We start from the raw sequence: 71,753 nt of genomic DNA, 5'->3' as shown, positions 1-71,753 counted from the left end.
TGGAATTTTTCTACTGAACTGAGGGCTGGTGGACGAGTGTATCCCTCTTAGTAGGGTCTGAAGGAGAACAGAATTTGTGCTCTGGTTGTTCTAAGAAAAAAGTGCTCAGGTGGTTGTCAGATTTCGAGCTCAAAAAATTCTCTCTAGGCAATTTCAAGAAAAGTGTTTTTCAATCTCGTCTTGGACATTTTCTACTGAACTGAGGGCTGGTGGAGGAGTGTATCCCTCCTAGTAGGATCCGAAAGGAAAAAAATTGTGATATGGTTGTTCTACGAAAAAGTGCTCAGGTGGTTGTCAGATTTCGAGCTCAAAAATTTCTCTCTAGGCAAATCCACGAAAAAAGTTTTTCAATCTCGTCTTGGACTTGTTCTACTGAACTGAGGGCTGGCGAAGAAGTGTATCCCATCCAGAAGGGTCAGATAGACAAAAGATTTTTTGATCTGGTTGTTCTACGAAGCAAGTGCTCAGGTGGTTGTCAGATTTCGAGCTCAAAAAATTCTCTCTAGGCAATTTCAAGAAAAGTGTTTTTCAATCTCGTCTTGGACATTTTCTACTGAACTGAGGGCTGGTGGAGGAGTGTATCTCTCCTAGTAGGGTTCGAAAGGGAAAAATTTGTGATCTGGTTGTTCTACGAAACAAGTGCTCAGGTGGTTGTCAGATTTCGAGCTCAAAAAATTATCTCTAGGCATTTTCACGAAAAGTGTTTTTCAATATCGTCTTGGACTTATTCTACTGAACTGAGGGCTGGCGAAGAAGTGTATCCCTCCTAGTAGGGTCCGAAAGGCAAAGGAATTTTTCATCTGGTTGTTCTACGAAAAAAGTGCTCAGGTTGTTGTCAGATTCCGAGCTCAAAAAATTTTCTCTAGGCACTTTCAAGAAAAGTGTTTTCCAATCTAGTCTGGGACTTTTTCTTCTGAACTGAGGTCTGGTGGACGAGTGTATCCCCCTAGTAGGGTCTGAAAGGGAACAGAATTTGTGATCTGGTTTTCCTACGAAAAAAGTGCTCATGTGGTTGTCAGATTTCGAGCTCAAAAATTCTCTCTAGTCAATTTCACTGAAAGTGTTTTTCAATCTCGTCTTGGACTTTTTCTACTGAACTGAGGGCTGGCGAAGAAGTGTATTCCTCCAAGTAGGGTCCAAAAAACGAAAAAATTTTTGATCTGGTTGTTCTACGAAAAAAGTGCTCAGGTGGTTGTCAGATTTCGAGCTCAAAAAACTCTCTAGGCAATTTCAAGAAAAGTGTTTTTCAATCTCGTCTTGGACTTTTTCTACTGAACTGAGGGCTGGTGGACGAGTGTATCCCTCCTAGTAGGGTCCGAAAGGGAAATGAAATTGAGATTTGGTTGTTTTACGAAAAAAGTGCTCAGGTGGTTGTCAGATTTCGGGCTCAAAAAATTATCTCTAGGCATTTTCACGAAAAGTGTTTTTCAATATCGTCTTGGACTTATTCTACTGAACTGAGGGCTGGCGAAGAAGTGTATCCCTCCTAGTAGGGTCCGAAAAGCGAAAAAATTTTTGATCTGGTTGTTCTACGAAAAAAGTGCTCAGGTGCTTGTCAGATTTCGAGCTCAAAAAACTCTCTAGGCAATTTCAAGAAAAGTGTTTTTTAATCTCGTCTTGGACATTTTCTACTGAACTGAGGGCTGGTGGAGGAGTGTATCCCTCCTAGTAGGGTCCGAAAGGGAAAAAAATTTTGTGATCTGGTTGTTCAACGAAAAAGTGCTCAGGTGGTTGTACGATTTCGAGCTAAAAAAGTTCTCTCTAGGCAATTTCAAGAAAAGTGTTTTTCAATCTCCTCTTGGACATTTTCTACTGAACTGAGGGCTGGTGGAGGAGTGTATCCCTCCTAGTAGGGTCCGAAAGGGAAAAAAATGCAATATGGTTGTTCTACGAAAAAAATGCTCACGTGGTTGTCAGATATCGGGCTCAAAAAGTTCTCTCTAGGCAAATTCACGAAAAAAAGTTTTTCAGTCTCGTCTTGGACTTATTCTACTGAACTGAGGGCTGGCGAAGAAGTGTATCCCACCCAGAAGGGTCAGATAGACAAAAGATTTTTTGATCTGGTTGTTCTACGAAACAAGTGCTCAGGTGGTTGTCAGACTTCGAGCTCAAAGAATTCTCTCTAGGCAATTTCAAGAAAAGTGTTTTCCAATCTAGTCTTGGAATTTTTCTACTGAACTGAGGGCTGGTGGACGAGTGTATCCCTCTTAGTAGGGTCTGAAAGAGAACCGAATTTGTGCTCTGGTTGTTCTACGAAAAAAGTGCTCAGGTGGTTGTCAGATTTCGAGCTCAAAAAATTCTCTCTAGGCAGTTTCACGAAAAGTGTTTTTCCATCTAGTCTTGGATTTATTCTACTGAATTGAGGGCTGGCGGAGGAGTGTATCCCTTCTAGTAGGGTCCGAAAGACAAATGAATTTTTGATCTGGTTGTTCTACGAAAAAAAGTGCTCAGGTGGTTGTCAGATTCCGAGCTCAAAAAATTTTCTCTAGGCACTTTCAAGAAAAAGGTTTTTCAATCTCATCTTGGACTTTTTCTACTGAACTGAGGGCAAGTGGAGGAGTACATCCCTCCTAGTAGTGTCCGAAAGGGAAAAGAATTTGTGATATGGTTGTTCTACGAAAAAAGTGCTCAGGTGGTTGTCAGATTTCGGGCTCAAAAAGTTCTCTCTAGGCAAATTCACGAAAAAAGTTTTTCAATCTCGTCTTGGACTTATTCTACTGAACTGAGGGCTGGCGAAGAAGTGTATCCCACCCAGAAGGGTCAAAAAGACAAAAGATTTTTTGATCTGGTTGTTCTACGAAACAAGTGCTCAGGTGGTTGTCAGATTTCGAGCTCAAAAAATTCTCTCTAGGCAGTTTCACGAAAAGTGTTTTTCCATCTAGTCTTGGACTTATTCTACTGAATTGAGGGCTGGCGGAGGAGTGTATCCCTTCTAGTAGGGTCCGAAAGACAAATGAATTTTTGATCTGGTTGTTCTACGAAAAAAAGTGCTCAGGTGGTTGTCAGATTCCGAGCTCAAAAAATTTTCTCTAGGCACTTTCAAGAAAAAGGTTTTTCAATCTCATCTTGGACTTTTTCTACTGAACTGAGGGCGAGTGGAGGAGTACATCCCTCCTAGTAGTGTCCGAAAGGGAAAAGAATTTGTGATATGGTTGTTCTACGAAAAAAGTGCTCAGGTGGTTGTCAGATTTCGGGCTCAAAAAGTTCTCTCTAGGCAAATTCACGAAAAAAGTTTTTCAATCTCGTCTTGGACTTATTCTACTGAACTGAGGGCTGGCGAAGAAGTGTATCCCACCCAGAAGGGTCAAATAGACAACAGAATTTTTGATCTGGTTGTTCTACGACACAAGTGCTCAGGTGGTTGTCAGATTTCGAGCTCAAAAAATTCTCTCTAGGCAATTTCAAGAAAAGTGTTTTCCAATCTAGTCTTGGAATTTTTCTATTGAACTGAGGGCTGGTGGACGAGTGTATCCCTCTTAGTAGGGTCTGAAAGAGAACAGAATTTGTGCTCTGGTTGTTCTACGAAAAAAGTGCTCAGGTGGTTGTCAGATTTCGAGCTCAAAAAATTCTCTCTAGGCAGTTTCACGAAAAGTGTTTTTCCATCTAGTCTTGGACTTATTCTACTGAATTGAGGGCTGGCGGAGGAGTGTATCCCTTCTAGTAGGGTCCGAAAGACAAATGAATTTTTGATCTGGTTGTTCTACGAAAAAAAGTGCTCAGGTGGTTGTCAGATTCCGAGCTCAAAAAATTTTCTCTAGGCACTTTCAAGAAAAAGGTTTTTCAATCTCATCTTGGACTTTTTCTACTGAACTGAGGGCGAGTGGAGGAGTACATCCCTCCTAGTAGTGTCCGAAAGGGAAAAGAATTTGTGATATGGTTGTTCTACGAAAAAAGTGCTCAGGTGGTTGTCAGATTTCGGGCTCAAAAAGTTCTCTCTAGGCAAATTCACGAAAAAAGTTTTTCAATCTCGTCTTGGACTTATTCTACTGAACTGAGGGCTGGCGAAGAAGTGTATCCCACCCAGAAGGGTCAAATAGACAACAGAATTTTTGATCTGGTTGTTCTACGACACAAGTGCTCAGGTGGTTGTCAGATTTCGAGCTCAAAAAATTCTCTCTAGGCAATTTCAAGAAAAGTGTTTTCCAATCTAGTCTTGGAATTTTTCTATTGAACTGAGGGCTGGTGGACGAGTGTATCCCTCTTAGTAGGGTCTGAAAGAGAACAGAATTTGTGCTCTGGTTGTTCTACGAAAAAAGTGCTCAGGTGGTTGTCAGATTTCGAGCTCAAAAAATTCTCTCTAGGCAGTTTCACGAAAAGTGTTTTTCCATCTAGTCTTGGACTTATTCTACTGAATTGAGGGCTGGCGGAGGAGTGTATCCCTTCTAGTAGGGTCCGAAAGACAAATGAATTTTTGATCTGGTTGTTCTACGAAAAAAAGTGCTCAGGTGGTCGTCAGATTCCGAGCTCAAAAAATTTTCTCTAGGCACTTTCAAGAAAAGTGTTTTGCAATCTTGTCTTGGGCTTTTTCTACTGAACTGAGGGCTTGTGGACGAGTGTATCCCTCCTAGTAGGGTCTGAAATAGAACAGAATTTGTGATCTGGTTGTTCTACGAAAAAAGTGCTCAGGTGGTTGTCAGATTTCGAGCTCAGAAAATTCTCTCTAGGCAGTTTCACGAAAAGTGTTTTTCCATATAGTCTTGGACCTATTCTACTGAATTGAGGGCTGGCGGAGGAGTGTATCCCTTCTAGTAGGGTCCGAAAGACAAAGGAAATTTTCATCTGGTTGTTCTACGAAAAAAGTGCTCAGGTGGTTGTCAGATTCCGAGCTCAAAAAGTTTTCTCTAGGCACTTTCAAGAAAAAGGTTTTTCAATCTCATCTTGGACATTTTCTACTGAACTGAGGGCTGGTGGAGGAGTGTATCCCTCCTAGTAGGGTCCGAAAGGGAAAAGAACTTATGATATGGTTGTTCTACGAAAAAAGTGCTCAGGTGGTTGTCAGATTTCGGGCTCAAAAAGTTCTCTCTAGGCAAATTCACGAAAAAAGTTTTTCAATCTCGTCTTGGACTTATTCTACTGAACTGAGGGCTGGCGAAGAAGTGTATCCCACCCAGAAAGGTCAGATAGACAAAAGGTTTTTGATCTGGTTGTTCTACGAAACAAGTGCTCAGGTGGTTGTCAGATTTCGAGCTCAAAAAATTCTCTCTAGGCAATTTCAAGAAAAGTGTTTTCCAATCTCGTCTTGGAATTTTTCTACTGAACTGAGGGCTGGTCGACGAGTGTATCCCTCTTAGTAGGGTCTGAAAGAGAACAGAATTTGTGCTCTGGTTGTTCTACGAAAAAAGTGCTCAGGTGGTTGTCAGATTTCGAGCTCAAAAAATTCTCTCTAGGCAGTTTCACGAAAAGTGTTTTTCCATCTAGTCTTGGACTTATTCTACTGAATTGAGGGCTGGCGGAGGAGTGTATCCCTTCTAGTAGGGTCCGAAAGACAAATGAATTTTTGATCTGGTTGTTCTACGGAAAAAAGTGCTCAGGTGGTTGTCAGATTCCGAGCTCAAAAAATTTTCTCTAGGCACTTTCAAGAAAAAGGTTTTTCAATCTTATCTTGGACTTTTTCTACTGAACTGAGGGCTGGTGGAGGAGTACATCCCTCCTAGTAGAGTCCGAAAGGGAAAAGCATTTGTGATATGGTTGTTCTACGAAAAAAGTGCTCAGGTGGTTGTCAGATTTCGAGCTCAGAAAATTCTTTCTAGGCAGTTTCACGAAAAGCGTTTTTCCATCTAGTCTTGGACCTATTCTACTGAATTGAGGGCTGGCGGAGGAGTGTATCCCTTCTAGTAGGGTCCGAAAGACAAAGGAATTTTTCATCTGTTTGTTCTACGAAAAAAGTGCTCAGGTGGTTGTCAGATTCCGAGCTCATAAAATTTTCTCTAGGCATTTTCAAGAAAAAGGTTTTTCAATCTCATCTTGGACTTTTTCTACTGAACTGAGGGCTGGTGGAGGAGTACATCCCTCCTAGTAGGGTCCGAAAGGGAAAAGAATTTGTGATATGGTTGTTCTACGAAAAAAGTGCTCAGGTGGTTGTCAGATTTCGAGCTCAGAAAATTCTTTCTAGGCAGTCTCACGAAAAGTGTTTTTCCATCTAGTCTTGGACCTATTCTACTGAACTGAGGGCTGGTGGAGGAGTGTATCCCTCCTAGTAGGGTCCGAAAGGGAAACGAACTTGTGATATGGTTGTTCTACGAAAAAAGTGCTCAGGTGGTTGTCAGACTTCGAGCTCAAAAAATTCTCTCTAGGCAGTTTCACGAAAAGTGTTTTTCCATCTAGTCTTGGACTTATTCTACTGAATTGAGGGCTGGCGGAGGAGTGTATCCCTTCTTGTAGGGTCCGAAAGACAAATGAATTTTTGATCTGGTTGTTCTACGAAAAAAAGTGCTCAGGTGGTTGTCAGATTTCGAGCTCAAAAAATTCTCTCTAGGCAATTTCAAGAAAAGTGTTTTGCAATCTTGTCTTGGGCTTTTTCTACTGAACTGAGGGCTTGTGGACGAGTGTATCCCTCCTAGTAGGGTCTGAAATAGAACAGAATTTGTGATCTGGTTATTTCTACGAAAAAAGTGCTCAGGTGATTGTCAGATTTCGAGTTCAAAAATTCTCTCTAGGCAGGTTCACGAAAAGTGTTTTTCCATCTAGTCTTGGACTTATTCTACTGAATTGAGGGCTGGCAGAGGATTGTATCCCTCCTAATAGGGTCCGAAAAACAAAGAAACTTTTTTATCTGGTTGTTCAACGAAAAAAGTGCTCAGATGGTTGTCAGATTCCGAGCTCAAAAAATTTTCTCTAGGCAATTTTAAGAAAAGTGTTTCTCAATCTCATCTTGGACTTTTTCTACTGAACTGAGGGCTGGTGGAGGAGTATATCCCTCCTAGTAGGGTCCGAAAGGGAAAAGAAGTTGAGATATGGTTGTTTTACGAAAAAAGTGCTCAGGTGGTTGTTAGAATTCGAGCTAAAAATATTCTCTCCAGGAAATTTCACGAACAAAGTTTTTCAATCTCGTCTTGGACTTATTCTACTGAACGGAGGGCTGGCGGAGAAGTGTATACCTCATAGTAGGGTCAAAAGGACAAAAGAATTTTTGATCTGGTTGTTCTACGAAAAAAGTGCTCAGGTGGTTGTCAGATTTCGAGCTCAAAAAATTCTCTCTAGGCAGGTTCACGAAAATTGTTTTTCCATCTAGTCTTGGACTTATTCTACTGAATTGAGGGCTGGCGGAGGAGTGTATCCCTCCTAATAGGGTCCGAAAGACAAAGAATTTTTGTCTGGTTGTTCTGCGAAAAAAGTGCTCAGGTGGTTGTCAGATTCCGAGCTCAAAAAATTTTCTCTAGGCAATTTCAAGAAAAGTGTTTTTCAATCTCATCTTGGACTTTTTCTACTGAACTGAGGGCTGATGGAGGAGTATATCCCTCCTTGTAGGGTCCGAAAGGGAAAAGAATTTGTGATATGGTTGTTTTAGGAAAAAAGTGCCCAGGTGGTTGTTAGAATTCGAGCTAAAAATATTCTCTCCAGGCAATTTCACGAACAAAGTTTTTCAATCTAGTCTTGGACTTATTCTACTGAACGGAGGGCTGGCAAAGAAGTGTATCCTTCCTAGTAAGGTCCGAAAGACAAAAGAAGTTTTGATCTTGTTGTTCTACGAAAAAAGAGCTCAGGTAGTTGTCAGATTTCGAGCTCAAAGACTTCTCTCTAGGCAATTTCAAGAAAAGTGTTTTCCAATCTCGTCTTGGACTTTTTCTACTGGACTGAGGACTGGCGGAGGAGAGTATCCCTCCTAGTAAGTTCAAAAGAGAAGGAATTTTTGATCTGGTTGTTCTACGAAAAAAATACTCAGGTGGTTGTCAGATTTCGAGTTCAAAAAATTCTCTCTAGGCAATTTCACGAAGTGTTTTTCAATCTCGTCTTGGACTTATTCTACTGAACTGAGGGCTGGCGGAGGAGTGTATCGCTCCTAGTAGTTCCCGAAAGACAATTGAATTTTATATCTGGTTGTTCTACGAAAAAAGTGCTCAGGTGGTTGTTGATTCCGAGCTCAAAAATTCTCTCTAGGTAAATTCAAGAAAAGTGTTTTTCAATCTCGTCTTGGACTTTTTCTACTGAACTGAGGGCTGGCGGAGGAGTGTATCCCTCCTAGTAGGGTCCAAAAGGGAAAAGAAATTGTGATGTGGTTTTTCTACGAAAAAAGTGCTCATGTGGTTGTCAGATTTCGAGCTCAGAAAATTCTCTCTAGGCAATTTCACGAAATGTGTTTTTCAATCTCGTCTTGGACTTTTTCTACTGAACTGAGGTTTGGTGGAGGAGTGTATCCCTCCTAGTAGGGTCCGAAAGAGAAATGAATTTGTGATATGGTTGTTCTACGAAAAAAGTGCTCGGGTGGTTGTCAGATTTCGAGCTTAAAAAATTCTCTTTGGGCAATTTCAAGAAAATTGTTTTCCAATCCCGTCTTGGAATTTTTACACTGAAATGAGGGCTGGTTGACGAGTGTATCCCTCCTAGTAGGGTCTGAAATGGGAAAAAAATATTGATCTTGTTGTTCTACGAAAAAAGTGCTCAGGTGGTTGTCAGATTTCGAGCTCAAAAAATTCTCTCTAGGCAATTTCACGAAAAGTGTTTTTCAATCTCGTCTTGGACTTTTTCTACTGAACTGAGGGCTGGTGCAGGAGTGTATCCCTCCTAGTAAGGTCCGAAGGGAAAAAGAACTTGTGATATGGTTGTTCTACGAAAAAAGTGCCCAGGTTGTTGTCAGATTCCGAGCTCAAAACTTCTATTTAGGCAATTTCAAGAAAAGTGTTTTTCAATCTCGTTTTGGACGTTTTCTGCTGAACTGAGGACTGGTAGAGGAGTGTATCCCTCCTGGTAGGGTCCGAAAGAGAAAAGAATTTGTGATATGGTTGTTTTACGAAAAAAAGTGCTCAGGTGGTTGTCAGATTTCGAGCTCAAAAAATTCTCTCTAGGCAGGTTCACGAAAAGTGTTTTTCCATCTAGTCTTGGACTTATTCTACTGAATTGAGGGCTGGCGGAGGAGTGTATCCCTCCTAATAGGGTCCGAAAGACAAAGAATTTTTTTCTCGTTGTTCTACGAAAAAAGTGCTCAGGTGGTTGTCAGATTCCGAGCTCAAAAAATTTTCACTAGGCAATTTCAAGAAAAGTGTTTTTCAATCTCATCTTGGACCTTTTCTACTGAACTGAGGGCTGATGGAGGAGTATATCCCTCCTAGTAGGGTCCGAAAGGGAAAAGAATTTGTGATATGGTTGTTTTAGGAAAAAAGTGCTCAGGTGGTTGTTAGAATTCGAGCTAAAAATATTCTCTCCAGGCAATTTCACAAACAAAGTTTTTCAATCTCGTCTTGGACTTATTCTACTGAACGGAGGGCTGGCAAAGAAGTGTATCATTCCTAGTAAGGTCCGAAAGACAAAAGAAGTTTTGATCTTGTTGTTCTACGAAAAAAGCGCTCAGGTAGTTGTCAGATTTCGAGCTCAAAGACTTCTCTCTAGGCAATTTCACGAAGTGTTTTTCAATCTCGTCTTGGACTTATTCTACTGAACTGAGGGCTGGCGGAGGAGTGTATCCCGCCTATTAGGGTCTAAAAGACAAAGGAGTTTTTTATATGGCTGTTCTACGAAAAAAGTGCTCAAGTGGTTGTCAGATTCCGAGCTCAAAAAATTCTCTCTAGGTAAATTCAAGAAAAGTGTTTTTCAATCTCGTCTTGGACTTTTTCTACTAAACTGAGGGCTGGCGGAGGAGTTTATCCCTCCAAGTAGTGCCCGAAAGACAATTGAATTTTATATCTGGTTGTTCTACGAAAAAAGTGCTCAGGTGGTTGTTGATTCCGAGCTCAGAAAATTCTCTCTAGGCAATTTCAAGAAAAGTGTTTTTCAATCTCGTTTTGGACGTTTTCTACTGAACCGAGGGCTGGTGGAGGAGTGTATCCCTCCTAGTAGGGTCCAAAAGGGAAAAGAAATTGTGATGTGGTTGTTCTACGAAAAAAGTGCTCATGTGGTTGTCAGATTTCGAGCTCAGAATATTCTCTCTAGGCAATTTCACGAAATGTGTTTTTCAATCTCGTCTTGGACTTTTTCTACTGAACTGAGGTTTGGTGGAGGAGTGTATCTTAGTAGGGTCCGGAAGAAAAATGAATTTGTGATATGGTTGTTCTACGAAAAAAGTGCTCGGGTGGTTGTCAGATTTCGAGCTTAAAAAATTCTCTTTAGGCAATTTCAAGAAAATTGTTTTCCAATCCCGTCTTGGACTTTTTACACTCAAATGAGGGCTGGTTGACGAGTGTAGCCCTCCTAGTAGGGTCTGAAATGGAAAAAAAAATATTGATCTGGTTGATCTACGAAAAAAGTGCTCAGGTGGTTGTCAGATTTCGAGCTCAAAAAATTCTCTCTAGGCAATTTCACGAAAAGTGTTTTTCAATCTCGTCTTGGACTTTTTCTACTGAACTGAGGGCTGGTGCAGGAGTGTATCCCTCCTAGTAAGGTCCGAAGGGAAAAAGAACTTGTGATATGGTTGTTCTACGAAAAAAGTGCCCAGGTTGTTGTCAGATTCCGAGCTCAAAAATTCTATTTAGGCAATTTCAAGAAAAGTGTTTTTCAATCTCGTTTTGGACGTTTTCTGCTGAACTGAGGACTGGTAGAGGAGTGTATCCCTCCTGGTAGGGTCCGAAAGGGAAAATAATTTGTGATATGGTTGTTTTACGAAAAAAAGTGCTCAGGTGGTTGTCAGATTTCGAGCTCAAAAAATTCTCTTTAGGCAATTTCAAGAAAAGTGTTTTCCCATCTTGTCTTGGACTTTTTCTACTAAACTGAGGGCTGGTAGAGGAGTGTATCCCTCCTAGTAGGGTCCGAAAGGGAACAGAATTTGTGATATGGTTATTTTACGAAAAACAGTGCTCAGGTGGTTGTCAGATTTCGAGCTCAAAAAATTCTCTTTAGGCAATTTCAAGAAAAGTGTTTTCCCATCTCGTCTTGGACTTTTATCCAATGAACTGAGGGCTGGTGGACGAGTGTTTCCCTCCTAGTAGGGTCTGAAAGGGATAAAAATTATTGATCTGGTTGTTCTACGAAAAAAGTGCTCAGGTGGCTGTCAGATTTCGAGCTCAAAATGTTCTCTCTAGGCAAATTCACGAAAAGCGTTTTCCAATCTCGTCTTGGACTTTTTCTACTGAACTGAGGGCTGGTGGAGGACTGTTTCCCTTCTGGTAGGGTATGAAAGGGAAAGCAACTTGTTTTATCGTTGTTTTACGAGAAAAGTGCCCAGGTGGTTGTCAGATTTCGAGCTAAAAAAAATTCTCTGTAGGCAATTTCAAGAAAAGTGTTTTCCCATCTTGTCTTGGACTTTTTCTACTAAACTGAGGGCTGGTAGAGGAGTGTATCCCTCCTAGTAGGGTCCGAAAGGGAACAGAATTTGTGATATGGTTGTTTTACGAAAAAAAGTGCTCAAGTGGTTGTCAGATTTCGAGCTCAAAAAATTCTCTTTAGGCAATTTCAAGAAAAGTGTTTTCCCATCTTGTCTTGGACTTTTTCTACTAAACTGAGGGCTGGTAGAGGAGTGTATCCCTCCTAGTAGGGTCCGAAAGGGAACAGAATTTGTGATATGGTTTTTTTACGAAAAACAGTGCTCAGGTGGTTGTCAGATTTCGAGCTCAAAAAATTCTCTTTAGGCAATTTCAAGAAAAGTGTTTTCCCATCTCGTCTTGGACTTTTATCCAATGAACTGAGGGCTGGTGGACGAGTGTTTCCCTCCTAGTAGGGTCTGAAAGGGATAAAAATTATTGATCTGGTTGTTCTACGAAAAAAGTGCTCAGGTGGCTGTCAGATTTCGAGCTCAAAAAGTTCTCTCTAGGCAAATTCACGAAAAGCGTTTTCCAATCTCGTCTTGGACTTTTTCTACCGAACTGAGGGCTGGTGGAGGACTGTTTCCCTTCTGGTAGGGTATGAAAGGGAAAGCAACTTGTTTTATCGTTGTTTTACGAGAAAAGTGCCCAGGTGGTTGTCAGATTTCGAGCTAAAAAAAATTCTCTGTAGGCAATTTCAAGAAAAGTGTTTTCCCATCTTGTCTTGGACTTTTTCTACTAAACTGAGGGCTGGTAGAGGAGTGTATCCCTCCTAGTAGGGTCCGAAAGGGAACAGAATTTGTGATATGGTTGTTTTACGAAAAAAAGTGCTCAGGTGGTTGTCAGATTTCGAGCTCAAAAAATTCTCTTTAGGCAATTTCAAGAAAAGTGTTTTCCCATCTTGTCTTGGACTTTTTCTACTAAACTGAGGGCTGGTAGAGGAGTGTATCCCTCCTAGTAGGGTCCGAAAGGGAACAGAATTTGTGATATGGTTGTTTTACGAAAAAAAGTGCTCAGGTGGTTGTCAGATTGCGAGCTCAAAAAATTCTCTTTAGGCAATTTCAAGAAAAGTGTTTTCCCATCTCGTCTTGGACTTTTATCCAATGAACTGAGGGCTGGTGGACGAGTGTTTCCCTCCTAGTAGGGTCTGAAAGGGATAAAAATTATTGATCTGGTTGTTCTACGAAAAAAGTGCTCAGGTGGCTGTCAGATTTCGAGCTCAAAAAATTCTCTCTAGGCAAATTCACGAAAAGCGTTTTCCAATCTCGTCTTGGACTTTTTCTACTGAACTGAGGGCTGGTGGAGGACTGTTTCCCTTCTGGTAGGGTATGAAAGGGAAAGCAACTTGTTTTATCGTTGTTTTACGAGAAAAGTGCCCAGGTGGTTGTCAGATTTCGAGCTAAAAAAAATTCTCTGTAGGCAATTTCAGGAAAAGTGTTTTTCAATCTCGTCTTGGATTTTTCTACTCAACTGAGGGCTGGTGGAGGAGTGTATCCCTCCTAGTAGGGTCCGAAAGGGAAAAGAATTGGTGATATAGTTGAGCTACGAAAAAAGTGCTCAGGTGGTTGTCAGATTTCGAGCTCAAAAAATTCTTCCTAGGCAATTTCAAGAAAATTGTTTTCCCATCTCGTCTTGGACTTTTTCCCAATGAACTGAGGGCTGGTGGACGAGAGTGTCCCTCCTAGTAGGTTCTGAAAGGGATTAAAATTATTGATCTGGTTGTTCTACGAAAAAAGTGCTCAGGGGGCTGTCAGATTTCGAGCTCAAAAAATTCTCTCTAGGCAAATTCACGAAGAGTGTTTTTCAATCTCCTCTTGGATTTTTCTACTCAACTGAGGGCTGGTGGAGGAGTGTATCTCTCCTAGTAGGGTCCGAAAGGGAAAAGAATTGGTGATATAGTTGAGCTACGAAAAAAGTGCTCAGGTGGTTGTCAGATTTCGAGCTCAAAAAATTCGTCCTAGGCAATTTCAAGAAAAGTGTTTTTCAATCTCGTCTTGGACTTTTTCTACTGAACTGAGGGCTGGTGGAGGACTGTTTCCCTTCTGGTAGGGTCCGAAAGGGAAAGCAATTTGTGATATGGTTGTTTTACGAGAAAAGTGCTCAGGTGGCTGTCAGATTTCGAGCTCAAAAAATTCTCTCTAGGCAAATTCACGAAAAGTGTTTTTCAATCTCGTCTTGGATTTTTCTACTCAACTGAGGGCTGGTGGAGGACTGTTTCCCTTCTGGTAGGGTATGAAAGGGAAAGCAACTTGTTTTATCGTTGTTTTACGAGAAAAGTGCCCAGGTGGTTGTCAGATTTCGAGCTAAAAAAAATTCTCTCTAGGCAAATTCACGAAGAGTGTTTTTCAATCTCCTCTTGGATTTTTCTACTCAACTGAGGGCTGGTGGAGGAGTGTATCTCTCCTAGTAGGGTCCGAAAGGGAAAAGAATTGGTGATATAGTTGAGCTACGAAAAAAGTGCTCAGGTGGTTGTCAGATTTCGAGCTCAAAAAATTCTCTTTAGGCAATTTCAAGAAAAGTGTTTTCCCATCTTGTCTTGGACTTTTTCTACTAAACTGAGGGCTGGTAGAGGAGTGTATCCCTCCTAGTAGGGTCCGAAAGGGAACAGAATTTGTGATATGGTTCTTTTACGAAAAAAAGTGCTCAGGTGGTTGTCAGATTGCGAGCTCAAAAAATTCTCTTTAGGCAATTTCAAGAAAAGTGTTTTCCCATCTCGTCTTGGACTTTTATCCAATGAACTGAGGGCTGGTGGACGAGTGTTTCCCTCCTAGTAGGGTCTGAAAGGGATAAAAATTATTGATCTGGTTGTTCTACGAAAAAAGTGCTCAGGTGGCTGTCAGATTTCGAGCTCAAAAAATTCTCTCTAGGCAAATTCACGAAAAGCGTTTTCCAATCTCGTCTTGGACTTTTTCTACTGAACTGAGGGCTGGTGGAGGACTGTTTCCCTTCTGGTAGGGTATGAAAGGGAAAGCAACTTGTTTTATCGTTGTTTTACGAGAAAAGTGCCCAGGTGGTTGTCAGATTTCGAGCTAAAAAAAATTCTTCCTAGGCAATTTCAAGAAAATTGTTTTCCCATCTCGTCTTGGACTTTTTCCCAATGAACTGAGGGCTGGTGGACGAGAGTGTCCCTCCTAGTAGGTTCTGAAAGGGATTAAAATTATTGATCTGGTTGTTCTACGAAAAAAGTGCTCAGGGGGCTGTCAGATTTCGAGCTCAAAAAATTCTCTCTAGGCAAATTCACGAAGAGTGTTTTTCAATCTCCTCTTGGATTTTTCTACTCAACTGAGGGCTGGTGGAGGAGTGTATCTCTCCTAGTAGGGTCCGAAAGGGAAAAGAATTGGTGATATAGTTGAGCTACGAAAAAAGTGCTCAGGTGGTTGTCAGATTTCGAGCTCAAAAAATTCGTCCTAGGCAATTTCAAGAAAAGTGTTTTTCAATCTCGTCTTGGACTTTTTCTACTGAACTGAGGGCTGGTGGAGGACTGTTTCCCTTCTGGTAGGGTCCGAAAGGGAAAGCAATTTGTGATATGGTTGTTTTACGAGAAAAGTGCTCAGGTGGCTGTCAGATTTCGAGCTCAAAAAATTCTCTCTAGGCAAATTCACGAAAAGTGTTTTTCAATCTCGTCTTGGATTTTTCTACTCAACTGAGGGCTGGTGGAGGACTGTTTCCCTTTTGGTAGGGTATGAAAGGGAAAGCAACTTGTTTTATCGTTGTTTTACGAGAAAAGTGCCCAGGTGGTTGTCAGATTTCGAGCTAAAAAAAATTCTCTCTAGGCAAATTCACGAAGAGTGTTTTTCAATCTCCTCTTGGATTTTTCTACTCAACTGAGGGCTGGTGGAGGAGTGTATCTCTCCTAGTAGGGTCCGAAAGGGAAAAGAATTGGTGATATAGTTGAGCTACGAAAAAAGTGCTCAGGTGGTTGTCAGATTTCGAGCTCAAAAAATTCGTCCTAGGCAATTTCAAGAAAAGTGTTTTTCAATCTCGTCTTGGACTTTTTCTACTGAACTGAGGGCTGGTGGAGGACTGTTTCCCTTCTGGTAGGGTCCGAAAGGGAAAGCAATTTGTGATATGGTTGTTTTACGAGAAAAGTGCTCAGGTGGCTGTCAGATTTCGAGCTCAAAAAATTCTCTCTAGGCAAATTCACGAAAAGTGTTTTTCAATCCCGTCTTGGATTTTTCTACTCAATTGAGGGCTGGTGGAGGAGTGTATCCCTCCTAGTAGGGTCTGAAAGGGTTTAAAATTATTGATCTGGTTGTTCTACGAAAAAAGTGCTCAGGGGGCTGTCAGATTTCGAGCTCAAAAAATTCTCTCTAGGCAAATTCACGAAGAGTGTTTTTCAATCTCCTCTTGGATTTTTCTACTCAACTGAGGGCTGGTGGAGGAGTGTATCTCTCCTAGTAGGGTCCGAAAGGGAAAAGAATTGGTGATATAGTTGAGCTGCGAAAAAAGTGCTCAGGTGGTTGTCAGATTTCGAGCTCAAAAAATTCGTCCTAGGCAATTTCAAGAAAAGTGTTTTTCAATCTCGTCTTGGACTTTTTCTACTGAACTGAGGGCTGGTGGAGGACTGTTTCCCTTCTGGTAGGGTCCGAAAGGGAAAGCAATTTGTGATATGGTTGTTTTACGAGAAAAGTGCTCAGGTGGCTGTCAGTTTTCGATCTCAAAAAATTCTCTCTAGGCAAATTCACGAAAAGTGTTTTTCAATCTCGTCTTGGATTTTTCTACTCAACTGAGGGCTGGTGGAGGAGTGTATCCCTCCTAGTAGGGTCCGAAAGGGAAAAGAATTGGTGATATAGTTGAGCTACGAAAAAAGTGCTCAGGTGGTTGTCAGATTTCGAGCTCAAAAAATTCTTCCTAGGCAATTTCAAGAAAAGTGTTTTTCAATCTCGTCTTGGACTTTTTCTACTGAACTGAGGGCTGGTGGAGGACTGTTTCCCTTCTGGTAGGGTCCGAAAGGGAAAGCAATTTGTGATATGCTTGTTTTACGAGAAAAGTGCTCAGGTGGTTGTCAGATTTCGAGCTAAAAAAATTCTCTCTAGGCAATTTCAGGAAAAGTGTTTTTCAATCTCGTCTTGGACTTTTTCTACTGAACTGAGGGCTGGTGGAGGAGTGTATCCCTCCTCGTAGGGTCTGAAAGAGAAAAAAATTTGTGATATGGTTGTTCTACGAAAAAAAATGCTCAGGTGGTTGTCAGATTTCGAGCTCAAAAATTTACGAATACTGTTTTTCAATCTAGTCTTGTTCTTATTCTAATGACCTGAGGGCTGGTTGAGGAGTGTATATCTCCTAGTAGGCTGCAAAAGAGAAGGAACTTTTGATCTGGTTGTTCTACGAAAAAAGTACATAGGTCGTCGTCTTTTAACGAAAGGTTTTTTTCAATCTGGTCTTGGACTTTTTGTACAGAACTGAGGGCTGGTGTAGGAGTATATTTTCCGAGTAGGTTGCGAAAGAGAAGGAAACTTTGATCGGGTTGCTCTACGAAAAAAGAACTCAGGCGGTTGTCAGATTCCGAGCTCAAAAAAGTGTCTCGAGATACTTTAACGAAAAGTGTTTTTCAATCTAGTCTTGGACTTTTTCTACTGGACTGAGATCTGGTAGAGGTGTTTATCCCTCCTAGTAGGCTGCAAAAAAGGAATTTTTGATCTGGTTCTTCTACGAAAAAGTACTTTGGTGGTTTTCAGATTCCGCGCTCAAAAAAGTGTCTTGAGACAATTTAACGAAATTGGTTTTTCAATCTAGTCTTGGATTTATTCCACTGGCGGAGGAGTGTATCCAATCATGTAGGTTACGAAAGAGAAGAAATTTTTGATCTGGTTGTTCTACGAAAAAAGTACTGAGGTGGTTGTCAGTTTCCGAGCTCAAATCCGTCTAAAGTCAATTTAACGAAAAGTGTTTTTCAATCTGGTCATGGATTTTTTGTACAGAACTGAGGGCTGGTGCAGGAGTGTATTTCTCCTACTAGGTTGCGAGAGAGAAGGAAATTTTGATCTGGTTGCTCTACAAAAAAAGAACTCAGGCGTTTGTCAGATTCCGAGCTCAAAAAAGTGTCTCGAGAAACTTTAACGAAAAGTGTTTTTCAATCTAGTCTTGGACTTTTTCTATTGGACTGAGGACTGGTAGAGGAGTGTATCCCTCCTAGTAGGCTGCAAAAAAAAAGAATTTTCGGTCTGGTTCTTCTACGAAAAAGTACTCAGGTGATTGTCAGATTTCCAGCTCAAAAAGTTAACTCTAGTCAATTTCACGAAAACTAATTTTCAATCTAGTCTTGTTCTCATTCTACTGAACTGAGGGCTGATGGAGGAGTGTATCCCTCCTAGTAGGCTGGGAAAGGGAAAGAATTTTTGATTTGGCTGTTTTACGAAAAAAAAAGTACTAAGGTGGTTGTCAGATTCCGAGCTCAAAAAAGTGTCTTGAGACAATTTAACGAAAATTGTTTTTCAATCTAGTCTTGGACTTATTCTACTCGACTGAGGGCTCGCGGAGGAGTGTATCCCTCCCAGTAGGTTTTGAGAAAGAAGAAATTATTGATTTGGTTGTTCCACGAAAAATGTACTCTGGTGGTTGTCAGATTTCGAGCTCAAATATTCTCTCTAGTCAATTTCACGAAAAGTGTTTTTCAATCTAGTCATGGATTTATTCCACTGGCTTTGGAGTCTATCCATTCTTGTAGGTTACGAAAGAGAAGAAATTTTTGATCTGGTTCTTCTACGAAAAAAGTACTGAGGTGGTTGTCAGATTCCGAGCTCAAAAACCGTCTTGAGTCAATTTAACGAAAAGTGTTTTTCAATCTAGTCTTGGGCATTTTGTACAGAAGTGAACGCTGGTGTAGGAGTGTATTTCTCCTAGAAGGTTGCGAAAGAGAAGGAAATTTTGATCTGGTTGTTCTACGAAAAAAGAACTCAGGTGGTTGTCAGATTTCGAGCTCAAAAAACTGTCTTGAGACGATTTAGTGAAATGTTTTTTTTTTCAATCTAGCCTTGGACTCATTCTACTGAACTGAGGGCTGGTGGAGGAGTGTATCCCTCCTAGAAGGTTGAAAAAGAGAAGGAAATTTTGAACTGATTGTTCTATGAAAAGAGTACTTAGGTGGTTATCAGATTCCGAGCTCAGAAAAGTGTCTCGAGATACTTTAACGAAAAGTGTTTTTCAATCTAGTCTTGGAATTTTTCTATTGGACTGAGGACTGGTAGAGGAGTGTATCCTTCCTAGTAGGCTGCAAAAAAAAGAATTTTCGGTCTGGTTCTTCTACGAAAAAGTACTCAGGTGATTGTCAGATTTCCAGCTCAAAAAGTTAACTCTAGTCAATTTCACGAAAACTAATTTTCAATCTAGTTTTGTTCTCATTCTACTGAACTGAGGGCTGATGGAGGAGTGTATCCCTCCTAGTAGGCTGGGAAAGGGAAAGAATTTTTGATTGGGCTGTTTTACGAAAAAAAAAGTACTAAGGTGGTTGTCAGATTCCGAGCTCAAAAAAGTGTCTTGAGACAATTTAACGAAAATTGTTTTTCAATCTAGTCTTGGACTTATTCTACTCGACTGAGGGCTCGCGGAGGAGTATATCCCTCCTAGTAGGTTCTGAGAAAGAAGAAATTATTGATTTGGTTGTTCCACGAAAAATGTACTCGGGTGGTTGTCAGATTTCGAGCTCAAATATTCTCTCTAGTCAATTTCACGAAAAGTGTTTTTCAATCTAGTCATGGATTTATTCCACTGGCTTTGGAGTCTATCCATTCTTGTAGGTTACGAAAGAGAAGAAATTTTTGATCTGGTTCTTCTACGAAAAAAGTACTGAGGTGGTTGTCAGATTCCGAGCTCAAAAACCGTCTTGAGTCAATTTAACGAAAAGTGTTTTTCAATCTGGTCATGGATTTTTTGTACAGAACTGAGGCCTGGTGCAGGAGTGTATTTCTCCTACTAGGTTGCGAGAGAGAAGGAAATTTTGATCTGGTTGCTCTACAAAAAAAGAACTCAGGCGTTTGTCAGATTCCGAGCTCAAAAAAGTGTCTCGAGATACTTTAACGAAAAGTGTTTTTCAATCTAGTCTTGGACTTTTTCTATTGGACTGAGGACTGGTAGAGGAGTGTATCCCTCCTAGTGGGCTGCAAAAAAAAGAATTTTCGGTCTGGTTCTTCTACGAAAAAGTACTCAGGTGATTGTCAGATTTCCAGCTCAAAAAGTTAACTCTAGTCAATTTCACGAAAACTAATTTTCAATCTAGTCTTGTTCTCATTCTACTGAACTGAGGGCTGATGGAGGAGTGTATCCCTCCTAGTAGGCTGGGAAAGGGAAAGAATTTTTGATTTGGCTGTTTTACGAAATAAAAGTACTAAGGTGGTTGTCAGATTCCGAGCTCAAAAAAGTGTCTTGAGACAATTTAACGAAAATTGTTTTTCAATCTAGTCTTGGAATTATTCTACTCGACTGAGGGCTCGCGGAGGAGTGTATCCCTCCTAGTAGGTTTTGAGAAAGAAGAAATTATTGATTTGATTGTTCCACGAAAAATGTACTCTGGTGGTTGTCAGATTTCGAGCTCAAATATTCTCTCTAGTCAATTTCACGAAAAGTGTTTTTCAATCTAGTCATGGATTTATTCCACTGGCTTTGGAGTCTATCCATTCTTGTAGGTTACAAAAGAGAAGAAATTTTTGATCTGGTTTTTCTACGAAAAAAGTACTGAGGTGGTTGTCAGATTCCGAGCTCAAAAACCGTCTTGAGTCAATTTAACGAAAAGTGTTTTTCAATCTAGTCTTGGGCTTTTTGTACAGAAGTGAACGCTGGTGTAGGAGTGTATTTCTCCTAGTAGGTTGCGAAAGAGAAGGAAACTTTGATCTGGTTGTTCTACGAAAAAAGAACTCAGGTGGTTGTCAGATTTCGAGCTCAAAAAATTAGTTCTAGGCAATTTCACGAAAACTGTTTTTCAATCTAGTCTTGTTCTTATTCTACTGAACTGAGGGCTGATGGAGGAGTGTATCCCTCCTAGTAGGCTGCAAAAAAAAAGAATTTTTTGATCTGCTTGTTCCACGAAAAAAGTACTTTAGTAGTTGTCAGATTCCGAGCTCAAAAAAGTGTCTCGAGACAATTTAACGAAAATTGTTTTTCAATCTAGTCTTGGACTTATTCTACTGGTCTGAGGGCTGTCAGAGGAGTGTATCCCTCCTAGTAGGTTTTGAGAGACAAGGAATATTTTATTTGGTTGTTCCAAGAAAAAAGTACTCAGCTGATTGTCAGATTTCGAGCTCAAATATTCTCTCTAGATAATTTCACGAAAAGTGTTTTTCAATTTAGTCTTGTACTTATCCTACTGAACTGAGGACTGGTGTAGGAGTGTATTTCTCCTAGTAGGTTGCGAAAGAGAAGGAAACTTTGATCTGGTTGTTCTACGAAAAAAGAACTCAGGTGGTTGTCAGATTTCGAGCTCAAAAAATTAGTTCTAGGCAATTTCACGAAAACTGTTTTTCAATCTAGTCTTGTTCTTATTCTACTGAACTGAGGGCTGATGGAGGAGTGTATCCCTCCTAGTAGGCTGCAAAAAAAAGAATTTTTTGATCTGCTTGTTCCACGAAAAAAGTACTTTAGTAGTTGTCAGATTCCGAGCTCAAAAAAGTGTCTCGAGACAATTTAACGAAAATTGTTTTTCAATCTAGTCTTGGACTTATTCTACTGGTCTGAGGGCTGTCAGAGGAGTGTATCCCTCCTAGTAGGTTTTGAGAGACAAGGAATATTTTATTTGGTTGTTCCAAGAAAAAAGTACTCAGCTGATTGTCAGATTTCGAGCTCAAATATTCTCTCTAGATATTTTCACGAAAAGTGTTTTTCAATCTAGTCTTGTACTTATTCTACTGAACTGAGGACTGGTGTAGGAGTGTATTTCTCCGAGTAGGTTGCGAAAGTGAAAGAAATGTGATCTTGTTGTTCTATGAAAAAAGAACTCAGGCGGTTGTCAGATTCTGAGCTCAAAAAAGTGTCTCGAGACACTTTAACGAAAATTTTTTTCAAACTTGTCTTGGACTTATTCTACTGAGCTGAGGCCTGGCGGAGGAGTGCATCCGTCCTAGTAAATTTCGAAAGAGAAAGAAATTTTGATCCGGTTGTTCTACGAAAAAAGTACTGAGGTGGTTGTCTGATTTCGAGCTCAAAAAATTAATTCTAGGCAATTTCACGAAAACTGTTTTTCAATCTAGTCTTGTTCTTTTTCTACTGAACTGAGGGCTGGTGGAGGAGTTTATCCCTACTAGTAGGGTACAAGAGAGAAAAGAATTTGTTATCTGAAAAATTTACGAAAAAAGTGCTCAGGTGGTTGTCAGATTTCGAGCTCAAAAAGTTCTCTCTAGGCAATTTCACGGAAAGTGTTTTTCAATCTCGTCTTGGACTTTTTCTACTGAACTGATGGCTGGCGAAGAAGTGTATCCCTCCTAGTAGGGTCCGAAAGACAGAAAAATTTTTGATCTGGTTGTTCTACGAAAGAAAGTATTTAGGTGGTTGTCAGATCCCGAGCTCAAAAAAGTGTTTTGAGACAAAGTAACGAAAAGTGTTTTTAAATCTAGTCTTGGACTTATTCTACTGAACTGAGTACTGGCGGAGGAGCGCATCCCTCCTTGTAAGTTCCCAAAGAAGAGGAATTTTTGATCTGGTTGTTCTACGAAAAAATACTCAGGTGGTTGTCAGATTTCGAGCTCAAAAAATTAGTTCTAGACAATTTCACGAAAACTGTTTTTCAAACTAGTCTTGTTCTTATTCTACTGAACTGAGGACTGATGGAGGAGTGTATCCCTCCTGGTAGGCTGCAAAAAAAGAGATTATCGATCTGGTTGTTCCACGAAAAAAGTACTTAGTTGCTTGTCAGATTCCGAGCTCAAAAAGTGCCTCGAGAAACTTTAACGAAAATTTTTTTTCAATCTTGTCTTGGACTTATTCTACTGATCTGAGGCCTGGCGGAGGAGTGCATCCGTCCTAGTAAAATTCGAAAAAGAAAAAAATTTTGATCCGGTTGTTCTACGAAAAAAGTACTTAGGTGGTTGTCAGATTTCAAGCTCAAAAATTTAATTCTAGGCAACTTCACGAAAACTGTTTTTCAATCTAGTCTTGTTCTTTTTCTACTGCACTGAGGGCCGGTGGAGGAGTGTATCCCTCCTAGTAGGCTGCAAAGAAGAAGAGATTATCGATCTGGTTGTTCCACGAAAAAATTACTTAGGTGGTTGTCAGATTCCGAGCTCGAAAAAGTGTCTCGATGTCTCGAGACACTTTAACAAATTTTTTTTTTTCAATCTTGTCTTGGACTTATTCTACTCATCTGAGGCCTGGCGGAGGAGTGCATCCGTCCTAGTAAAATCCGAAAAAGAAGGAATGTTTGATCCGGTTGTTCTACGAAAAAAGTACATAGGTGGTTGTCAGATTTCGAGCTCAAAAATATAATTCTCGGCAATTTCACGAAAACTGTTTTTCAATCTAGTCTTGTTCTTTTTCTACTGCACTGAGGGCCGGTGGAGGAGTGTATTCCTACTAGTAGGGTATGAAAGGGAAAAAAATTTGTGATCTGAACGTTCTACGAAAAAAGTGCTCAGGTGGTTGTCAGATTTCGAGCTCAAAAAATTCTCTCTAGGCAATTTCACGGAAATTATTTTTCACTCTCGTCTTGGACTTATTCTACTGAACTGAGTGCTGATGGAGGAGTGTAATCCTCCTATTAGGTCGCAAAAGAGCAGAAACTTTTGATCTGGTTGTTCTACGAAGAAATTACTTAGGTGGTTGTCAGATCCCGAGCTCAAAAAAGTGTCTTGAGACAATTTAACGAAAAAGGTTTTTTAATTTAGACTTGGACTTATTCTACTGAACTGAGACCTGGCGGAGGAGTGCATTGCTCCTTGTAAATTGCAAAAGAAAAGGAATTTTTGATCTGGTTGTTGTACAAAAAAAACTCAGGTGGTTGTCAGATTTCGAGCTCAAAAAATTAGTTCTAGACAATTTCACGAAAACTGTTTTTCAAACTAGTCTGGTTCTTATTCTACTGAACTGAGGGCTGATGGAGGAGTGTATCCCTCCTAGTAGGCTGCAAAAAAGAAGAGATTATCGATCTGGTTGTTCCACGAAAAAAGTACTTAGTTGGTTGTCAGATTCCGAGCTCAAAAAAGTTTCTCGAGAAACTTTAACGAAAACTGTTTTTCAATCTAGTCTCGTTCTTATTCTACTGAACTGGGGGCTGACGGAGGAGTGTATCCCTCCTAGTAGGTTTTTAGAGAGAAGGAATTATTGATTTGGTTGTTCCACGAAAAAAGTACTCAGGTTATTGTCAGATTTCGAGCTCAAATATTCTCCCTAGTCAATTTCACGAAAAGTGTTTTTCAATCTAGTCTTGTACTTATTCTACTGAACTGAGGACTGGTGTAGCAGTGTATTTCTCCTAGTAGGTTGCGAAGGAGATGGAAATTTTGATCTGGTTGTTCTACGAAAAAAGAACTCAGGCGGTTGTCAGATTCTGAGCTCAAAAAAGTGTCCCGAGACACTTTAACAATTTTTTTTTCAATCTTGTCTTGGACTTATTCTACTGAGCTGAGGCCTGGCGGAGGAGTGCATCCGTCCTAGTAATTTTGGAAAGAGAAGAAAATTTTGATCCGGTTGATCTACGAAAAAAAGTACTTAGGTGGTTGTCAGATTTCGAGCTCAAAAAAATAATTCTAGGCAATTTCGCGAAAACTGTTTTTCAATCTAGTCTTGTTCTTTTTCTTCTGAACTGAGGGCTGGTGGAGGCGTGTATCCCTACTAGTAGGGTAAGAAAGGGAAAAGAATTTGTGATCTGAATGTTCTACGAAAAAAGCGCTCAGGTGGTTGTCAGATTTCGAGCTCGAAAAATTCTCTCTAGGCAATTTTACGGAAAGTGTTTTTCACTCTCGTCTTGGACTTATTCTACTGAACTGAGTGCTGGTGGAGGAGTGTAACCCTCCTATTAGGTTGCGAGGTTGCGAGAAAGAAGAATCTTTTAATCTGCTTGTTCTACGAAGAAAGTACTTATGTGGTTGTCAGATCCCGAGCTCAAAAAAAGTGTCTTGAGACAATTTAACGAAAAGTGTTTTTTAATCTAGTCTTGAACTTATTCTACTGAACTGAGACCTGGCGGAGGATTGCAACCCGCCTAGTAAGTTCCGAAAGAGAAGAAAATGTTGATCCGGTTGTTCTATGAAAAAAATACTCAGGTGGTTGTCAGATTTCCAGCTCAAAAAATTAATTCTAGGCAATTTCATGAAACCTATTTTTCAATCTAGTCTTGTTCTTATTCTACTAAACTGAGGGCTGGTGGAGGAGTATATCGCTCCTCGTAGGCTCCAAAAGAGAAAGAATTTTCGATCTGGTTGTTCTACGAAAAAGTACTTAGGTAGTTGTCAGATTCCGTGCTCAAAATTGTCTTGAGACAATTTAGTGAAATTTGTTTTTCAATCTAGTCTTGGACATTTTCTACTCGACTGACGGCTGGCGGAGGATTTTATACCTCCTAGTTGGTTATGAGAGGGAAGGAATTATTGATTTGGTTGTTCCACGAAGAAAGTACTTATGTGGTTGTCAGATCCCGAGCTCAAAAAAAGTGTCTTGAGACAATTTAACGAAAAGTGTTTTTTAATCTAGTCTTGAACTTATTCTACTGAACTGAGACCTGGCGGAGGATTGCAACCCTCCTAGTAAGTTCCGAAAGAGAAGAAAATGTTGATCCGGTTGTTCTATGAAAAAAATACTCAGGTGGTTGTCAGATTTCGAGCTCGAAAAATTCTCTCTAGGCAATTTTACGGAAAGTGTTTTTCACTCTCGTCTTGGACTTATTCTAGTGAACTGAGTGCTGGTGGAGGAGTGTAACCCTCCTATTAGGTTGCGATGTTGCGAAAAAGAAGAATCTTTTAATCTGCTTGTTCTACGAAGAAAGTACTTATGTGGTTGTCAGATCACGAGCTCAAAAAAAGTGTCTTGAGACAATTTAACGAAAAGTGTTTTTTAATCTAGTCTTGAACTTATTCTACTGAACTGAGACCTGGCGGAGGATTGCAACCCTCCTAGTAAGTTCCGAAAGAGAAGAAAATGTTGATCCGGTTGTTCTATGAAAAAAATACTCAGGTGGTTGTCAGATTTCCAGCTCAAAAAATTAATTCTAGGCAATTTCATGAAACCTATTTTTCAATCTAGTCTTGTTCTTATTCTACTAAACTGAGGGCTGGTGGAGGAGTATATCGCTCCTCGTAGGCTCCAAAAGAGAAAGAATTTTCGATCTGGTTGTTCTACGAAAAAGTACTTAGGTAGTTGTCAGATTCCGTGCTCAAAATTGTCTTGAGACAATTTAGTGAAATTTGTTTTTCAATCTAGTCTTGGACATTTTCTACTCGACTGACGGCTGGCGGAGGATTTTATACCTCCTAGTTGGTTATGAGAGGGAAGGAATTATTGATTTGGTTGTTCCACGAAACAAGTACTCAGGTGGTTGTCAGATTCCGAGCTCAAAAAACTGTCTTGAGACAATTTAACGAAAATTGTTTTTCAATCTAGTCTTGCACTTGTTCTACTGGACTGAGGGCTGGCGGAGGAGAGTATCCCTCCTAGCAGGTTTCAAAAGAGAAGGAATATTTGATTTGGTTGATACACGAAAAAAAGTACTCGGGTGGTTGCCAGAATTCGAACTAAAAAAATTCTCTCTAATCAATTTCACGAAAAGGGTTTTTCAATCTAGTCGTGAATTTATTCTACTGAACTGAGGGCTGTTGTAGGTGTGTATTTCTCCTAGTAGGTTAAGAAAGAGAAGGAAATTTTGATCTGGTTGTTCTACGAAAAAAGAACTCAGGTGGTTGTCAGATTCCGAGCTCAAAAAATTCTCTCTAGGCAATTTTACGGAAAGTGTTTTTCACTCTCGTCTTGGACTTATTCTACTGAACTGAGTGCTGGTGGAGGAGTGTAACCCTCCTATTAGGTTGCGAGGTAGCGAAAAAGAAGAATCTTTTGATCTGCTCGTTCTACGAAGAAAGTACTTATGTGGTTGTCAGATCCCGAGCTCAAAAAAAGTGTCTTGAGACAATTTAACGAAAAGTGTTTTTTAATCTAGTCTTGAACTTATTCTACTGAACTGAGACCTGGCGGAGGATTGCAACCCTCCTAGTAAGTTCCGAAAGAGAAGAAAATGTTGATCCGGTTGTTCTATGAAAAAAATACTCAGGTGGTTGTCAGATTTCCAGCTCAAAAAATTAATTCTAGGCAATTTCATGAAACCTGTTTTTCAATCTAGTCTTGTTCTTATTCTACTAAACTGAGGGCTGGTGGAGGAGTATATCGCTCCTAGTAGGCTGCAAAAGAGAAGGAATTTTCGATCTGGTTGTTCTACGAAAAAGTACTTAGGTAGTTGTCAGATTCCGTGCTCAAAATTGTCTTGAGACAATTTAGTGAAATTTGTTTTTCAATCTAGTCTTGGACATTTACTACTCGACTGACGGCTGGCGGAGGATTGTATCCCTCCTAGTTGGTTTGGAGAGGAAAGGAATTTTTGATTTGGTTGTTCCACGAAACAAGTACTCAGGTGGTTGTCAGATTCCGAGCTCAAAAAACTGTCTTGAGACAATTTAACGAAAATTGTTTTTCAATCTAGTCTTGCACTTGTTCTACTGGACTGAGGGCTGGCGGAGGAGTGTATCCCTCCTAGCAGATTTCAAAAGAGGAGAAAATTTGATTTGGTTGATCCACGAAAAAAAGTACTCGGGTGGTTGCCAGAATTCGAACTAAAAAAATTCTCTCTAATCAATTTCACGAAAAGGGTTTTTCAATCTAGTCGTGAACTTATTCTACTGAACTGAGGGCTGTTGTAGGTGTGTATTTCTCATAGTAGGTTGAGAAAGAGAAGGAAATTTTGGTCTGTTTGTTCTACGAAAAAAGAACTCAGGTGGTTGTCAGATTCCGAGCTCAAAAAAGTGTCTCGAGACACTTTAACGAAAATTGTTTTTCAATTTAGTCTTGGACTTTTTCTACTGAACTGAGGGCTGGCGGAGGAGTTTATCCCCTCTAGTAGTTTCCGGAAGAGAAGGAATTTTTGATCTGGTTGTTCTACGAAAGTACTTAGGTGGTTGTCAGATTATGAGCTCAAAAAAGTGTCCCGAGACACTTTAACAATTTTTTTTCAATCTTGACTTGGACTTATTCTACTGAGCTGAGGCCTGGCGGAGGAGTGCATCCGTCCTAGTAATTTTGGAAAGAGAAGAAATTTTTGATCCTGTTGATCTACGAAAAAAGTACTTAGGTAGTTGTCAGATTCCGTGCTCAAAATTGTCTTGAGACAATTTAGTGAAATTTGTTTTTCAAACTAGTCTTGGACATTTTCTACTCGACTGACGGCTGGCGGAGGATTGTATCCCTCCTAGTTGGTTTTGAGTGGGAAGGAATTATTGATTTGGTTGTTCCACGAAACAAGTACTCAGGTGGTTGTCAGATTCCGAGCTCAAAAAACTGTCTTGAGACAATTTAACGAAACTTGTTTTTCAATCTAGTCTTGCACTTGTTCTACTGGACTGAGGGCTGGCGGAGGAGTGTATCCCTCTTAGCAGATTTCAAAAGAAAAGGAATATTTGATTTGGTTGATCCGCGAAAAAAAAGTACTCGGGTGGTTGCCAGAATTCGAACTAAAAAAATTCTCTCTAATCAATTTCACGAAAAGGGTTTTTCAATCTAGTCGTGAACTTATTCTACTGAACTGAGTGCTGTTGTAGGTGTGTATTTCTCCTAGTAGGTTGAGAAAGAGAAGCAAATTTTGATCTGGTTGATCTACGAAAAAAGAACTCAGGTGGTTGTCAGATTCCGAGCTCAAAAAAGTTTCTCGAGACGTTTTAACGAAAATTGTTCTTCAATTTAGTCTTGGACTTTTTCTACTGAACTGAGGGCTGGCGGAGGAGTTTATCCCCTCTAGTAGTTTCCGGAAGAGAAGGAATTTTCGATCTGGTTGTTCTACGAAAGTACTTAGGTGGTTGTCAGATTATGAGCTCAAAAAATCCTCTTGAAACAATTTAACGAAAAGTGTTTTTCAGTCTAGTCTTGGACTTAACCTACTGAACTAAGGGCTGAAAGAGGAGTGTATATCGCCCAGTAACTTTTGAAAGAGCCAAATTTTTTGATCAGACAGATTTTTCTGCAAAAAAGTACTCAGGTGGTTGTGGTTGTCAGATTTCGAGCTCAAAAATTTCTCTCTAGGCAATTTCAGGAAAAGTGTTTTTCAATCTAGTCTTGGCCTTTTTTTACTGAAAAGAGGGCTGATGGAAGAGTGGATTGGTAGGTTGCAAAAGAGAAGGAATTATTGATCCGTTTGTTCTACGAAGAAAGCACTTAGGTGGTTGTTAGATTCCGTGCTCAAAAAAGTGTCTTGAGACACCTTAACGAAAAGTGTTTTTCAATCTGGTCTTGGACTTATTCTACTGAACTGAGGTGTGGCGGAAGAGTGTATTCCTCCTAGTAAGTTGCGAAAGAGAAGGAATTTGTGATCTGGTTTTTCTACGAAAAACGTACTGAGGTGCCTGTCAGATTCCGAGCTAAAAAAAAGTGTCTTGAGACAATTTAACGAAAATGGTTTTTCAATTTAGTTTTGGACATTTTCTACTGAGCTGAGGGCTGGCGGAGGAGTGTATTTCTCCTAGTAGGTTTTGACAGAGAAGGTATTATTGATTTGGTTGTTCCACGAAAAAAGTACTCTGATGGTTGTCAGATTTCGAGCTCAAATATTTTCTCTAGTCAACTCACGAAAAGTGTTATTCAATCTAGTCTTGGATTTATTCCACTGGCGGAGGAGTGTATGCATTCTTGTAGGTTACGAGAGAGAAGAAATTTTTGATCTGGTTGTTCTACGAAAAAAGTACTGAGGTGGTTGTCAGATTCCGAGCTCAAAAACAAAACTGGTCTTGAGTCAATTTAACGAAAAGTGTTTTTCAATCCAGTCTTGGACTTTTTCTACTGAACTGAGGGCTGGCGGAGGAGTGCATCTTTTTTAGTAGGTTCCCAAAGAGAAGGCATTTTTGATTTTTTTTGCTCTACGAAAAAAGTACTCAGGTGGTTGTCAGATTTCGAGCTCAAAAAATTCTCTCTAGTCACTTTCACGAAAGTTTTTTATTCAATCTAGTCTTTGACTTATTCCACTGAACTGAGAACTGGTGGAGGAGTGCATTTCTCCTAGTAGGTTGCCAACAAGAAGAGCTAAAAGATTCCGAGCTAAAAAAAGTGTCTTGAGACAATTTAACGAAAATGGTTTTTCAATCTAGTTTTGGACATTTTCTACTGTGCTGAGGGCCGGCGGAGGAGTGTTTTTATCCTAGTAGGTTTTGACAGAAAAGGAATGATTGATTTGGTTGTTCCACGAAAAAAGTACTCTGGTGGTTGTCAGATTTCGAGCTCAAATATTTTCTCTAGTCAACTCACGAAAAGTGTTATTCAATCTAGTCTTGGATTTATTCCACTGGCGGAGGAGTGTATGCATTCTTGTAGGTTACGAAAGAGAAGAAATTTTTGATCTGGTTGTTCTAAGAAAAAATTACTGAGGTGGTTGTCAGATTCCGAGCTCAATAACAAAAACCGTCTTGAGTCAATTTAACGAAAAGTGTTTTTCAATCCAGTCTTGGATTTTTTCTACTGAACTGAGGGCTGGCGGAGGAGTGTATCTTTTCTAGTAGGTTCCAAAAGAGAAGGAGATTTTGATTTTTTTGCTCTACGAAAAGAGTACTCAAGTGGTTGTGAGATTTCGAGCTCAAAAAATTCTCTCTAGGCAATTTCAGGAAAAGTGTTTTTCAATCTTGTCTTGGACTTATTTCACTGAACTGAGGACTGGTGGAGGAGCGTTTCTCTTCTAGTAGGTCTCAAAAAAGGAATTTTTGACCTAGTTGTTCTTCGAAAAAATTACTCAGGTGGTTGAAAGATTTCAAGCTCAAAAAATTCTCTCTAGGCAACTTCAGGAAAAGTGTTTTTCAATCCAGTCTTGGCCTCTTTTACTGAACTGAGGGCTGGTTGAGGAGTGTATCCCTCCAAGTAGATTGCGAAAGAGAATGAATTTTTCATCTGGTTGTTCTACGAAAAAAGTACCTAGGTGGTTGTCAGATTCCGAGTTAAAAAAAAGTGTCTTGAGACAATTTAACGAAAAGTGTTTTTCAATCTAGTCTTGGCCTTATTCGACTGAATTGAGGTGTGGCGGAAGAGTGTATCCCTCCTAGTATGTTGCGTTAGATAACGAATTTTTGATCCGGTTGTTCTACGAAAATTATACTTGGGAGGTTGTCAGATTTCGAGCTCAAAAAATTGTCTTGAGACAATTTAACGAAAAGTGTTTTTCAATCTGTTCTAGGACTTAACCTACTGAACTGAGGGCTGGAAGAGAATTGTCTTCCTCCTAATAGGTTCTGAAAGAGAAGGATGTTTTAATCTGGTTGTTCCATAAAAAAGTACTCAGGTGGTTGTCAGATTTCGAGCTCAAAAAATTCTCTCTAGTCACTTTCACGAAAATTTTTTCCATTTAGTCTTTGACTTATTCTACTGAACTGAGGGCTGGCGGAGGAGTGCATCTTTTTTAGTAGGTTCCCAAAGAGAAGGCATTTTTGATTTTTTTTGCTCTACGAAAAAAGTACTCAGGTGGTTGTCAGATTTCGAGCTCAAAAAATTCTCTCTAGTCACTTTCACCAAAGTTTTTTATTCAATCTAGTCTTTGACTTATTCCACTGAACTGAGAACTGGTGGAGGAGTGCATTTCTCCTAGTAGGTTGCCAACAAGAAGAGCTAAAAGATTCCGAGCTAAAAAAAGTGTCTTGAGACAATTTAACGAAAATGGTTTTTCAATCTAGTTTTGGACATTTTCTACTGTGCTGAGGGCCGGCGGAGGAGTGTTTTTATCCTAGTAGGTTTTGACAGAAAAGGAATGATTGATTTGGTTGTTCCACGAAAAAAGTACTCTGGTGGTTGTCAGATTTCGAGCTCAAATATTTTCTCTAGTCAACTCACGAAAAGTGTTATTCAATCTAGTCTTGGATTTATTCCACTGGCGGAGGAGTGTATGCATTCTTGTAGGTTACGAAAGAGAAGAAATTTTTGATCTGGTTGTTCTAAGAAAAAATTACTGAGGTGGTTGTCAGATTCCGAGCTCAATAACAAAAACCGTCTTGAGTCAATTTAACGAAAAGTGTTTTTCAATCCAGTCTTGGATTTTTTCTACTGAACTGAGGGCTGGCGGAGGAGTGTATCTTTTCTAGTAGGTTCCAAAAGAGAAGGAGATTTTGATTTTTTTGCTCTACGAAAAGAGTACTCAAGTGGTTGTGAGATTTCGAGCTCAAAAAATTCTCTCTAGGCAATTTCAGGAAAAGTGTTTTTCAATCTTGTCTTGGACTTATTTCACTGAACTGAGGACTGGTGGAGGAGCGTTTCTCTTCTAGTAGGTCTCAAAAAAGGAATTTTTGACCTAGTTGTTCTTCGAAAAAATTACTCAGGTGGTTGAAAGATTTCAAGCTCAAAAAATTCTCTCTAGGCAACTTCAGGAAAAGTGTTTTTCAATCCAGTCTTGGCCTCTTTTACTGAACTGAGGGCTGGTTGAGGAGTGTATCCCTCCAAGTAGATTGCGAAAGAGAATGAATTTTTCATCTGGTTGTTCTACGAAAAAAGTACCTAGGTGGTTGTCAGATTCCGAGTTAAAAAAAAGTGTCTTGAGACAATTTAACGAAAAGTGTTTTTCAATCTAGTCTTGGCCTTATTCGACTGAATTGAGGTGTGGCGGAAGAGTGTATCCCTCCTAGTATGTTGCGTTAGATAACGAATTTTTGATCCGGTTGTTCTACGAAAATTATACTTGGGAGGTTGTCAGATTTCGAGCTCAAAAAATTGTCTTGAGACAATTTAACGAAAAGTGTTTTTCAATCTGTTCTAGGACTTAACCTACTGAACTGAGGGCTGGAAGAGAATTGTCTTCCTCCTAATAGGTTCTGAAAGAGAAGGATGTTTTAATCTGGTTGTTCCATAAAAAAGTACTCAGGTGGTTGTCAGATTTCGAGCTCAAAAAATTCTCTCTAGTCACTTTCACGAAAATTTTTTCCATTTAGTCTTTGACTTATTCTACTGAACTGAGGTGTGGCGGAAGAGTGTATCCCTCCTATTAGGTTGCAAAAGAGAAGGAATTTTTGATCTAGTTGTTCTACGAAAAACGTACTTAGGTGGTTGTCAGATTCCGAGTTCAAAAAGTTCTCTCTAGGCAATTTAACGAAAAGTGTTTTTCAATCTGTTCTAGGACTTAACCTACTGAACTCAGGGCTGGAAGAGAAGTATATTCCTCTTAGTAGGTTCTGAAAGAGAAGGATTTTTAGATCTGGTTGTTCTATGAAAAAAGTACTCAAGTGGTTGTCAGATTTCGAGCTCAAAAATTTCTCTCTAGGCGATTTCAAAAAAAAGTGGTTTTCAATCTAGTTTTTCAATCTAGTCTTGGACCTGTTCTACAGAACAGAGGGCTGGCGGAGGATTGTCTCCCTGTTAATAGTTTCTGAAAGAGAAGGAATTTTCGATCCGGTTGTTCTACGAAAAAAGTACTCAAGTGGTTGTCAGATTCCGACCTCAAAAAATTTTCTCTAGGCATTTTCACGAAAATTTTTTCAATTTAGTCTTTGACTTATTCTACTGAAGTGAGGGCTGGTGGAGGAGTGTATCCCTCCTAGTAGGTTCCGAAAGAGGAAAAATATTTGATATGATTGTTTTACGAAAAAAGTACTTAGTTGTCTGTCAGACTCCGAGCTCAAAAAAGTGTCTTGAGACAATTTAACGAAAAGTGTTTTTCAACCTAGTCTTGGACTTATTCTACTGAACTGAGGGCTGGCGGAGGAGTGCAACCCTGCTCAAGACTTCCGAAGGAGAAGGATTTTTTGATCTGGTTGTTTGACGAAATAATTACTTAGGTGGTTGTCAGACTCCGGGCTCAAAAAATGTCTTGAGACAATTTAACGAAAAGTGTTTTTCAATCTAGGTGTGATATTATTCTACTGAACTGAGGTGTGGCGGAAGAGTGTATCCCTCCTAGTAGGTTGCGAAGGAGAAAGAATTTTTGATCTAGTCGTTCTACGAAAAACGTACTTAGGGGGTTGTCAGATTCCGAGTTCAAAATTTTCTCTCTAGGCAATTTAACGAAAAGTGTTTTTCAATCTGTTCTAGGACTTAACCTACACAATTGAGGGCTGGAAGAGAAGTGTATTCCTCCTAGTAGGTTCTGCAAGAGAAAGATTTTTAATTCTGGTTGTTCTGCGAAAAAAGTACTCAAGTGGTTGTCAGATTTCGAGCTCAAAAAATTCTCTCTAGGCAATTTCATGAAAAAGTGGTTTTCAATCTAGTTTTTCAATCTAGTCTTGGACCTGTTCTACAGAACAAAGGGCTGGCGGAGGAGTGTCTCCCTGTTAATATCTTCTGAGAGAGAAGGAATTTTTGATTCGGTTGTTCTACGAAAAACGTATTTATGTGGTTGTCAGATTCCGACCTCAAAAAATTCTCTCTAGTCAATTTCACGAAAAGTGTTTTTCAATTTAGTCTTTGACTTATTCTACTGAACTGAGGGCTGGTGGAGGAGTGTATCCCTCCTAATAGGTTCCGAAAGAGAAGTAATATTTGATATGATTGTTCTACGAAAAAATTACTTAGTTGGTTGTCAGACTCCGAGCTCAAAAAAAGTGTGTTGAGACAATTTAACGAAAAGTGTTTTTCAATCTAGGTGTGATATTATTCTATTGAACTGAGGTGTGGCGGAAGAGTGTATCCCTCCTAGTAGGTCGCAAAAGAGAAGGAATTTTTGATCTAGTTGTTCTACGAAAAACGTACTTAGGTGGTTGTCAGATTCCGAGTTCAAAAAATTCTCTCTAGGCAATTTAACGAAATGTGTTTTTCAATCTGTTCTAGGACTTAACCTACTGAACTCAGGGCTGGAAGAGAAGTATATTCCTCCTAGTAGGTTCTGAAAGAGAAGGATTTTTAGATCTGTTTGTTCTACGAAAAAAGTACTCAAGTGGTTGTCAGATTTCGAGCTCAAAAATTCTCTCTAGGCAATTTCATAAAAAAGTGGTTTTCAATCTAGTTTTTCAATCTAGTCTTGGACCTGTTCTACAGAACAGAGGGCTGGCGGAGGAGTGTCTACCTGTTAATAGTTTCTGAAAGAGAAGGAATTTTCGATCCGGTTGTTCTACGAAAAAAGTACTCAAGTGGTTGTCAGATTCCGACCTCAAAAAATTCTCTCTAGGCATTTTCACGAAAATTTTTTCAAATTAGTCTTTGACTAATTCTACTGAAGTGAGGGCTGGTGGAGGAGTGTATCCCTCCTAGTAGGTTCCGAAAGGGGAATAATATTTGATATGATTGTTTTACGAAAAAATACTTAGTTGGTTGTCAGACTCCGAGCTCAAAAAAGTGTCTTGAGACAATTTAACGAAAAGTGTTTTTCAACCTAGTCTTGGACTTATTCTACTGAACTGAGGGCTGGCGGAGGAGTGCAACCCTGCTAAAGACCTCCGACGGAGAAAGATTTTTTGATCTGGTTGTTCGACGAAATAATTACTTAGGAGGTTGTCAGACTCCGAGCTCAAAATATGTCTTGAGACAATTTAACGCAAAGTTTTTCTCAATTTAGTCTTGGACTTTTTCTACTGAGACAATGGCTGGAAGAGGAGTGTATCCCTCCTTGTAGGCTCTGAGAGAGAAGAATTTTTTGATTTGGTTCTTCTACAAAAAAGTACTCAGGTGGTTGTCAGATTTCGAGCATAAAAAAAATCTCTCCAGGCAAATTCACGAGAAGAATTTTTTAATCTAGTCTTGGACTTATTCTACTGAACTGAGGACTTGCGGAGGAGTGTATCCCTCCTAGTAGGTTGTGAAAGAGAAAAAAATTTTAATCTTGTTGTTCTACGAAAAAACTACTAATGTGGTTGTCTGATTCCGAGCTCAAAAATGTGTCTTTAGACAATTAAACGAAAAGTGATTTTCAATTTAGTCTTGGACCTATTCTACTGAGCTGATGACTGGAAGAGGAGTCTATCCCTTTTAGAAGGTTCTGAAAGAGAAGGATTTTTTTATTTGGTTGTTCTACGAAAGATTTACTCAGTTGGTTGTCAGTCTCCGAGCTCAAAAAAGTGTCTTGAGACAATTTAACGAGAAGTGTTTTTCAATCTAGTCTTTGACTTAACCTACTGAACTGAGGGCTGGAAGAGGAGTGTATCCCTCCCAGTAGGTCCTGAAAGAGAATGTTTTTTGATCTGGTTGTTCTGCAAAAAAACATACTGAGGAGGTTGTCAGATTTCGAGCTCAAACAATTCTCTCTAGGCAATTTCACGAAAAGTGTTATTCAATCTAGTCTTGGACTTATTCTACTTAACAGAGGACTTGCGGAGGAGTGTATCCCTCCTAGTAGGTTGCGAATGAGAAGGAGTTTTTGATTTTGTTGTTCTATGTAAAAAATACCTAGGTGGTTGTCAGATTCCGAGCTCAAAAAAGTGTCTTGAGACATTTTATCGAAAAGTTTTTTTTCAATCTAGTCTTGGACTTATTCTACTGAACTGAGGACTGGAGGAGGAGTGTATCCTTCCAAGTAGTATCGGAAAGAGAAGAATGTTTTGATTTGGTTATTCTACGAAAAATGTACTCAGGTGGGTGCCAGATTTCGAGCTCAAAAATTTCTCTCTAGGCAATTTCACGAGAAGTGTTTTTCTATATAGTCTTGGACTCATTCTACTGAACTGAGGGCTGGCGAAGGTGTGTATCCCTCCTAGTAGGTTGCGAAGGAGAAAGATTTTTTGATCTGGCTGTTCTGCGAAAAAAAGTACAAATGTGGTTGTCAGATTCCGAGCTCAAAAATGTGTCTTGAGACAATTTAACGAAAAGTGTTTTTCAATCTAGTCTTGGACTCATTCTACTGAACTGAGGGCTGGCGGAGGAATGTACCCCTGCTAATAGCTTCTGAAAGAGGAGGAATTTTTGATCTGGTTGTTCTACGAAAAAATTACTTAGGTGGTTGTCAGAATCCGAGCTCAAAAAAGTGTTTTGAGACGATTTAACGAAAAATGTTTTTCAATTTAGTCTTGGTCATATTCTACTGAACTGAGGACTGGAGGAGGAGTGTATCCTTCCAAGTAGTATCGGAAAGCGAAGAATGTTTTGATTTGGTTGTTCTACGAAAAATGTACTCAGGTGGTTGCCAGATTTCGAGCTCAAAAATTTCTCTCTAGGCAATTTCACGAGAAGTGTTTTTCTATATAGTCTTGGACTCATTCTACTGAACTGAGGGCTGGCGAAGGTGTGTATCCCTCCTAGTAGGTTGCAAAAGAGAAAGATTTTTTGATCTGGCTGTTCTACGAAAAAAGGTACAAATGTGGTTGTCAGATTCCGAGCTCAAAAAAGTGTCTTGAGACAATTTAACGAAAAGTGTTTTTCAATCTAGTCTTGGACTCATTCTACTGAACTGAGGGCTGGCGGAGGAATGTACCCCTGCTAATAGCTTCTGAAAGAGGAGGAATTTTTGATCTGGTTGTTCTACGAAAAAATTACTTAGGTGGTTGTCAGAATCCGAGCTCAAAAAAGTGTTTTGAGACGATTTAACGAAAAATGTTTTTCAATTTAGTCTTGGTCATATTCTACTGAACTGAGGACTGGAGGAGGAGTGTATCCTTCCAAGTAGTATCGGAAAGCGAAGAATGTTTTGATTTGGTTGTTCAACGAAAAATGTACTCAGGTGGTTGCCAGATTTCGAGCTCAAAAATTTCTCTCTAGGCAATTTCACGAGAAGTGTTTTTCTATATAGTCTTGGACTCATTCTACTGAACTGAGGGCTGGCGAAGGTGTGTATCCCTCCTAGTAGGTTGCAAAAGAGAAAGATTTTTTGATCTGGCTGTTCTACGAAAAAAGGTACAAATGTGGTTGTCAGATTCCGAGCTCAAAAAAGTGTCTTGAGACAATTTAACGAAAAGTGTTTTTCAATCTAGTCTTGGACTCATTCTACTGAACTGAGGGCTGGCGGAGGAATGTACCCCTGCTAATAGCTTCTGAAAGAGGAGGAATTTTTGATCTGGTTGTTCTACGAAAAAATTACTTAGGTGGTTGTCAGAATCCGAGCTCAAAAAAGTGTTTTGAGACGATTTAACGAAAAATGTTTTTCAATTTAGTCTTGGTCATATTCTACTGAACTGAGGACTGGAGGAGGAGTGTATCCTTCCAAGTAGTATCGGAAAGCGAAGAATGTTTTGATTTGGTTGTTCTACGAAAAATGTACTCAGGTGGTTGCCAGATTTCGAGCTCAAAAATTTCTCTCTAGGCAATTTCACGAGAAGTGTTTTTCTATATAGTCTTGGACTCATTCTACTGAACTGAGGGCTGGCGAAGGTGTGTATCCCTCCTAGTAGGTTGCAAAAGAGAAAGATTTTTTGATCTGGCTATTCTACGAAAAAAAGGTACAAATGTGGTTGTCAGATTCCGAGCTCAAAAAAGTGTCTTGAGACAATTTAACGAAAAGTGTTTTTCAATCTAGTCTTGGACTCATTCTACTGAACTGAGGGCTGGCGGAGGAATGTACCCCTGCTAATAGCTTCTGAAAGAGGAGGATTTTTTGATCTGGTTGTTCTACGAAAAAATTACTTAGGTGGTTGTCAGAATCCGAGCTCAAAAAAGTGTTTTGAGACGATTTAACGAAAAATGTTTTTCAATTTAGTCTTGGACATATTCTACTGAACTGAGGGCTGGCGGAGGATTGTATCACTTATAATAGCTTTTGAACGAGAAGGAAATTTTGATCTGGTTGTTCTACGAAAGTACTTAGGTGGTTGTCAGATTATGAGCTCAAAAAATCCTCTTGAGACAATTTAACGAAAAGTGTTTTTCAGTCTAGTCTAGGACTTAACCTCATGAACTAAGGGCTGGAAGAGGAGTGTATATCTCCCAGTAGCTTCTGAACAAAACAGATTTTTTGATCAGATGTTTCTGCAAAAAAGTACTCAGGTGGTTGTCAGATTTCGAGCTGAAGATATTCTCTCTAGGCAACTTCACGAATTTTTTTTTCAATCTAGTCTTGGACACATTCTACTGAACATAGGACTTGCGGAGGAGTGTATCCCTCCTAGCAGGTTGCGCATGAGAAGGAGTTTTTGATCTTGTTGTTCTACGTAAAAATTGCTTAGGTGGTTGTCAGATTCCGAGCTCAAAAAAGTGTCTTGAGACAATTTAACGAAAAGTGTTTTTCAATCTAGTCTTGGAATTAACCTACTGAACTGAGGGCTGGAAGAAGAGTGTATACCCCCCAGTAGTTTTTGAAGGAGAATGATTTTTCTATCTGGTTGTTCTGCAAAAAAGTACTTAGATGGTTGTCAGATTTCGAGCTCAGAATATTCTCTCTAGGCAATTTCACGAAAAGCGTTATTCAATCTAGCCCTGGACTTATTCTACTGAGCTGAGGACTTGTGGAGGAGTGTATCCCTCCTAGTAGGTTGCGAAAGAAAAGGAATTGTTGATCTTGTTGTTCTACGAAAAAAATACTCAGGTGGTTGTCAGATTCCGAGCTCAAAAAGTGTCTTGAGACAATTTAACGGAAACTGTTTTTCAATCCAGTCTTGGACGTATTCTAATGAACTGAGGGCTGGCGGAGGTGTGTATCCCTGTTAATAATTTCTGAAAGAGAAGGAATTTTTGATCCGGTTGTTCTACGAGAAAAATACTCAGGTGGTTGTCAGATTCCGACCTCAAAAAATTCTCTCTAGGCAATTTCACGAATTTTTTTTTTAAATTAGTCTTTGACTTATTCTACTGAAGTGAGGGCTGGTGGAGGAGTGTATCCCTCCTAGTAGGTTCCGAAAGAGGAGTAACATTTGATATGATTGTTTTACGAAAAAAGTACTTAGTTGGTTGTCAGATTCCGAGCTCAAAAAAGTGTCTTGAGACAATTTAACGAAAAGTGTTTTTCAACCTAGTCTTGGACTTATTCTACTGAACTGAGGGCTGGCGGAGGAGTGCAGCCCTGCTAATGACTTCCGAAGGAGAAGGAATTTTTGATCTGGTTGTTCTACGAAATAATTACTTAGGTGGTTGTCAGACTCCGAGCTCAAAAAATGTCTTGAGACAATTTTACGCAAAGTTTTTCTCAATTTAGTCTTGGACTTTTTCTACTGAGACGATGGCTGGAAGAGGAGTGTATCCCTCCTCGTAGGCTCTGAGAGAGAAGAATTTTTTTATTTGGTTTTTCCACAAAAAAGTACTGAGGTGGTTGTCAGATTTCGAGCTAAAAAAAGTTCTCTCTAGGCAAATTCACGAGAAGAATTTTTTAATCTAGTCTTGGACTTATTCTACTGAACTGAGGACTTGTGGAGGAGTGTATCCCTCCTAGTAGGTTGTGAAAGAGAAAGAAATTTTAATCTTGTTGTTCCACGAAAAAACTACTAATGTGGTTGTTTTATTCCGAGCTCAAAAAAGTGTCTTTAGACAATTAAACGAAAAGTGATTTTCAAATTAGTCTTGGACCTATTCTACTGAACTGATGACTGGAAGAGGAGTCTATCCCTTTTAGAAGGTTCTGAAAGAGAAGGATTTTTTGATTGAGAAGGATGGTTGTTCTACGAAAGATTTACTCAGTTGGTTGTCAGTTTCCGAGCTCAAAAAAGTGTCTTGAGACAATTTAACGAGAAGTGTTTTTCAATCTAGTCTTGGACTTAACCTACTGAACTGAGGGCTGGAAGAGGAGTGTATCTCTCCCAGTAGGTCCTGAAAGAGAATGTTTTTTGATCTGGTTGTTCTGCAAAAAAAGTACTGAGGAGGTTGTCAGATTTCGAGCTCAAACAATTCTCTCTAGGCAATTTCACGAAAAGTGTTATTCAATCCAGTCTTGGACTTATTCTACTTAACAGAGGACTTGCGGAGGAGTGTATCCCTCCTAGTAAGTTGTGAATGAGAAGGAGTTTTTGATTTTGTCGTTCTATCTAAAAAAATACTTAGGTGGTTGTCAGATTCCGAGCTCAAAAAAGTGTCTTGAGACACTTTATCGAAAAGTTTTTTTTCAATCTAGTCTTGGACCTATTCTACTGAACTGAGGACTGGAACAGGAGTGTATCCCTCCAAGTAGTATCGAAAAGAGAAGAATGTTTTGATTTGGTTGTTCTACGAAAAATGTACTCAGGTATTTGTCAGATTTCGAGCTGAAGATATTCACTCTAGGCAATTTCACGAATTTTTTTTTCAATCTAGTCTTGGACACATTCTACTGAACAGAGGACTTACGGAGGAGTGTATCCCTCCTAGCAGGTTGCGCATGAGAAGGAGTTTTTGATCTTGTTCTTCTACGTAAAAATTGCTTAGGTGGTTGTCAGATTCCGAGCTCAAAAAAGTGTCTTGGGACAATTTAACGAAAACTGTTTTTCAATCTAGTCTTGGACGTATTCTAATGAACTGAGGGCTGGCGGAGGTGTGTATCGCTGCTAATATATTCCGAAAGAGAAGGAATTTTTGATCTTGTTGTTCTACAAAAAGAATACATAGGTGGTTCTCAGATTCCGAGCTCAAGAAAGCGTCCTGAGACAATTTATCGAAAACTGTTTTTCAATCTAGTCTTGGAATTAACCTATTGAACTGAGGGCTGGAAGAGGAGTGTTTACCTCCCAGTAGGTTCTGAAAGAGAGGGTTTTTTTACTTGGTTGTTCTGCAAAAAAAGTACTCAGGTGGTTGTCAGATTTCGAGCTCAGAATATTCTCTCTAGGCAATTTCACTAAAAGCGTTATTCAATCTAGTCTTGGACTTATTCTACTGAGCTGAGGACTTCTGGAGGAGGATATCCCTTCTAGTAGGTTGCAAAAGGAAAAGAATTTTTGATCTTGTTGTTCTGCGAAAAAAATACTTAGGTGGTTGTCAGATTCCGAGCTCAAAAAATTGTCTTGAGACAATTTAACGAAAAGTGTTTTTCAATTTAGTCTTGGACGTATTCTAATGAACTGAGGGCTGGCGGAGGATTGTATCCCTGCTAATAGCTTTTGAAAGAGAAAGAATTTTTGATCTTGTTGTTCTCCGAAAAAAATACTTGGGTGGTTGTCAGATTCCGAGCTCCAAAAAGTGTCTTGAGACAATTAAACGAAAACTGTTTTTCAATCTAGTCTTGGACTTATTCTACTGAGCTGAGGACTAGTGGAGGAGTGTATTCCTCCTAGTAAGTTGCGAAGGAGAAAGAATTTTTGATCTTGTTGTCCTACGGAAAAATATTTAGGTCGTTGTCACATTCCGAGCTCAAAAACTGTTTTGAGACAATTTAACGAAAAGTGTTTTTCAATCAAGTCTTGGACTTATTCTTATGAACTGAGGGCTGGCGGAGGAGTGTATCCCTGCTAATAGCTTCTGAAAGAAAAGGAATTGTTGATCTTGTTGTTCTACGAAAAAAGTACTTAGGTGGTTGTCAGATTCCGAGCTCAAAAATTGTCTTGAGACAATTTAACGAAAACTGTTTTTCAATCTAGTCTTGGACTTATTCTAATGAACTGAGGGCTGTTGGAGGAGTGTATTCCTGCTAATAGCTTCTGAAAGAGAAAAATTTTTTGATCTGATCGTTCTACGAAAAAAAGTTCTTAGGTGGTTCTCAGATTCCGAGCTCAAAAAACTGTCTTGAGACGATTTAGTGAAAAGTGTTTTTAAATCTAGCCTTGGACTTATTCTACTGAACTGAGGGCTGGTGGAGGAGTGTATCCCTCCTAGTAGGTTGCGAAAGAAAAGGAAATGTTGATCTTGTTGTTCTACGAAAAAAATACTCAGGTTGTTGTCAGATTCCGAGCTCAAAAAATGTCTTGAGACAATTTAACGGAAACTGTTTTTCAATCTGGTCTTGGACGTATTCTAATGAACTGAGGGCTGGCGGAGGTGTGTATCCCTGCTAATAGGTTCCGAAAGAGAAGGAATTTTTGATCTTGTTGTTCCACAAAAAGAATACATAGGTGGTTGTCAGATTCCGAGCTCAAGAAAGCGTCCTGAGACAATTTAACGAAAACTGTTTTTCAATCTAGTCTTGGAATTAACCTATTGAACTGAGGGCTGGAAGAGGAGTGTTTACCTCCCAGTAGGTACTGAAAGAGAAAGTTTTTTTTTATTTGGTTGTTCTGCAAAAAAGTACTCAGGTGGTTGTCAGATTTCGAGCTCAGAATATTCTCTCTAGGCAATTTCACGAAAAGCGTTATTCAATCTAGTCTTGGACTGATTCTACTGAGCTGAGGACTTCTGGAGGAATGTATCCCTCCTAGTAGGTTGCAAAAGGAAAAGAATTTTTGATGTTGGTGTTCTGCGAAAAAAATACTCAGGTGGTTGTCAGATTCCGAGCTCAAAATGTGTCTTGAGACAATTTAACGAAAACTGTTTTTCAATCTAGTCTTGGACTTATTCTTATGAACTGAGGGCTGGCGGAGGAGTGTATCCCTGCTAAGAGCTTCTGAAAGAGAGAAATTTTGATCTTGTTGTACTACGGAAAAATATTTAGGTCGTTGTCACATTCCGAGCTCAAAAACTGTCTTGAGACAATTTAACGAAAAGTGTTTTTCAATCAAGTCTTGGACTTATTCTTATGAACTGAGGGCTGGCGGAGTAGTGTATCCCTGCTAATAGCTTCTGAAAGAGAAAGAATTTTTGATCATGATGTTCTCCGAAAAAATACTTAGGTTGTTGTCAGATTCCGAGCTCAAAAAGTGTCTTGAGACAATTTAACGAAAACTGTTTTTCAATCTAGTCTTGGACTTATTCTAATGAACTGAGGGCTGGCGGAGGAGTGTATCCCTGCTAATAGCTTCTGAAAGAGAAAGATTTTTTGATCTGGTTGTTCTACGAAAAAAAGTACTGAGGTGGTTCTCAGATTCCGAGCTCAAAAAACTGTCTTGAGACGATTTAGTGAAATGTTTTTTTTTCAATCTAGCCTTGGACTCATTCTACTGAACTGAGGGCTGGTGGAGGAGTGTATCCCTCCTAGAAGGTTGAAAAAGAGAAGGAAATTTTGAACTGATTGTTCTATGAAAAGAGTACTTAGGTGGTTATCAGATTCCGAGCTCAGAAAATTGTCTTGAGACAATTTAACGAAAAGTATTTTTCAATCTTGTCTTGGACGTAACCTACTGAACTGAGGACTGGAAGAGGAGTGTATCCTTCCTAGTAAGTTCTGAAAGAGAATGATTTTTTTATTTGGGTTGTTCTACGAAAAAAGCTTAAGGTTGTTGTTTGATATCGATCTCAAAAAATTCTCTCCAGGAAATTTCAAGAGAAGTGTTTTTCAATATTGTCTTGAACTTATTCTACTCAACTGAGGACTTCTGGAGGAGTGTATCCCTCCTAGTAGGTTGTGAAAGAAAAAGAATTTTTGATATTGTTTTCTACGAAAAAAATACTTAGGTGGTTGTCAGATTCCGAGCTCAAAAGGAGTCTTGAGACAATTTAATGAAAAGTGTTTTTCAATCTAGTCTTGGACTTATTCTACTGAACTGAGGGCCAACGGAGGAGTGTATTGCTTTAAGTAGGTTGCGAAAAAGAAGGAGTTTTTGATCTGGTTGTTGTGCGAAAAAAGCACTTGGGTTGTTGTCAGATTTCAATTTTTAGCGCTCAATAGCAAAGCCAGCGGTTTTTTTCACTTGGTGTTAGGGTGCGCAACTTTGGTACGCACCTCTCTGGAAAATTGCGCCCCTAAATATTATCAGCCTTCAGATTTCTTTTGAATTCTTTAATTTCATGATAAATCCTAAGAAGATTGTGAACGTCTCAAGTCTCAATAGTATCTCGTTTTCAGAAAGCAAAATGTCGGATACAAGACCACATCGTATTCCTACAAAAACAAATTTTCCTCCGAATTGTTATTTTTTGTTTTATTATAAATGCAACAAAAGTTTTGAGTATTATCCTCGCTTTACTCCAAAGTTTCCAACATGTTTTAAAGGTGAGCAGAAATTGCCATTAGTCAAAAGGGAACTGATAGTTATGAAAAATGGGGAAGCAGTATATATTATGCAAGACGACAAGAGTCGAGTCATCCCTGTGGCTCGATGTCTGAAAGCTGAGTTGTATAGGAAAAGGACCATAGATCAAAATGACTTTGCGCGCGCTGCACTTGAAAACATTATTATCGAGAATCCGCATCTTGATGATGAAGACGTACATGAAAGCCTGCAAATAGAAACGGCAGCCGAGAATGTAATTGGACAGGAAAAACTCCAGAGTAGAATGGTATTAGCAACAAAAAGGAGCAACGACGCGGTCTCCTGCAGCTTGAAGACATTGACCTTGAAGAACTTGGAAAAAGTGATCCAAATCAAGTATGTCCGAAGTGTTTCGATTTTAACGCATGGAACTAAACGCAAAAGTTACCGAAAACCTCTCTAAATTAGTCACGAAAACCACTTAAAAGCTTGATTGGCTTGAAGCAGCCCTCTAACAGTCTCTAGCACACCCGTTGAGGCAGGAGAAGATGAGATTACAGAGCCAGGATCTGGCTGCTCGGAATGTATGCATAACGAAGTTATCCTCTTGACTTTGGGCGGTTTAAATATCGTTGACAAGGCGAAAAAGAATAACTGCAGAGCTTTGGTCTCCTGAGGAATTGGAACCGATTGTCACTGAACCGAAAAGGGCCCCTGTTACTCGTTCTCCAGCTGACGAAGAGTGCACTGAAAACTAAAAGAAGGATGTACGAAATGTTTTCGGAAGCCGGTGCAGTGAGAAGCTATATCGATACCCGTTGAACGCACTTCTTCTATCCAAGAAATTTTCTTCATGTCTAAGAGGTTACAAGTCAGAATGCGCAACGGTGGTACGCAATGTGACTTGTTTTTAAGTGAATGATCTGTTGTTCAAAATAATTTTGCTAAAAAGTTTTTTGTAACAATGAAAACGTGCGTATACGATAGTAAATTTGGTGGGTTGGTTATGAAAGTTGCGTTCAATTGTTGCGCAGCTTCTAAAACCAACCCATGAAAGCTATTGTTGCTTACGCACGTTTTCAATATTAGGAGCTTGATTTTAATTGGTTTTGGAAGTTGAAGAACGGTGGTAAGCACAAGGACTGCTTTTCTAAAGCGACTGATTTGTATTTCAAATTAGGATTGCTAGAAAATTTTGTGTTTGCACAATAAAGCGCTCGATCGATTTGAGGCAATGATGGATAGATTCGAAAAATGCACGGAACTAGACGCAAAAATTACCGAAGACCTCTCTAAACTAGTCAGGAAAACCACTTGAAAGCTTGATTCGCATGGAGCAGCCCCTCTAACAGTCTCTAGCACAACCGATGAGGCAGGAGAGGATGAGATTACAGAACCAGGATCTGGCAGCTCCAAACGTATGCATAATGAACTTATCCTCATAACTTTGGGCGATATATCTGACGTTGACAAGGCGTAAAGAGCTTCTGAAAGAGAAAGATTTTTTGATCTGGTTGTTCTACGAAATAAAGTACTGAGGTGGTTCTCAGACTCCGAGCTCAAAAAACTGTCTTGAGACGATTTAGTGAAAAGTTTTTTTCAATCTAGCCTTGGACCTATTCTACTGAACTGAGGGCTGGTGGAGGAGTGTATCCTCCCTAGAAGGTTGAAAAAGAGAAGGAAATTTTGAACTGATTGTTCTATGAAAAGAGTACTTAGGTGGTTATCAGATTCCGAGCTCAGAAAATTGTCTTGAGACAATTTAACGAAAAGTATTTTTCAATCTTGTCTTGGACGTAACCTACTGAACTGAGGGCTGGAAGAGGAGTGTATCCCTGCTAATAGTTTCTGAAAGAGAGATATTTTTTGATCTTGTTGTTCTACGAAAAAAAGTACTTAGGTGGTTGTCAGATTCCGAGCTAAAAAAACTGTCTTGAGACGATTTAATGAAAAGTGTTTTTCAATCTAGCCTTGGACTTATTCTACTGAACTGAGGGCTGGCGGAGGAGTATATCCCCCAAGTAGGTTGCGAAAGAGAAGGAATTTTTGATCTTGTTTTCTACGAAAAAAATACTTAGGTGGTTGTCAGATTCCGAGCTCAAAAGGAGTCTTGAGACAATTTAATGAAAAGTGTTTTTCAATCCAGTCTTGGACTTTTTCTACTGAACTGAGGGCCGACGGAGGAGTGTATCCCTCCTATTAGGTTGCGAAAGAAAAAGAATTTTTGATCTTGTTTTCTACGAAAAAAATACTTAGGTGGTTGTCAGATTCCGAGCTCAAAAGGAGTCTTGAGACAATTTAATGAAAAGTGTTTTTCAATCTAGTCTTTGACTTTTTCTACTGAACTGAGGGCCGACGGAGGAGTGTATTGCTCTAAGTAGGTTGCGAAAAAGAAGAAGTTTTTGATCTGGTTGTTGTGCGAAAAAAGCACTTGGGTTGTTGTCAGATTTCAATTTTTAGCGCTCAATAGCAAAGCCAGCGGTTTTTTTTTCACTTGGTGTTAGGGTGCGCAACGTTGGTACGCACCTCTCTGGAAAAATGTCCCCCTAAATATTATCAGCCTTCAGATTTCTTTTGAATTCTTTAATTTCATGTAGTATCTCGTTTTCAGAAAGCAAAATGTCGGATACAAGACCACATCGTATTCCTACAAAAACAAATTTTCCATCGAATTGTTATTTTTTGTTTTATTATAAATGCAACAAAAGTTTTGAGTATTATCCTCGCTTTACTCCAAAGTTTCCAACATGTTTTAAAGGTGAGCAGAAATTGTCATTAGTCAAAAGGGAAGTGATAGTTATGAAAAATGGGGCAGCAGTATATATTATGCAAGACGACAAGAGTCGAGTCATCCCTGTGTCTCGATGTCTGAAAGCTGAGTTGTATAGGAAAAAGACCATAGATCAAAATGACTTTGCGCGCGCTGCACTTGAAAACATTATTATCGAGAATTCGCATCTTGATGATGAAGACGTACATGAAAGCCAGCAAATAGAAACGGCAGCCGAGAATGTAATTGGACAGGAAAAACTCCAGAGTAGAATGGTATTAGCAACAAAAAGGAGCAACGACGCGGTCTCCTGCAGCTTGAAGACATTGACCTTGAAGAACTCGGAAAAAGTGATCCAAATCAAGTATGTCCGAAGTGTTTCGATTTTAACGCATGGAACTAAACGCAAAAGTTACCGAAAACCTCTCTAAATTAGTCACGAAAACCACTTAAAAGCTTGATTGGCTTGAAGCAGCCCTCTAACAGTCTCTAGCACACCCGATGAGGCAGGAGAAGATGAGATTACAGAGCCAGGATCTGGCTGCTCGGAATGTATGCATAACGAAGTTATCCTCTTAACTTTGGGCGGTTTAAATAACGTTGACAAGGCGAAAAGAATAGCTGCAAAGCTTTGGTCTCCTGAGGAATTGAAACCGATTGTCACTGAACCAAAAAGGGCCCCTGTTACTCGTTATCCAGCTGACGAAGAGTGCACTGAAAACTACAAGAAGGATGTACGAAATGTTTTCGGAAGCCGGTGCAGAGAGAAGCTATATCGATACCCGTTGAACGCACTTCTTCTATCCAAGAAATTTTCTTCATGTCTAAGAGGTTACAAGTCAGAATACGCAACGGTGGTACGCTGTGTGACTTGTTTTTAAGTGAATGATCTGTTGTTCAAAATAATTTTGCTAAAAAGTTTTTTGTAACAATGAAAACGTGCGTATACGATAGTAAATTTGGTGGGTTGGTTATGAAAGTTGCGTTCAATTGTTGCGCAGCTTCTAAAACCAACCCATGAAAGCTATTGTTGCTTACGCACGTTTTCAATATTAGGAGCTTGATTTTAATTGGTTTTGGAAGTTGAAGAACGGTGGTAAGCATAAGGACTGCTTTTCTAAAGCGACTGATTTGTATTTCAAATTAGGATTGCTAGAAAATTTTGTGTTTGCACAATAAAGCGCTCGATCGATTTGAGGCAATGATGGATAGATTCGAAAAATGCACGGAACTAGACGCAAAAATTACCGAAGACCTCTCTAAACTAGTCAGGAAAACCACTTGAAAGCTTGATTCGCATGGAGCAGCCCCTCTAACAGTCTCTAGCACAACCGATGAGGCAGGAGAGGATGAGATTACAGAACCAGGATCTGGCAGCTCCAAACGTATGCATAATGAACTTATCCTCATAACTTTGGGCGATATATCTGACGTTGACAAGGCGTAAAGAATAGCTGCAAAGCTTTGGTCTCCTGAGGAATTGAAACCGATTTTCATTGAACTGAAAAGGGCCCCTGTTACTCGTTTTCCAGCTGACGGATAGTGCAATGAAAGGTACAAGAAGGATGTACGGACTGTTTTGGAAGCCGGTGCAGTGAGAAGCTATATCGATACACGTGGTACGAACTTCTTCAATCCAAGAAATTTTTTCATGTCTAAGAGTTTATAAGTCAGAATGCGCAACGGTGGTACGCAGTGTGACTCGTTTTCAAAGTGACTGATCTGTTGTTCAAAATAATTTTGCTAAAACATTTTTTGTAACAACGAAAACATGCGTATACGATAGTAACTTTGGTGGGATGGTTCTGGAAGTTGCGTTCAATTGTTGCGCAGTTTCTAAAACAGCCCCTGAAAATAATTGGTGCTTACGCACGTTTTCAATATTAGGAACTTGATTTTGATTGCTTTTGGAAGTTGCAGAAGGGTGGTATGCACAAAAAAAAGCTTTTGTAAAGCGACTGATTGGTATTTCAAATAGGATTGCCAAAAAATTTTGGGTTCGCAGAATAAAGCTTTCGATCGATTTGAGCCAATGATGGATAGATTCGAAAAACGACGCGAACTAGACGCAAAAAGTACAGAAGACTTCTCTAAATTAGTCAGGAAAACCACTGAAAAGCTTGATTCGCATAGAGCAGCCCCTCTAACAGTCTCTAGCACACCCGATGAGGCAGGAGAGGATGAGATTACAGAGCCAGGATCTGGCAGCACCGAATGTATGCATAACCGACTTATCCTCTTAACTTTGGGCGGTATATCTGACGTTGACAAGGCGAAAGGAATAGCTGCAGAGCTTTGGTCTCCTGAGGAATTGAAACCGATCTTCATTGAATCGAAATGGGCAGCTGTTACTCGTTCTCCAGCTGACGACGAGCGCACTGAAAAGTACAGGAAGGCTGTACGGACTGTTTTTGGAAGCCGGTACAGTGCGAAGTTATACCGATACACGCTCCGTCTTGTTAATCAGCAGGGTCTGTGTGCGCTAGGGAGTATGTTGGACATTTCTCTCAGTCAAGATAATATTCGCAGAAACAACACCCAAGAATCGGTGCATGAAGCCATTCCTTCTAATACCAATGAGGCTAGTACAATGTCAGAGAATGTGAACTCGGATAGAGAATGGTTCAATGAGTTGGGGAGGGCTGGCATTTAATTACAGAACGTAAATCCGGAGCCTGAGAATGGTAATCTTGAAGGAGATGAATGTAATGTTCTTAAGGAAACAGTGATTGCGAACAAGTATTCTGTTCAAGGAGAACATTCAATAAACAAGAAAAGTTTAACACTGATTCAACCAAGTCAATCGCAACAAAAAGCAACAATAGGTGTTATCAAGAACTGCAGAAAAACGTTCAGCAATTCAACAGACTGTTGAAGGCACATGCGAGGTGTCAAACTCCATAATCGCGAACTTGTTTGATGCTTATATAACCGGAATTGACTTTTATCCATATGTGGACACGATTAAATTTCTCGTGTCTAAGATCTGATGCATTTCTGTTCTCAGCAAGTATTGATTCATATAATTTGGTTTGCTGCTCAAATTTCTTTCTACTTCTTCACAATGAAAATTCAGTTGTCTGTCGCTGAGCTTGATTATTAAGTCTTTTAACTAAATCTGATGACGCAGAACTATATGGTTTCGTGTTTGATACAAAAGTCAATTGATTTTGTTTCAAATGCGGATATGATCTTTGCTCCACTCTATCTGTTAATGTTACATTGTGAACCGCTATTTAAGAATTTTCGTCAGGCAGTGTTTGTCAGTCTGTTGTCATCCTAAAAGAGATGCAAAGTGAAAACGTGAGACTACTCTCGTCATATGCTCCCAATTGTTTCAACCACATATGCGTTATTTGCTTCACAATAGTTTCCTCGGAAGAATATTTTGCTGTAAACATTTAGTATTTTGAGCAGGGCTCGATTCTTAAATGAAACAGTGAAAAATATTATTTTAACTGCATTTTGTTATCAGTTAGAAATTTTGCTTCGTCTCTATATTGAGTAAATTTTTTCCTGCTTTGATTTACGCTTCGTTGTTCTGATTTTTACTTATCTAATGAGATATCCAATCTCTTGTTCAACTGAATCAAAGATGAAAGAAGCCTCGTTTTTGTCGATAAGCATGAGTATGCTGTATAGGTCCGTTAAAACATTAAAGTGAGAAATAGTTTTCCTAATCATACGTAAAGTTGCCTACACGGTGTTTCAATTTTAAAAGTTTTTTCTTAGTTGGACTTCAGCCCTCGTTAGTTTCAGATTTAAAATGGTATCCGCTTTGCGCGCATTTGATTCTATAGATGATGGTTTTGACGAATCTTTGTTTTCCTTTCTAACTGAACGTCTTGTGAGACTAGAGAAATACACAATACAGGGCGGCAAGGAGCTTGTGCTTCTATAAAATTCCTTGGGTGCTCTTGTGATGAAACTGGAGGAAAAAATAAGCTCCTTAAAACTTCTACTATTACGTTTGTAGTTTTGCTGGAGCAGTTAAGCTGTTTTTGTTAAAAAAAGTAAAACCTACGGTAATGGGGGGTTTCGCCGGATTTTATTTGCCGCGAAACGTAATGTGAACCCGAATACGATCTCTCAAGTTCGAATAAATCTTTTAGATCAGCCGAAGTGCCCCTGAAAACAAAGAAAGGTAGTCTATTGTTCAACGGCAGAGACCTAATGGCTTACAAAGGAAATGTCTGCGACTATCGATCAGTTGGTAGATTTCTGGCATGTAATGCACAACTGCTTGTTCCAAACAACTTGGTTACAGCTTCTAAAAGCAGACCGTAGTTTTAATTGAGCAGCATTTTTTCAATGCAAAAAAAGTAGAGAAAAAACTGAGCAAATGTTTTTGACCAAAACACCAGTTTACATGTTTACCTCCATTCAAAAAATCAAATAGATGCGAAGCAGCGACGTGTTTTTCTTGCAGTAAAAGAACATTGGCTCCAAACATTCTAACACAGAAAAAAAAACTGTTTCCGCACATCTTAAGATTTTAAAAGATGAGCCATAAGCATAACTTCGTTGCGCTTCAAACACTGGCTCAGGAAGAACAGACTTACTACACAAACCTTGAAACACTAGTTCAGCGGCATAGTGAACCCTCTCGCGACCAGCCTCTGCTGGCTGCGTCTTAGATGGTAACCAGCATCCTTTCTCCCTTTCGTATATAATAAGAATATTACATGCCAGAAATCTCCCAACTGATCGATAGTCGCAGACATTTCCTTTGTAAGCCATTAGGTCTCTGCCGTTGAACAATAGACTACCTTTCTTTGTTTTCAGGGGCACTTCGGCTCTTCTAAAAGATTTATTCGAACTTGAGAGATCGTATTCAGGTTCACATTACGATTCGCGGCAAATAAAATCCGGCGAAACCCCCATTCCCTAAGGTTTTACATTTTTTAACAAAAACAGCTTAACTGCTCCAGCAAAACTACAAACGTAATAGAAGAAGTTTTAAGGAGCTTAATTGTTCTTCCAGTTTCATATCAAGAGCACCCAAGGAATTTTATAGAAACACAAGCTCCTTGTTGCCCTGTATTGTGTATTTCTCGCAGTAAAAGAACATTGGCTCCAAACATTCTAACACAGAAAAAAAAACTGTTTCCGCACATCTTAAGATTTTAAAAGATGAGCCATAAGCATAACTTCGTTGCGCTTCAAGACTGGCTCAGGAAGAACAGACTTACTACACAAACCTTGAAACACTAGTTCAGCGGCATAGTGAACCCTCTCGCGACCAGCCTCTGCTGGCTGCGTCTTAGATGGTTACCAGCATCCTTTCTCCCTTTCGTATATAATAAGAATATTACATGCCAGAAATCTCCCAACTGATCGATAGTCGCAGACATTTCCTTTGTAAGCCATTAGGTCTCTGCCGTTGAACAATAGACTACCTTTCTTTGTTTTCAGGGGCACTTCGGCTGATCTAAAAGATTTATTCGAACTGGAGAGATCGTATTCAGGTTCACATTACGATTCGCGGCAAATAAAATCCGGCGAAACCCCCATTCCCTAAGGTTTTACATTTTTTAACAAAAACAGCTTAACTGCTCCAGCAAAACTACAAACGTAATAGAAGAAGTTTTAAGGAGCTTAATTGTTCTTCCAGTTTCATCTCAAGAGCACCCAAGGAATTTTATAGAAACACAAGCTCCTTGCTGCCCTGTATTGTGTATTTCTCGCAGTAAAAGAACATTGGCTCCAAACATTCCAACACAGAAAAAAAACTGTTTCCGCACATCTTAAGATTTTAAAAGATGAGCCATAAGCATAACTTCGTTGCGCTTCAAGACTGGCTCAGGAAGAACAGACTTACTACACAAACCTTGAAACACTAGTTCAGCGGCATAGTGAACCCTCTCGCGACCAGCCTCTGCTGGCTGCGTCTTAGATGGTAACCAGCATCCTTTCTCCCTTTCGTATATAATAAGAATATTACATGCCAGAAATCTCCCAACTGATCGATAGTCGCAGACATTTCCTTTGTAAGCCATTAGGTCTCTGCCGTTGAACAATAGACTACCTTTCTTTGTTTTCAGGGGCACTTCGGCTGATCTAAAAGATTTATTCGAACTTGAGAGATCGTATTCAGTTTCACATTACGATTTTCGGCAAATAAAATCCGGCGAAACCCCCATTCCCTAAGGTTTTACATTTTTTAACAAAAACAGCTTAACTGCTCCAGCAAAACTACAAACGTAATAGAAGAAGTTTTAAGGAGCTTAATTGTTCTTCCAGTTTCATCTCAAGAGCACCCAAGGAATTTTATAGAAACACAAGCTCCTTGCTGCCCTGTATTGTGTATTTCTCTAATCTCACAAGACGTTCAGTTAGAAAGGAAAACAAAGGTTCGTCAAACCAATCATCTATAGAATCAAATGCGCGCAAAGCGGATACCATTTTAAATCTGAAACTAACGAGGGCTGAAGTCAAACTAAGAAAAAACTTTTTAAGTTGAAACACCGTGTAGGCAACTTTACGTATGATTAGGAAAACTATTTGTCACTTTAATGTTTCAACGGGCCTATACAGCATACTCAAGCTTATCAACAAAAACGAGGCTTCTTTCATCTTTGATTCAGCTGAACAAGAGAACGGATACCTCATTAGATAAGTAAAATGTAGCACAACCAAGCGTAAATCAACACAGGAAAAAATTTACTCAACATAGAGACGAAGCAAAATTTATAACTGATAACAAAATGCAGTTAAAATAATATTTTTCACTGTAGCATTTAAGAATCGAGCCCTGCTCAAAATACTAAATGTTTACAGCAAAATATTCTTCCGAGGAAACTATTGTGAAACAAATAACGCATATGTGGTTGAAACAATTGGGAGTATATGACGAGAGTAGTCTCACGTTTTCACTTTGCATCTCTTTTAGGATGACAACAGACTGACAAACACTGCCTGACAAAAATTCATAAATAGCGGTTCACAATGTAACATTAACGGATAGAGTGGAGCAAAAGATCATATCCGCATTTGAAACAAAATCAATTGACTTTTGTATCAAACACGAAACCATATAGTTCTGCGTCATCAGATTTAGTTCAAAGACTTAATAAACAAGCTCAGCGACAGACAACTGGATTTTCATTGTGAAGAAGTAGAAAGAAATTTGAGCAGCAAACCAAATTATATAAATCAATACTTGCTGAGAACAGAAATGCATCAGATCTTAGACACGAGAAATATAATCTTGTCCACATATGGATAAAATTCAATTCCGGTTTTATAAGCATCAAACAAGTTCGCGATTATGGAGTTTGACACCTCGCATGTGCCTTCAACAGTCTGTTGAGTTGCTGAACGTTTTTCTGCACTTCTTGATAACACCTTTTGTTGCTTTCTGTTGCGATTGACTTGGTTGAAGCAGTGTTGAACTTTTCTTGTTTATTGCATGTTCTCCTTGAACAGAATACTTGTTCGCAATCACTGTTTCCTTAAGAACATTGCATTCATCTCCTAGAAGATTACCATTCTCAGGCTCCGGATCAACGTTCTGTAATTCAATGCCAGCCCTCCCCAACTCCTTGAACCATTCTCTGATTCCGAGTTCACATTCTCTGACACTGTACTAGCCTCATTGTTATTAGAAGGAATCGCTTCATGCACCGATTCTTGGGTGTTGTTTCTGCGAATATTATCTTGACTGAGAGAAGTGTCCAACTTACTCCCTAGCGCGCCCAGACCCTGCTGATTAACATAACGGAGCGTGTATCGGTATAACTTCTCACTGTACCGGCTTCCAAAAACAGTCCGTACAGCCTTCCTGTACTTTTCAGTGCGCTCGTCGTCAGTTGGAGAACGAGTAGCAGCTGCCCAAGTCGGTTCAATGAAAATCGGTTTCAATTCCTCAGGAGACCAAAGCTCTGCAGCTATTTCTTTCGCCTTGTCAACGTCAGATATACCGCCCAAAGTTAAGAGGATGAGTCGGTTATGCATACATTCGGTGCTGCCAGATCCTGGCTCTGTTATCTCATCCTCTCCTGCCTCATCAGGTGTGCTAGAGACTGTTAGAGTGGCTGCTCCATGCGAATCAAGCTTTTCAGTGGTTTTCCTGACTAATTTAGTGAAGTCTTCGCTACTTTTGCGTCTAGTTCGCGTCGTTTTTCGAATCTATCCATCATTGGCTCAAATCGATCGAAAGCTTTATTCTGCAAAACCAAAATTTTTTGGCAATCCTATTTGAAATACCAATCAGTCGCTTTACGAAAGCTGTTTTTGTGCATACCACCCTTTTGCAATTTCCAAAAGCAATCAAAATCAAGTTCCTAATATTGAAAACGTGCGTAAGCACCAATTATTTTCAGGGGCTGGTTTTAGAAACTGCGTAACAATTGAACGCAACTTCCAGAACCAACCCACCAAAGTTACTATCGTATACGCATGTTTTCGTTGTTACAAAAAATGTTTTAGCAAAATTATTTTGAACAACAGATCAGTCACTTTGAAAACGAGTCACACTGCGTACCACCGTTGCGCATTCTGACTTATAAACTCTTAGACATGAAAAAGTTTCTTGGATTGAAGAAGTTCGTACCACGTGTATCGATATAGCTTCTCACTGCACCGGCTTCCAAAACAGTCCGTACATCCTTCTTGTACCTTTCATTGCACTATCCGTCAGCTGGAAAACGAGTAACAGGGGCCCTTTTCAGTTCAATGAAAATCGGTTTCAATTCCTCAGGAGACCAAAGCTTTGCAGCTATTCTTTCGCCTTGTCAACGTCAGATATATCGCCCAAAGTTATGAGGATAAGTTCATTATGCATACATTTGGAGCTGCCAGATCCTGGTTCTGTAATCTCATCCTCTCCTGCCTCATCGGGTGTGCTAGAGCCTGTTAGAGGGGCTGCTCCATGCGAATCCAGCTTTCAAGTGGTTTTCCTGACTGGTTTAGAGAGGTCTTCGGTAACTTTTGCGTCTAGTTCCATGCATTTTTTGAATCTATCCATCATTGCCTCAAATCGATCGAGCGCTTTATTGTGCAAACACAAAATTTTCTAGCAATCCTAATTTGAAATACAAATCAGTCGCTTTAGAAAAGCAGTCCTTGTGCTTACCACCGTTCTTCAACTTCCAAAACCAATTAAAATGAAGCTCCTAATATTGAAAACGTGCGTAAGCAACAATAGCTTTCATGGGTTGGTTTTAGAAGCTGCGCAACAATTGAACGCAACTTTCATAACCAACCCACCAAATTTACTATCGTATACGCACGTTTTCATTGTTACAAAAAACTTTTTAGCAAAATTATGTTGAACAACAGATCAGTCACTTGAAAACAAGTCACACTGCGTACCACCGTTGAGCATTTTGACTTGTAACCTCTTAGACATGAAGAAAGTTTCTTGGATAGAAGAAGTGCGTTCAACGGGTATCGATGTAGCTTCTCACTGCACCGGCCTCCGAGAACATTCCGTACATCCTTCTTTTAGTTTTCAGTGCACTCTTCGTCAGCTGGATAACGAGTAACAGGGGCCCTTTTTGGTTCAGTGACAATCGGTTTCAATTCCTCAGGAGACCAAAGCTTTGCAGCTATTCTTTTCGCCTTGTCAACGTTATTTAAACCGCCCAAAGTTAAGAGGATAACTTCGTTATGCATACATTCCGAGCAGCCAGATCCTGGCTCTGTAATCTCATTTTCTCCTGCCTCATCGGGTGGGCTAGAGACTGTTAGAGGGCTGCTTCAAGCCAATCAAGCTTTTAAGCGGTTTTCGTGACTAATTTAGAGAGGTTTTTGGTAACTTTTGCGTTTAGTTCCATGCGTTAAAATCGAAACACTTCGGACATACTTGATTTGGATCACTTTTTCCGAGTTCTTCAAGGTCAATGTCTTCAAGCTGCAGGAGACCGCGTCGTTGCTCCTTTTAGTTGCTAATACCATTCTACTCTGGAGTTTTTCCTGTCCAATTACATTCTCGGCTGCCGTTTCTATTTGCTGGCTTTCATGTCTTCATCATCAAGATGCGGATTCTCGATAATAATCTTTTCAAGTGCAGCGCGCGCAAAGTCATTTTGATCTATGGTCTTTTTCCTATACAACTCAGCTTTCAGACATCGAGCCACAGGGATGACTCGACTCTTGTCGTCTTGCATAATATATACTGCTTCCCCATTTTTCATAACTATCACTTCCCTTTTGACTAATGACAATTTCTGCTCACCTTTAAAACGTGTTGGAAACTTTGGAGTAAAGCGAAGATAATACTCAAAACCTTTGTTGCATTTATAAAAAAACAAAAAATAACAATTCGGAGGAAAATTTGTTTTTGTAGGAATACGATGTGGTCTTGTATCCGACATTTTGCTTTCTGAGAACGAGATACTATTGAGACTTGAGACGTTCACAATCTTCTTAGGATTTATCATGAAATTAAAGAATTCAAAAGAAATCTGAAGGCTGATAATATTTAGGGGGACAATTTTCCAGAGAGGTGCGTACCAACGTTGCGCACCCTAACACCAAGTGAAAAAAACCGCTGGCTTTGCTATTGAGCGCTAAAAATTGAAATCTGACAACAACCCAAGTGCTTTTTTCGCACAACAACCAGATCAAAAACTCCTTCTTTTTCGCAACCTACTTAAAGCAATACACTCCTCCGTTGGCCCTCAGTTCAGTAGAATAAGTCCAAGACTAGATTGAAAAACACTTTTCATTAAATTGTCTCAAGACTCCTTTTGAGCTCGGAATCTGACAAGCACCTAAGTATTTTTTTCGTAGAAAACAAGATCAAAAATTCTTTTTCTTTCGCAACCTACTAGGAGGGATACACTCCTCCAGAAGTCCTCAGTTCAGTAGAATAAGTTCAAGACTATATTGAAAACCACTTTACTTGAAATTTCCTAGAGAGAATTTTTTGAGACCGATATCAAACAACCACATGAGGACTTTTTTTCGTAGAACAACCCAAATCAAAAATCATTCTCTTTCAGAACTTACTAGGAAGGATACACTCCTCTTCCAGCCCTCAGTTCAGTTGGTTAAGTCCAAGACTAGATTGAATAACACTTTTCGTTAAATTATCTCAAGACACTTTTTGAGCTCGGATTTTGACAACCACCTATGTACCTTTTTCGTAGAACAACCAGATCAAAAATTCCTTCTCTTTCGCAACCTACTAAGGGGATATACTCCTTTGCCAGCCCTCAGTTCAGTAGAATAAGTCCAAGGCTAGATTGAAAAACACTTTTCATTAAATCGTCTCAAGACAGTTTTTTGAGCTCGGAATCTGAGAACCACCTAAGTACATTTTTTCGTAGAACAACCAGATCAAAAATTCTTTCTCTTTCAGAAGCTATTAGCAGGGATACACTCCTCTTCCAGCCCTCTATTCAGTAGGTTAAGTCCAAGACTAGATTGAAAAATACTTTTCGTTAAATTGTCTCAAGACAATTTTCTGAGCTCGGAATCTGATAACCACCTAAGTACTCTTTTCGTAGAACAATCAGTTCAAAATTTCCTTCTCTTTTTCAACCTACTAGGAGGGATACACTCCTCCACCAGCCCTCAGTTCAATAGAATAAGTCCAAGACTAGATTGAAAAACAGTTTTCGTTTAATTGTCTCAAGACACATTTTTGAGCTCGGAATCTGGCAACCACCCAAGTAATTTTTTTTCGGAGAACAACAAGATCAAAAACTCTTTCTCTTTCAGAAACTATTAGCAGGGATACACTCCTCCGCCAGCCCTCAGTTCAGTAGAATAAGTCCAAGGCTAGATTGAAAAACACTTTTCATTAAATTGTCTCAAGACTCCTTTTGAGCTCGGAATCTGACAACGACCTAAGTATTTTTTTCGTAGAAAACAAGATCAAAAATTCTTTTTCTTTCGCAACCTAATAGGAGGGATACACTCCTCCAGAAGTCCTCAGTTCAGTAGAAAAAGTTCAAGACTATATTGAAAACCACTTTGCTTGAAATTTCCTAGAGAGAATTTTTTGAGATCGATATCAAACAACCACATGAGGATTTTTTTTCGTAAAACAACCCAAATCAAAAAATCAGTCTCTTTCAGAACTTACTAGGAAGGATACACTCCTCTTCCAGCCCTCAGTTCAGTAGGTTAAGTCCAAGACTAGATTGAATAACACTTTTCGTTAAATTATCTCAAGACACTTTTTGAGCTCGGATTTTGACAACCACCTATGTACCTTTTTCGTAGAACAACCAGATCAAAAATTCCTTCTCTTTCGCAACCTACTAAGGGGATATACTCCTTTGCCAGCCCTCAGTTCAGTAGAATAAGTCCAAGGCTAGATTGAAAAACACTTTTCATTAAATCGTCTCAAGACAGTTTTTTGAGCTCGGAATCTGAGAACCACCTAAGTACATTTTTTCGTAGAACAACCAGATCAAAAATTCTTTCTCTTTCAGAAGCTATTAGCAGGGATACACTCCTCTTCCAGCCCTCTATTCAGTAGGTTAAGTCCAAGACTAGATTGAAAAATACTTTTCGTTAAATTGTCTCAAGACAATTTTCTGAGCTCGGAATCTGATAACCACCTAAGTACTCTTTTCGTAGAACAATCAGTTCAAAATTTCCTTCTCTTTTTCAACCTACTAGGAGGGATACACTCCTCCACCAGCCCTCAGTTCAATAGAATAAGTCCAAGACTAGATTGAAAAACAGTTTTCGTTTAATTGTCTCAAGACACATTTTTGAGCTCGGAATCTGACAACCACCCAAGTAATTTTTTTTCGGAGAACAACAAGATCAAAAACTCTTTCTCTTTCAGAAACTATTAGCAGGGATACACTCCTCCGCCAGCCCTCAGTTCAGTAGAATAAGTCCAAGGCTAGATTGAAAAACACTTTTCATTAAATTGTCTCAAGACTCCTTTTGAGCTCGGAATCTGACAACGACCTAAGTATTTTTTTCGTAGAAAACAAGATCAAAAATTCTTTTTCTTTCGCAACCTACTAGGAGGGATACACTCCTCCAGAAGTCCTCAGTTCAGTAGAAAAAGTTCAAGACTATATTGAAAACCACTTTGCTTGAAATTTCCTAGAGAGAATTTTTTGAGATCGATATCAAACAACCACATGAGGATTTTTTTTCGTAAAACAACCCAAATCAAAAAATCAGTCTCTTTCAGAACTTACTAGGAAGGATACACTCCTCTTCCAGCACTCAGTTCAGTAGGTTAAGTCCAAGACTAGATTGAATAACACTTTTCGTTAAATTATCTCAAGACACTTTTTGAGCTCGGATTTTGACAACCACCTATGTACTTTTTTTCGTAGAACAACCAGATCAAAAAATTTTTTCTTTCAGAAGCTATTAGCAGGGATACACTCTTCTTCCAGCCCTCTATTCAGTAGGTTAAGTCCAAGACTAGATTCAAAAAATATTTTTCGTTAAATTGTCTCAAGACAATTTTCTGAGCTCGGAATCTGATAACCACCTAAGTACTCTTTTCGTAGAACAATCAGTTCAAAATTTTTTTCTCTTTTTCAACCTACTAGGAGGGATACACTCCTCCACCACCCCTCAGTTCAGTAGAATAAGTCCAAGGCTAGATTGAAAAAAACTTTTCATTAAATTGTCTCAAGACAGTTTTTTGAGCTCGGAATCTGAGAACCACCTAAGTACTTTTTTTCGTAGAACCACCAGATCAAAAATCTTTCTCTTTCAGAAGCTATTAGCAGCGATACACTCCTCCACTAGTCCTCAGCTCAGTAGAATAAGTCCAAGTCTAGATTGAAAAACAGATTTCGTTTAATTGTCTCAAGACACATTTTTGAGCTCGGAATCTGCTAACCACCCAAGTATTTTTTTTCGGAGAACAACAAGATCAAAAATTTTTTCTCTCTCAGAAGCTATTAGCAGGGATACACTCCTCCGCCAGCCCTCAGCTCATAAGAATATGTCCAAGATTTGATTGAAAAACACTTTTCGTTAAATTGTCTCAAGACAGTTTTTGAGCTCGGAATGTGACAACGACCTTAATATTTTTCCGTAGAACAACAAGATCAAAAATTCTTTCTCCTTCGCAGCTTACCAGGAGGAATAAACTCCTCCACTAGTCCTCAGCTCAGTAGAATAAGTCCAAGACTAGATTGAAAAACAGTTTTCGTTTAATTGTCTCAAGACACATTTTTGAGCTCGGAATCTGACAACCACACAAGTATTTTTTCGGAGAACAACAAGATCAAAAATTCTTTCTCTTTCAGAAGCTTTTAGCAGGGATACACTCCTCCGCCAGCCCTCAGTTCATTAGAATACGTCCAAGACTAAATTCAAAAACACTATTCGTTAAATTGTCTCAAGACAATTTTTTGAGCTCGGAATCTGACAACCACCTAGGTATTTTTCAAGGAGAACAACAAGATCTAAAATTCCTTCTCTTTCGCAACCTACTAGGGAGGATATGCTCCTTCGCCAGCCCTCAGTTTAGCAGAATAAGTCCAAGACTAGACTGAAAAACACTTTTCGTTAAATTGTCTCACGACACTTTTTTGAGCACGGAATCTGAGAACCACCTGAGTACTTTTTTTCGTAGAAAAAACAGATCAAAAATTCCCTCTCTTTCAGAAGCTCTTAGCAGGGATACACTCCTCCGCCAGCCCTCAGTTCATAAGAGTGAGTCCAAGACTAGATTGAAAAACAGTTTTCGTTAAATTGTCTCAAGACACATTTTGAGCTCGGAATCTGACAACCACCTGAGTAATTTTCTGCAGAACAACCAAATAAAAAAACCTTCTCTTTCAGAACCTACTGGGAGGTAAACACTCCTCTTCCAGCCCTCAGTTCAATAGGTTAATTCCAAGACTAGATTGAAAAACAGTTTTCGTTAAATTGTCTCAGGACGCTTTCTTGAGCTCGGAATCTGACAACCACCTATGTATTCTTTTTCTAGAACAACAAGATCAAAAATTCCTTCTCTTTAGAAATCTATTAGCAGGGTTACACACCTCCGCCAGCCCTCAGTTCATTAGAATACGTCCAAGACTAGATTGAAAAACAGTTTGCGTTAAATTGTCTCAAGACACTTTTTGAGCTCGGAATCGGACAACCACCTGAGTATTTTTTTCGTAGAACAACAAGATCAACAATTCTTTTTCTTTCGCAACCTACTAGGAGGGATACACTCCTCCACAAGTCCTCAGCTCAGTAGAATAAGTCCAAGACTAGATTGAATAACGCTTTTCGTGAAAATGCCTAGAGAGAATATTCTGAGCTCGAAATCTGACAACCATCTAAGTACTTTTTGCAGAACATCCAGATAGAAAAATCGTTCTCTTTCAAAACCTACAGGGAGGTATACACTCTTCTTCCAGCACTCAGTTCAGTAGGTTGGTTCCAAGACTAGATTGAAAAACACTTTTCGTTAAATTGTCTCAAGACACATTTTGAGCTCAGAATCTGACAACCACCTGAGTACTTTTTTGCAGAACAACCAAATAAAAAAAACTTCTCTTTCAGAACCTACTGGGTGGTAAACACTCCTCTTACAGCCCGCAGTTCAATAGGTTAATTCCAAGACTAGATTGAAAAACAGTTTTCGTTGAATTGAATCAGAACGCTTTTTTGAGCTCGGAATCTGACAACCACCTAGATTTTTTCGTAGAACAACAAGATCAGAAATTCCTTCTCTTTCAGAATCTATTAACAGGGATACACTCCTTCGCCAGCATTCATTTCAATAGAATACGTCCAAGACAAGATTTAAAAACACTTTTCGTTAAATTGTCCCAAGACACTTTTTTGAGCTCGGAATCTGACTGATTGATTTCAGAGAATGCCCTGCCTCCAAAGCAGCAATTCATGAGAACTTGTTAGCACAGACAAATTCGTTGTTTGGCAGACACAAATTTTTAAGCCGTCGTAAATCTTTATAAGACGAGTACCTTTGCCTCAAACGCCGAGGTGTCAAGCAAGCCCAAGAATCTTGAACGTCCCTTCAAAGATAGACAAAACCTTTTTTTTAAGTGTGAGGAATTCAAATCAATGAAAGTAAATGAACGACGAGAGCATGTCCAAAAAATCAGACTGTGTTTCAATTGTTTGAGATCAGGTCACATGTCGAAGGACATGTAGTGTACCCAGAGTGGAAGGCGACAAAACAGACTTTTACACAGCGACTTGCCGAACAGGAATACTTCAAAGAATGTCTCAAATGCTACAACCGCAGTAGCAACTGACATCACTCATGGAGGACTCCCAGTGGTGCGAATCAAGCTGACAAACAGATACTTACGCCTAAGTGTACTAGCAAAGTGTGATTCAGGATCCTCAATTTCAATTCTTGAAACCAAGTCAGTGTTGTCTAAACTTCAACTTCAAGGCCGATAAGCGTCCTTATCAGTAGCAGGGATCCCTGGCTCACAAGATGTCAATGATGAAAAGTGCCGATAGCTGTTTCAGCGCATGAGAAGTCTCGATCATTGACAACAGTGCAATCCTATTTGCACGAGAAACTGAAGTTGGGTGATCAGATTGTGGAGCTGCAAGAATTGAAAGACTGTTACCCACATCTGAGGAACTTGCGAAATATGAGCTACCATTCTTCACCCTTTCGAATTCAAGAGATCAGAAGACAAAGATGCACCATGGGCATTGAAATCAAAAATTGGCTGGGCCTTAAGTGGTCCGCTACCAGCGAAACAGGCAGCAACTCTTGCAACAACAACAACATCAATAGCAGATGGTAAACTAGCAAACCAGTTGAGTAAGTGGTGGGATATTGAGTCCTATTTCTCAAACGGTGATGGCACCGGACATTCAAAAGAGTAGCAACGAGCAATCAAGACGTTGGAGCCAACAAAGCAATATAACGGTGAAAGATACGAAGTTGGACTTCTGTGATGAGAGGACGAAGTGAAATTTCCAACACTCTCTACTCTGCAATGGTGCAACTCAAGTCCCTAGAACGGCGCCTGCAGAAAAACAAAACGCTAAAGAGGCGTCACTAAGGAACCATTAACGCGGATGTCAATGCTGGATACGTTTGAAAAGTTGAGCAAACGGATTTGCATGAAACCAAAGGCAAACTGCAATGGTATTTGCCACATCATCCTGTCATAAATCCGCTTGAAACCAAAAAACTTAGAAGAGTATGCGACGCGGCAGCAAAGTATCAAGGCGTAGCCCGTAAATAAAATTTTTTATCTGGACCAGACCTGGTGCAGAGTCTGATCGGAATTTTTTTTGCTGCCGAGAGCACCAAATAGCGCTTTCAGCCGACATGGAAGCGATGTTTCTTGAAGTTGCTGTTCCAAGCGGTGACAGCCGATGCTTACAATTTCTCTTGCGAGAAGTTCAACGTTTCAACAGCAGGGAACGTCAGCAGATCATGGTAAAAACAGGAGTCAGACTCCCATTAGCAACTCTCGCAACAGGTCTGCCGAGAGAAGAACCAGAAGCACACTGAACCATACCACTCCCCAATTAACTTACCAACCAGTACCAATCAGTGGTGCCAGTGACTTGCCAGAACTACAACTGACTGAGTTTTCAGAAGATCCTCTGGAATGGCCAGAGTGATCGGGCGTCTTTGATGATGTTGTTCATCAAAACCCAATGAGCAATAGAGAAAAGATGCAATACATGAAGACCAGTCGAACGTGTCAAGCAAAAGCAGGAATATCGGAATTCAATTCAGCTCACTATCTTGACATTAAGCTTGGGATAAACTCTGTGAGAAGTATGGAAGATCGGATGTCAGAGACAACGCTCAATTTAATAAAACGCATACCCATCATCCGGTTTGGCCCGACAATTCTACGAGCATTGTCAAATTTGGAAATGGGGTTACAAATGTGGTGAACACCTTGACGCAACATCAATACACATCAGACCAAGCAGCAGAAGCATAAGTTCTAAAACAGGAAAATTTTTGCCGCAAGTGAGAGAACAGCGGTTGCAGTTTATGCAAGATCGTCGACTACTGAGAGGGAACCTGATTACTTTCAAAGAATGGCTTACCTCCAAAGCAGCAATTCATGAGAACTTGTTAGTACAGACAGACTCGTTGTTTGGCAGACATAAATTTTTTAGCCGTGGTAAACTGAAGACGAGTATTTTTGCTATAAATGCCGAAGAGTCAAGCAAACCCAAGAATCTTGAACGTCCCTTCAAAGATAGAAAACACCTTTTTTGAAGTGTGAAAAATTCAAATCAATGAAAGTAAATGAACGACGAGAGCATGTCCAGAAGTTCAGACTGTGTTTCAATTGTTTGAGATCAGGTCACATGTCGAAGGACGTGTAGTGTACCCAGTTGTGGAAGGCGACCCAACAGACTTTTACACAGCGACATGCCGAACAGGAATACTACAAAGAATGTCTCAGATGCTACAACCACAATAGCAAGTAAAATCACTCAAGGAGGACTCCCAGTGTTGCGAATCAGGCTGACAAACAGATACTTACGACTAAATGTACTAGCAATGTGTGATTCAGGACCCTCAATTTCATTTCTGTAGCCAATTCAGTGCTGTCTAAACTTCAACTTCAAGGCCGATAAGCAACCTTATCAGTAGCAGGGATCTATTGCTCACAAGATGTCAAGAATGAAATAGTGCCGATAGCTGTTTCAGCGCATGAGAAGTCTCGACCATTGACAACAGTTTAATCCTATTTGCACGAGAAACTGAATTTGGGTGATCAGATTGTGGAGCTGCAAGAATTGAAAGACTGTTACCCATATCTGAGGAACTTGCGAAATAAGAGCCACAATTCTTTACCCTTTCGGATTCAAGAGATCAGAAGACAAAGCTTCACGATGGGCAGTGAAATCAAAAATTGGCTGGGCCTTAAGTAGTCCGCTACTAGCGAAACAGACAGCAACTCTTGCCACAACAACAACATCAATACCAGATGGTAAACTAGCAAACCAGTTGAGTAAGTGGTGGGATATTGAGTCCTATTCCTCAAACTGTGATGGCACCGGACATTCAAAGGAGGGGCATCGAGCAATCAAGACGTTGGAGCCAACAACGCATTTCAACGGTGAAAGATACGAAGTTGGACTTCTGTGACTAGAGGACGAAGTGAAATTGCCAAACAACTTCTACTCTGCAATGGTGCAACTCAAGTCCCTAGAACAGCGCCTGCAGAAAAACAAAACGCTAAAAAGGCGTCACCAGGAAAACGTTGACGCGGATGTCAAGGCTGGAGACCTTCGGAAAGTTGAGCAAACGGACTTAAAAAAACCAAACCCAAACTAACTGCAATGGTATTTGCCAAATCATCCTGTCATAAATCCGCATGAAACTGAGAAACTCAGCATAGTAAGCGACGCGGCAGCAAAGTATCAAGGCGGAGCCCTTAAATGCAATTTTCTATCTGGACAAGACCTGTCGCAGAGTCTGATCGGAATTTTTTTGCTGCCGAGAGCACCAAATAGCAATTTCAGCCGACAGAGAAGCGATGATTCTTGAAGTTGCTGTCCCAAGCGGTGACAGCCGATGCTTACGATATCTCTAGCGAGAAGTTCCAGAGCAGAGAATGGAAAATTACTAGTACACAGAACATGTTATTGGGGCAAAAAACTCGCCGACTTGTGCAAATTACGCTGGGCACCAAGTGGCGAAAGATAATGCAGCCAACGACGAAAGTCTCGTCAGAACGGTTCAGCGAAACTTCTACATTGACGCCCTCCTAAAATCAGTCAAAACACCTCAAAAAGCAATCGAAATCTACCAGAAAGTCAGATACATCCTCGTCAAAGGTGGATTCAAATTGACGAACTGGATAACGAAGTTGTTGACGAAGTGATGATAAAGTCAAGTCACACAACCCAGAGACAGACAGGTCAACAAAAATTGTAACAAATTTCGAAGCAGGACCACAATCAGCTTCAATTCTGGAACTATACTAGAATGTGGAAATGGACAGTCTCATTGCCTGTCATGGAACTGAGCAAAAGTTCGAGCAAAAAAACTTAGAGAATTGTCCCATCGTTTGTCTCAGCAGTGTTCGACCCGCTTTGCATGTGTTCACCCTTCACCATAAGGACGCGGTTTCTACTCAAAAGCATTTGGGGCAAACCTGCGGACAAAAAGCATGGGGCAAGCATGGGACCAACCATTTTCAGCAGACCATTCAAAACTGTTCATTGATTGTTGCTCCGAGTTGAGAGAAATCAGGAGGATGTCAATAAATCGACTTTATTTCGAAAATGGATGTTCGAATCTGAGTCTTCATTTTTTCACAGATGCATCGGAACAGGCAAGTTCATCGTGGCATATCTGCAAGATGAAGCGACGTTAAGACCTACCTATATATTTGGAAATGTCCTGTGGCACCCATCAGACATTTGACAAAACCGAAGTGAGAACTTCAAGCCGCAGTTTACGGAGTTCGCCTCAGAAAGCAGATACTCAGCGATCAATATGTCAGAATTGAATAACTCTTACATTGAACCGACTCATCAACAGTACTACAGTGGCAACAGACAGCGCACAAGAAACAGGTGTTCGTTGCAAAGAGAGCAGCGGAAATACTGGAAAATTCATTGATGGATCAATGGTGACACGTCAGAGGTGTCGAAAACCATGCCGACATTGGAACGCGAGGAATGTCGATCGAAGGCCTCGAGAATTCCGTATGGCTAAAGGGGGCGGCATGACTACAACGGAGCGAAGATGACTGGCCACAGCCATGGTGTCAAAAGAACGAACTCGAACCCGAGCAAGTTACCCGTACTGTAGCAACAGAAACAAAACTAGACCAACTGTTTGACTGGAGACGATACAGTAGCTTCAACCTTAATCAGGAACTTCATTGCCTACATGAGGTTCAAAAAGAAGCAGAGGGGACCCCTCAAAGCAGAGGCGAAGTTCGACAAGCAGAGCAAATACTGTTTCGATTTGTTCAAAACGAAAGCTTCCCGAATGTTTCAAAGTCGATAGCAAACAGCAAAGAAATCTCCAAAAAAATGAACATTGCCAAATTGTCACCCTTCATAGAGGAAGATGGAATAATTAGAGTAATGGCCGACTAAAGCATTCGAACCTTTATTACAATGCAAAACACCCAGTATTGTAATCAGCAAAACATCCAGTCGATCAAATACTGTTGGAGAGAGTGCATCGTGACAACCTACACTATGGCACACAGTATGTGAGAAACATTCTTCAACAAGAGTTTCAGATTGTTGGATTGAGAAAGGCATTAAGGAAAGTTAGTCGAAATGTATCAAATGCAGACACAGAAACGCCAACCCAGTCCAACCACCGATGGCAGACCTACCTCGAGAACGACTTTACGAACTGGTGTTCTCATTAAGCCATACCGGAGTCAATTACTTCGGAGCCTTTGAAGTTAAGTTCCTGCGACGTATCATGGATAGATGATGTTGCCTCTTCGTTTGCTTGACAACAAGAGCAGTGCACATCGAAGTCGCACAGTCATTGGACACCGGGTCGTGTCTAGCTGCAGTGACAACATTTATCGCAAGACGTGGCTACTCAAATACCATCATCAGCCACAACGGAACAAAATTAATTTGAGCAACCAACGAGTTGAAAACATTCATGAACGAGTAGGACAGAGCTAAGATTGTAGCAACTTAGCTGAGAAAAAGGATGTTTGGAAATTCAATTCACCTGGAACCCCACACATTAGTGGAATCTGGGAAAGACTGTTTCAAAAATGCAAGAAGGTCATGATTGCAATCTTGGTCAAGCGAAGCATTGCCGACAAGGTACTGAGCACAACAACATGTCTTGTGGAACCAACTCTCAACGCAAGACCCCTGACAGCAGTAAGTGACGACCCTGAAGTTTTGTCAGCACTCACCCCTAATCATTTCTTGCTAGGATGAGAGAACGCGAGTGCAGCATTCATGCCATCCAGTGAGCGCTAACATGACCTGGGAAACTCTTTCAAAAGGGCTCAAGCATATGTCGACATGATCTGGAAAAGATGAACTCGCGAATATCTTCCACAATGGAACCAAAGATCGAAGTGGACAAAGGAACATGTGTGAAACCTGAAAGAAGGCGAGTTACTATGGCTAGTAGATGACTCTGTGAAACGCTGTGAGTACAAACTGGGACGTATTACTGAGATCTTCCCTGGCAACGACGGTGTTGTAAGAACAGCGAGAGTCAAAATGGCAAATGGAGAGCTGAACCGGCCAGTTGCGAAGTTAGCGTCAGTATTCTACAATGGTATTTTCGAGATCGAAAACAGGTCCGGCCATGTTGGCGCCACTTCAAGTCATCTACAAAAGCCATCAGAAAGCAGAAAATAACTGAAAAAAAAACTTTAGAATTTGTCAAAACCCAAAAATGGTCAAAACTGAAGATTTTTACAAGTTGGGACTGAAGTTATATACAACCCCCCCGGCTTTTGGAAGGGAAAACCTGATCAACCTGAAGTTATGGTACACAGTTAAGGTTAGCTCTAAGCTACTCATGGACCCTACAAACGTTATTGCATCAGACCCATATTTGTGGCTATTAGTACCTATATGTTGCCAAATTGGCGTTTTTTGATTTTTTGTTATTTATTGTTAAATTTCTTATGTTGTTTAATTTATGATAATTTAGATGACCATGAAATTTAAAATACCGTAAATTTGAAGCATTTAGAGCCACGTAATAACCATCCGTTTTTATGTCAATAAAAGCAATTGTTGCGGTAATTTGACATTTACTATGCAAACAATGACCTCAATCACCTTCTTGATTAACTAATCAAAAACAATTAGTGATGATGTTAAAAGAGATATTATTTGATAATTTGCTTTAACCCAATGGTTTGATTAGTGAAACCAAATTGTATTTGAAACCAATAGAAACTGTTATACAGAGCAATTGGCTCTCAGACTGACTAATATTTGATTCTTCAGCATCTTTAGTCTTATTTGCTAAGTTTTGCAAAATCTTTTGATATTGCGAGTTTTAAGTTAGTTTAGCTTACTTAACGAGAAGTTAGCAATATTACAAGCTACTGGCTGACGCCTTACAAACTTCGGCACAAGATTGAACATAGATTATCACTAAAGATTTTCTTAACTTGTATCGACCAAAAATACAGTTACAGTCCTTTAATACGTCCGAGCGACTAATAATTTCTGTGAGATCACTAGACAATTGATTTCAGTGAAGAACCAGACCGGTGTAGAGCTCAAGGACCAGGCTGCGATATATCGGTTTTGCTGAGATTCTTGAGCAGCCGCAACACATCAACCTAAGTCATTGAAAATGTCAGTTGATATATCAGAACACCCCTCTCATTCGCGTTCCTTCTCTGTACCTCTCTCCCTTGATGGCAATCTATGAAAAAAGAAGATCCTACAAACTATGTTTAGATTTATATCTAAAACATTCAAGCAAAGCACGCTTTATCTAAAAAGTTATATCAAATTATCAAAAAGAACTTGTAGAGGTAAAACGACAACCAGTCATTAAGCATTGCAAATCTCATAAGATCTTACAAGATTCTTATCTGGCCTTACAAGTTGATGCATTAATCTTGAAAGGTTTCATGAGAGACTTACAACATATACTCTAAACTCTTAAGATATTATAAGAGTTGTAAAAATTCGTAAGATCTTATAAGATTCGTATAAGATTTGTTTTAATTTTGTAAGAGCTTCTGTAAGATTAATAGCAACTGGTAAGATCTTATAAGGATCTTATAAGTCACACATTATACTGACAAGATTAAAACATATCTTGTTTGTCCTCACAAGACACACATTATTCTGCTAAAATTAAAGCAGATCTTGCATGATCAAAGTAGAATCTTATATGGCACACACTGTCCTTATAAGATTAATTTAATCTTAAGATAAGACACACAACATTCTTTTAAGAATAAGGCTGAAGAATAGAATCTTATACCGAAACACTTTAATCTCGTCAGGTGTGACAGATCTAATAGGCATCTACAAGTTTTTCTGTGCACCGCTAAGAGCCTATGAAGATACGTGAGACGCTAAAGCGACCTGTAATTTTTGAAAGATTAGCCCCTGTTCTACCAAACGGAAAAGATGTTTTCAAATTGGAAAACAGGGCCAACAAAGTTAAGCTCGAGAGTGTTAAATGAAAACTCATTCGAGAGCAAAGTAAAGAGTATAAATACAGGCAAAATTTAATGCTACATCCTCTCCAAGCCAAATCAAAATCTGAAAATTTCAACATAATTAGATACAATGTTCATCGAATAAAATTTTGCTGGTTAAAAGTTTTGATTGAAAAGAGTGAAAGCGTAGACTTTGTAATCAAAGTATTAATCACAAAGCGTGCAGTCAAGATTAATTAGGTTTTCCGTTTAATAAATTCAGAAACTTTTCTAAATCACAGATTCAGTGTTTTCGACTGTTGAAAGGTAATTAACAAATGTTATTAGAGAAACCAAAGTTAAAGAAAGAAATCATAATTAGACATAGAAGCAGTTGCTGTACCACAGTTCCAGCCAGTAGTTTTGGCTAACATGAATTATTTGAAACAAGCTTTTGGAAAGAAAACCGTATCAACGAGATCTTGAGTTTAAATTAGTTTTTGTTTCTTCTTAATTAGCGCATTCTTGATTTCCGCATCCGAGCCTGATTGGACACATTTGGATAGTTGTAGAGTAGTGCTTCGTTCGTGTAGAGTAGTTGAACAAGAGTGTGTAGTCAAATATTTGCACACCAGATTCCTGCTGTTAAACTTTTTTGTAGAAATTGATTTCCTAAACACAAGGGGGCCGCAGAACCTTTTTAAAGTAGTTTAAAAACATAAATTTCTGCTTTAATATT

The sequence above is a fragment of the Convolutriloba macropyga genome, chromosome 12 (assembly GCF_964194025.1).
Source record: "Convolutriloba macropyga chromosome 12, txConMacr16.3, whole genome shotgun sequence".
NCBI lineage: Eukaryota > Metazoa > Xenacoelomorpha > Acoela > Convolutidae > Convolutriloba > Convolutriloba macropyga.
Note: the sequence above shows the minus strand (reverse complement) of the source record.